This window comes from Panulirus ornatus, chromosome 9 (genome assembly GCF_036320965.1).
Source record: "Panulirus ornatus isolate Po-2019 chromosome 9, ASM3632096v1, whole genome shotgun sequence".
NCBI lineage: Eukaryota > Metazoa > Arthropoda > Malacostraca > Decapoda > Palinuridae > Panulirus > Panulirus ornatus.
The window spans coordinates 13,567,446-13,639,534 of NC_092232.1; the positions used below are offsets into that span (position 1 = coordinate 13,567,446).

A 72,089-nucleotide genomic window follows, 5' to 3' on the forward strand; every position below is an offset into this window, starting at 1 on the left:
TCACACACTTGATAGATCCTTCTCACTGCTTTCTAGCGACTATCCTCCCACACCGTATATTCTTGAGACTTTCCACAAGGCATCTCTATCGACCCTTCCACATGCTTTCTCCAAGTCCCTAAATAGTACATAGAAATCCATATGTTTCTCAAAGTATTTCTCACACACGTTGCTTAAAGCAAACCACCCCTGATGTACACATCCCCTACCACTTCTGAAACCACACTGCTCCTCCCCAGTCTGATGCACTGTACATGCCTCTTCACCCGTCTCAATCAATACCCTCCTATAGAACTAACTTACTAGGTATGTTCAACAAATCTGTACCTCTGTAGTATAAACACTAACCTTTACCCCCCTTTGCCTTTGTACATGGACAGAATAAATACATTCTGCTATTCTTCAGGCACCTTACCATGATGCACACACACACACACACACACACACACACACACACACACACACTGTAAATCCTTACCAAACCATCAGCAACACAGTCACTCTCTTTGTTATTAAATCCAACGGCAATACCATCTATTCCCGCCACCATGCCACATTTCATCTTAATCAAGGTTTTCACGAACTGCAAGAATGGATTCATCTGTTGGTCCGAGTGGTGAAAGGGGCTGTTGTTACATGTTAGTAGATGAAGAGAAGAGATGAGAGGAAGACAGCAAGTGTGTCAAGCTAATCAGAAATAACACATCAAGATAACCAATAAATAAGAGGTCTTCCATTCATGTTGTCATTCTCTGTGAGGGAGAGTTGTCTCCGACGTTTGAGTGAAAAAAAAAATGCTCCCAGGTTTATTTTTTCCATAACTACCTCTCCTATATATATATATATATATATATATATATATATATATATATATATATATATATATATATATATATATAATCACCCTGTCTTTTCCCATCCGTCTCTTCTTTCAGATTTCGCGAAGTATTACACCGTCCTTCTTCCAATGCCCTTCACACCATCCCGCTCGTCTCCCACCAGCACTCCACCGCACTCCGCCTCCACCCCCGCCAACATACTGCACCTCCCCTTTCCTTCCGCACCAATATACCTCCTCCTCCTCCTCCTCCCACCACCACCAAAATACCGCACTTCCAATCCGAAAATATCCTCTGGTATCAGTCTTTCCCAGAACACGTCGCACCAGGCACCAGGCTGGAATAAAAGCCTCCGTGACGGATTTCTGGATTTTGATCGAACTTCCCACGCAACACACACACACACACTCACACACCCACACCCACACACACCCACACACACCCACACACACACACACACACACACCCACGCAACACACACACACACACCCTCACACACCCACACACACCCACACTCACTCACACACACACACACACACACACACACACACACACACACACACACCCACACACACACACACCCACACACACACACACACACACACACACACACACACACACACGCCTCCCTTGCCCTCACCCGGACACGCCCAGAGGACTAGTTACCTTGCTCTGATCAACAAGAATTTTGCGATATATATATAAATATATATATATATATATATATATATATATATATATATATATATATATATATATATATATATATATATCCTCAGGAAGGAGCTGTGGGAGTGTGTGATAGAATGTAAGGATGTAAATCTCAGACTGATGTGCGTAAAACCGAAATTAGATGGAGAGAGATGGGTGTTCATTGGTGCCTATGCACCTGGTCATGAAAAGAAAGATCATGAGAGGCAAGTGTTTTGGGAGCAGCTGAGTGAGTGTGTCAGCAGTTTTGATGTAGCAGACCTTGTATTCGTGAAGGGTGATTTCGATGCGAAGGTAATTAATGTGGCAGCTGAGGGTATAATTGGTGTACATGAGGTACTCAGTGTTGTGAATGGAAATGGTAGAAGAGCTTGTAGATTTGTGTGCTGAAATAAGGACTGGCAATTGGGAATACCTGGTTTGAAATGAGAGATATACACACCCCTACGTATTTGAGTAAGAGATAGTCAGCGAACATTATCTAATTACATATTAATTAATAGGCGTGTAAGAGAGAGACTTTTGGACGTAAATGTACTGGAAGGGGCAGCTGCTGGGATGTCTGATCACTATCTTGTGGAGGCGAGGGTGAAGATTTGTATATATTTTCGAAAAAGAGGAATTAATTTTGGTGAGAAGAGAGTGGTGAGAGTAAGCAAGCATGGAGAGGAGACTTGTGTGAAGAAATATCCTGAGAAATTGAATCTAGAATGGTAAGATTAAGAGTAAAATTAAGATAAATGAGGCTAGGAGACTGAGTGAGGAATGGAATGTATTTAGTGAGGCAGGTGCAAGAGAAGCATGTGGCATGTGAAAGGTGGGAGGTTGCTTGAAAAAAAGAGAACAGAAAGGCGCTCGGCCGTATTTACAGGAGAGGAGTGCAAATGATTGGTGGATGTATAAGAAAAAGCGACAGGAGGTTAAGGGGAAGCGCCTAATGAGTAGGGTTTTTCATGTATAAATAAACTTTAGGAAAAATAAGATTTTTGGAAGGAGGTAAAAAAATGTGTGGAAAAGAACAAATGAGGACGTCGGTGAAGGGGGCAAAAGAGGAAGTGATAACAAATAGTGATGAAGTTAGAAGGAGATGGAGTTAGTATTTTGAAGGACTGTTGAATGTGTTTGATGACTGAGTGGCAGATGTAGGGTGTTTGGGTCAGGGTGGTATGAGAAGTCAGGGTCGTGAAGAAAGGTTTGATGAAGAGAGAAGAGGCAGTGAAAGCCTTACGTAAGATGAACTTTGGCAAAGCGGCTGGATGGTATTGCAGTTGACTTTATGAAGAAATGAGGTGACTGTGTGCTTTAACTGTTTGATAAGGATTTCCAATGTATGTGTGAATCATGATGAGGTACCTGAAGATTGGCGGAATGAATGTTTAGTGCCAGTGTGTGTATAGGCGAGAGGGGATAAAGATGAGTGTTCAAACTACAAAGTATAGGTTTGTTGAGTACACCTGGTAAGTTGTATGGAAGGCGAGTGACTGAGAGGGTGAAGGCATGTACAGCGCATCAGATTGTGGAGGAACAGTGTGGTTTCAGAAATGGTAGAAAATGTTTGGATCAGGTGTTTCCTGTAAAGAATGTGTGAGAAATACTAAGATGGATTTGTATGTAGTACGTATGGACTTGGAGAAAGCATATGAAAGTGCTGGCAGAGGACTTGTAGAAGGTTTCAAGAATATGTGATATGAGAGGAAACCTGCTAGAAGCGCATAGGTATATATCATGTGTACGAGGAGAAAGAGAGGATAGTGAATTGTTCCAAGTGAAGGTCGGTCTGCGGCAGGGGGATGTCAGGTCATCATGGATGTTCAATTTGTTTATAGATAGGGTGGTGAGAAAAGTGGGAGGTAAATGCGAGAGTCTTGGATAGAGATGTGAATTTGCAGTTTTTGGAAGACGAGAGAGCTTCATACATGCATCCTGCGATTCATTAGGCACCTCACCATGATCCAGTCATGCACTAAAAGTCCTAACCTAACCAATCAACAACACAGTTACCCCATTTCTTCAGAAATTGAGCAGCAATACCATCCAATCCAACCGTTTTGCCGCACTCCATCTTACGCAAGGCCTTCACTACCTGTTCTCTCTTAACCAAACCACTCTCCATGATTTTTTCACTTAACACACCACCCTGACCCAAACACCCTACATCTCCCACTCTATCATCAAACACATTCAACAGTCCTTCAAAATACCCGCCCCATCTCCTCCTCACTTCCATCGCTACCTGTTACCACTTAAACACAGTTGCCCCCTTCATCATGTTCTCATTTGTTCTCATGTTTTTCGTACACTCTTAAACCCCTTGCAAAACATCTGATTCTCCCTGAAGTTTACTGATACCTTCATCCCAACTTTCCTTTTCACACACACACACACACCCACACACATATTTGCCTACCAAAATTGCAAAAGGAAAAGGAGATACATAGCTGGAGTCAGTCAGTTGACGAAGTCACGTCATTTATTTGGGAAATGGCGAGATATTTGGTGGTGTTGGGCGGGGAGACACGTGTGTCACACACACCCACACTCCCTCACCCTCCACAAATGTGCGCTTTGACCTTGAACTTGACCCTCTGCTGGGTGCTCGCTGCCATCACCCCGACTTTAACTGCCGCCAACAATTTCCAGTAATAACACAAACCATATGCAGTATACCGAAGAATGCCGACGGCAACTGAGGCGGCTGCCTGTATCAGTAGATGATATCAGAAGCATAAATGACTCGTGCAGGAGGAGTTGATAAACAAACAGATGCCTTCAAGAGAAACACTTTCAACCTCAACATCGTCGAAGCCGTAAATAATATAAGTCGTCCACTTGTCGAGTATGTTCCTCAACATGTACATGGCTCTTGCTTTCACCTAATCTTAATGGTAAATTATCATGACATACGTTAACATTCTGGTTGGAGTGTTCGACGTAACATTTTTGCCCACGAACTTTGTATCCACTGCTACGAGTGAAAGCAGACTGATCTAATCATTAATAAGTACCTAGACAGAGAGAATCAAGGCCAATGATATTTCTATATACATTTACCTAATCACTTATGAACCTCTTCTTTTTTTCTTTTTTTTTTCAAGCTAAAACAACTTGAGGTCGATTGCGCGGCTTTCATAGAATTTGTTTCCCAGTATATGACTCATCTTGGTATGTAGGCCGCTGCACTCCCTCAGTTCCGTCTATGTCTTTTCTCAAGTAGGCTGACTAAACGTTAATGCAACTGAGCAATCTCTTGGCTCAACTATCCCATTTTAGCTTTCATAGTTCTATGAAATTCATAAAGGCTTGTCCCTTTATTTTACTTTCATCCTCTTTTAGGCTGAGAGTAAATACTCATGGCGCACAGCAGAATCTCACAAAATGTTCTCCTCCACCAGCAATGGGAATGAATCTAGAACACGAGATGTATCTTCAGTGTGGTGGTAATTGAGGATGAAAAAGAAAAGGAATGTGAGGTCTTTGCCATGACCTCAGTGGGCTGATCCAAGTCACACTTTTCCATACACACTGAATCAGTCTGCTGTTTGGTTTTCAGTACATGAGTTCGTGATGTCGTTGTCTAGGATTTGCATTTGCTCCGTGACATCTTAGGGTGGCGAGTTGTTTTGTCTGAGGATTGTATCTTTGTTTTATGAGGTCAACTACTGGGAGGGAGAAGTTTGGCTTGTATCGTTCTCTGTGTCTTTGTGGTATGTGTATTTTGCTGGGCTGGTTCATGATGCTGATGAAGTGTAAAATGGCATGGTATAAGAATGGGAAATGATCTATCTAATTATCTATATCTATCAAATTATCTATCTCTCTGTCTATTTATGAATAATACATTATGGCAAGTATGTGGATCAGGGTGGTGGTGGTGGTTAAGAATGAAGAGAAGTGATGTTTCGAACTCTTCATTACACCAAGGACCTTTACCCCCTCAGCCAACCAGTGTTTCACTTCACGTCTCATAGTTCCACCCACTGCCACATTCACTTTCAAGTATTCAAAGCCCTACACTTCCAGGTTCTCTCCATTTAAACTGACACTCAAGCCAATCTGTCTTACCCTCACTGCTAAACCTTAAAGCATTACACTTATTCACTTTAACTCTTGATTTTCTCCTTTCATACACCTCCCAGGCGCAGCCAACAGCTTCTGCCGCTTCTCACTCGCATATGCCACCAGATCTGTGTCATCTGAAATCAGCCAGTGACTCATTTCCTAGGCTCCCACACCCTCAGAATACGGGAGAACCGTCCCTCTTTCTAAGACCCTCGCATTTACCTCCCTCACTACCTCATTCATAAGCAAATTAAACAGCCACAGTGACATCACACACACACACTCACCTTCACTTGGAACCACTCGACCTTCTCGCTCCTCGTACACACGTCTTACTATCCTGATAACAACTCCTCGAATGCTTCAATAGTTTTCCTTCCGCGCCAATTATTCGTAGCACTTTCTGTAAGGCATCTCTATCAACCTAATCATATGTTTTTTTTTTTCCAAATCTATAAATGCCACATACAAATCCCTCTCTTTCTCTATTTCTTAAATATTCTTGAAAGCAAACATTTGGTCAATATACCCTCTACCACTTCCGAAGCTCGATCAAGTAATTCTGTTTTCTACAAGAAATGGTACGAGGAGATCCCTCAAACGGACTACCTCCATCACAACTGCAGGAAGCAAGTCTTAAGATCATATTCTGAGCTGCTGGTCCCAAGCTTCTACCGTACGGGAGTGGTGTTCATGATGATATAGTGATGGTGATGATGATGATGATGATGATGATGGATGGTGACCACGTGGGAGGACAATCTACCATCCCTTCCATTATCCTCGCCTCCCACAACCCTCGCACGCCCATTTTTCAAAAGAGGCAACGCGTCGTGAGTTCAGCATGCCGGGTCAGCGAGTGTTCGGCCTGGGTCGAGTGTGAAACGCAATGGGAATTTTGCCCTATCCCACAACTATGGAAGAGACGAAGGCTTTAAGTGTTACAACTGGTGGAAGAGACGAAGGCTTCAAGTGTTACAACTGGTGGAAGAGACGAAGGCTTTAAGTGTTACAACTGGTGGAAGAGACGAAGGCTTTAAGTGTTACAACTGGTGGAAGAGACGAAGGCTTTAAGTGTTACAACTGGTGGAAGAGACGAAGGCTTTAAGTGTTACAACTGGTGGAAGAGACGAAGGCTTCAAGTGTTACAACTGGTGGAAGAGACGAAGGCTTTAAGTGTTACAACTGGTGGAAGAGACGAAGGCTTCAAGTGTTACAACTGGTGGAAGAGACGAAGGCTTTAAGTGTTACAACTGGTGGAAGAGACGAAGGCTTCAAGTGTTACGTTGTTCTTTAAAGTGAAGAAATGAGAACAGATGACATCGTATGGTAACAAAGAGACGAAGTGGAGAGCAGAAATCATGGGTGAAAATAGAAAGGACGAGAAATATCAAAAAATACTCAGTTACTTTACAGGACAACTAAGTTTACGATAATCATCTTAAGGAATGTAAGAACAGTATTGGAACTGGCCATATAACGAAAGGGCGATCTCAGAGAACCTTCAAATTAAACCTGAAGAACGAAAACAATAATGTAAAGAGCAAAATTTACATCAGATTTTACATTAAATGTCAAAAGGCAAATTATCAGATGACATGATCAACAACTGGAATGTTGACATATCAACCGACGTCATTTGTCTGACTTCCAAAATCCAGCACCAGAGACTGTGAGTATATAAAGTCCAGCACCAGAGACTGTGAGTATATAAGTCCAGCACCAGAGACTGTGAGTATATAAAGTCCAGCACCAGAGACTGTGAGTATAAAGTAAATCCCATGGGGGAAGATATAGAAATATATATTTGAAACATAAAAACAATGAGTGATGGCAAATAGAAAAAAACATAAAAGGTACGAATTCATGATTTGTAATTTGTAACAGGTGATTCAAAGCTTGAGTCACTTCTTTTAATTGGATACAAACATGACGCTGAGCCGGATATATAACTATAGAGGTTTCCAAATTCATTGATGCTGTGAAAACAGTTGGTTAGATATGATCCACAGGAATGATAACGGAAGTATTTTAAGTGATATACGCTGATCTTCTGTCTCGTCCGAGAAGTTCCACATGAAAAACGACTTTGAAAAAACAAAATAAGATACTGTTTCGAAAAGAGCTTGTTGAGGCTCACAAGAAGAAGAAGAACCTGAGGTAATCATTGATCGCACGAAACCTACGAAACAAAGTTACTACTCAAACAAAGTGTTAGAAGTCGTCACGAGACACACACACACCCACTGCAGGTCATCAGAAACCATAGTGACCCTGTGTGATTCGTGAGTCGGAACTCTGTACAGGACTGACCTCTATGTGGATCAGGAAGGACCAAGATGGGCAGGAAAGACTCCAGAGGACCAGAGGAGAGCAGTCACACTAACAGTAAACAATAAGAACTAAAGACCATATGAAGAAAACATAAAGGAGTCTCAGCAAATTCGGTCGACAGTCAAGGAGATTCTGTGATGAGTCAATGAAAGATCTTCAGACGACGTAAATCAAAATGATATCAGCCATACACTCGTCGAAATGGACGGAGATCCAGTGACCAGAAATAATGGTTGGAGCTGAAGTAAAAAAAAAAAAAGCATCTCTCGATGTTGGTAATTATCATACTGTACGGACGGCCATTTTGAACACTGGAATGAACTGTGCATTAATGTCATATATAGCACAACACTACACCTCTCGAAAGAATGGACGAGACAATCATCTAACACTGGAAGATCGTCATTATCTAGGGAGACATGGAGGAAGGTCTTCACTTCCTTTCATCCACTAATTTCTTTGTCTTTCCTCAAGGATCTTACATACCAGATCTCTCTCTCTCTCTCTCTCTCTCTCTCTCTCTCTCTCTCTCTCTCTCTCTCTCTCTCTGTGAGTCATTCTCTCCTGTCTGCCACTTCTTCTTTCCTATATACTCTCCCATTGACCATGCCTTGTGGCTCATGCTGGTGGAGGGCTCTGGCGACGACAGGTATGACCATAAATAGTTTTTTCTTTTTTTTTTTTTTTGAGTGGCCTCACTTTCAACGAGGTGAGTGGCGACGCCCTCCAGTTCAGTGACCTCAACACTGCAACCATCGACCTCACTTGCGACACTTGATAATTACATCTTACTGCTCATGGCCTCCACGACCTCTTGTAAACAGAGGGATGACGACATGTTTATCCGTGGTTACAGCTGAGGCCACCGCACGGTGGCTTGAGCAGCCCCCCTACCATAAGCTGGGACTAGCAGGGTGTGTGTTTTAGAAGGTTGTTATGAGGCGCGGGAATGAACAACATACACCACCTTTTCCATCCACACCCACCATTATCATCATCATCCATACTCCCACCTCATCCACACCCTCACCTACTCATCCACACCCAACACCCACACACACACACAAATGGAACAATACACGCAAGAGCCATCATGAATGGTTAGGATGATGTTCATGCCGTAAAAAGCCTCCGGGGCTTCTGTGAGAGAGGAAGGAAAATCCTGAGGGGAAGAAAAAAAATAAGATGGAAAGCAGAGAGAGAGAGAGAGAGAGAGAGAGAGAGAGAGAGAGAGAGTGTGTGTGAGAGAGAGTGTGTGTGTGTGTGTGTGATTGTTATGCCTGATAGCCATTATGTGCAAATGACTTTCAAAGATAAATATCTTGATATCTCTGCAGATGATGACGCTTCCAAGCACTCTGGTTGTTTGCCAGCCTCAGTCATTAGCTAGATCATGCACAACTCGACGAGAGAATCATTGCTATTTGGTCCTTGGCAACGTAAAGGTGGTTGTGATGTCCTCTGTTTTCCTTGACCCGCTCCCGTCTGGATTTCTTTGCTTTCTCATGTTTCTCCCAAGAATTGCAACCAGACCAGTTTCAAAACACGGGACTTCTTGAGAAAAAAAAAAAATCTTTGATTGCTCTTACTCTTTTCTCTCCCTTCTCTACTTTTCTTTCGTTTTAATTCACGTATCGTGTAATGTCTGAGGTCGATTAGGATCTTTGGAGGACTGGCAAGTCCTGGAAAAACTGCCACACTGGTCAGACGGGTGAAAAATGAACTTAAGCCTAAACAAAATTTAAGGAATGAAAATAGAAAAAAGGTAAAAAATCAGTCGAGTTACAGTTTCCATGTTGATGAAAACAAACGACAAGAATCATTGCAGAAAATGTGCCAGAAACTGAAATAAGACATACAATGATCGTTTCCAAAGCTGCCTTTATATGGAGAAGGTGTTTACAAATTTTGCCTACGACAAAGCTATCCAGCTTGTACAGATCTTCACTAATATCAATGTTATCATTCTTTGTGTATTTAATAATAGAAGAGTCAATGATATTTCTGGTGGTTAAGGAGTTACAGTTAATAACTGAATTAGCGTTACTCCAGTCAGTACAATGGTCAAAAAATTTCAACATGGATGTGACTGTGCTGAGAGGAGCAGATAATGGGATTACTGAACACTACCTTGCGGAGGCGAGGTTGAAGATTTGTACAGGTTTTTGGAAAAGAGGAAACATATCGGTGAGAAGAGTTGTGAAAGTAAGTCAGCTTCGTATTGAGACTTGCGTGAAGGAATACCAGGAGAGACTGAGTAAACGAACGTAGTGGAATAGGTGACGAATGGGAGTGGCGTAGGGAAGCAATGCTGGCATGTTCGAGAGAGATGCATGTGGCATGCGAAAGGTGGGAGATGGGCAGATCAGAAAGGGTAGTGAGTGGTGGGATGAAGATGTTAATTTGCTAGAGAATGAGAAAACTTTTTTTTTTTTTTGAGGGGGGGGGGGGGAACTTTCAGGGAAGGAGTGCAAATGAGGGGGAGATGTATAAGAGAGAGCGGAAAGAGGTCATGAGAGAGGCGCGGAGGTTGAGAATGAGGGCAAATGAGAGTTGGGGTGAGCGAGTATCAGTAAACTTTAGGGATAATAATAAGATGCTTTCGAAAGAGGATATAATGTGGGAAAATCAAGAGAACAAATGGGAACATCGGTGAAGGGTGTAGATGGGGAAATGGTAACAGGTAGCGATGAAGTGAACAACTTTTTTCTGTATCTAGAGCCACCAACGTAAAAATGAAAATAAAAGATAAACATTATTTTCAAGTCCAGCTGAATGTGTTTGATGATACGGTGGCAGATATAGGGTGTTTGAGTCAGGGAAGTGTGCAAAGTGAGAGTCATGGAAAGCGGTTTGATGAAGAGAGGAGAGGTGGTGAAAGCCTTACGTAAAATGAAATGTGGCAAGGTGGTGGCTGGAGTGGATGATGCTGCTGTTGTATTTCTTAAGAAAGGGGGTGACTTTGTTGTCGATTGGTTAGCTAGGATTTTCATTGAACGTATGGATCATAGTGAGGTACCAGAGGATTGGCGGAATGCATGTACAGTACAGTAAGGGGGGATAAAGTTCAAATCACAGAGGTATGATTCTGTTGAGTATACCTGGAAAATTGTATCAGAGGGTAGTGATTGAAAGGGTGAAGGCATGTACAGAGCATCGGACTGGGGAGAAGCAGCGTGGTTATAGACATGGTAGAGGATGTTTGGATCAGGTATTTGCTTTAAAGAATGTGTTGGAGAAATACTTAGAAAACCTGATGGATCTGCAAGCGGCATTTATGGATCTGGAGAAAGAATATGATAGGGTTGATAGACATGCTTTGTGGAAGGTCTTACAGAGTATTTGGTATGGGAGGAAAATTACTAGAAGCAGAGAAGTTTTTATCAAGGGTGTAAGGCATGTGTATGCGTAGGAAGAGACAAGAGTGGTTCCAAGTTAGATATGGCCTGCGGGAGGGGTGTGTGATGCTACCATGGCTGTTTAATTTGTTTATGGATGGGGTGGTGAGGGACATAAATGCGAGAGACTTGGAAAGAGGGGCAAGTATGCAGTCTGTGGGGGATGACAGGGCTTGGGAAATGAGTCGGTTGTTATTTGCTGATGATGACAAATTCGAGTGAAAAACTGCAGAATTTGATGACTGAGTTTGTAATCATGTGTGAAAGGACGAAGTTGGAAATAAATGTAAAGTAGTCGCGAATTATTAAGTTTAGCCGAGATGAGGGACAGGTTAGTTGGGATGTAATTTTGAAAGGGGAAAAATTGGAGCTCTAGATACCTGAGAATGGACATGGCAGCGAATGGAACCATGGAAGCGGAAATGAGTCAAAGGGTCGGAGACGGGGCGAAGGTTCTGGGGCACTGAGGAATGTTTGGAAAAAGAGATCGTTATCTGGGAGGGCAAAACCAGGTATGCTTGAAGGTATCATATTCCCAACAATCTTATATGGATGCAAGGCATGGGCTATAGATGACGATGTGCTGAGGAGGGTGGATGTGTTGGAAATGAAATGTTTGAGGACAATATGTGGTGTGAGGTGGTATGATCGAGTAAGTAATGAAACGGTAAGAGAGAGGTGTGGTAAGAGAGTGTAGCTGAGAGAGGTAAAAAGTGGGTGTGCTGAACTGGTTTGGATATGTGGAGAGAATGGGCGAGGAATGGCTAACAAAAGCCATATATGTGTCAGAAGTGGAGAGAACAAGAAGGGGGAGACCAAACTGGAAATGAAAGGATGGAGTGAAAAAGATTTTGAGTGATCGGACCTGAACATGCAGGAGGGTGAAATGCGTGCACGGGATAGAGTGAAGTGGAAAGATGCGGTATGCAGGGGTGACGTGCTATCAGTGTACTGAACTAGGGTATTTTAAGCGGCTGAGTAAACTTTGAAAGGTCTGTGGGGCCTGGCTGTGGATAGGGAGCTGTGGTTTCGGTGCATTGCACATGACAGCTAGACAATGGATGTGAGCGAATTCGGCCTCTATTTATGTGTTTTTGATGCTACCTTGCTAACACAGGAAATAGAGATCATGTATGAAAACACCCACCCACATTATATATATATATATATATATATATATATATATATATATATACATATATAATCAACCATGTCAACATAAAGGATAATGTAGGTACGTGTTGAGAATCATGTCTTACGTCACTGTCCACGTCATCAGACGAAGAGCCACAATGGGGCTGACCAGGGAGCCTTGATCCGCCTAGTTAGCACCATGAAGACCATCCTCACTCCGGCAGAGGCGCGGGTCTTCCCAGACCAAAGACACAGGTGAGGGAAAATCGATATGACTTGTCTTCAAAACTCACTTTCAAGATCCAGGTCAGTGACCCTCTTCCGCCCTTCTTATTTCACTGATTGTTAAGGGAAGAGTGAGGAGAGTTTATGGATTATCTATGACGAGAGAGAGAGAGAGAGAGAGAGAGAGAGAGAGAGAGAGAGAGAGAGAGAGAGAGAGAGAGAGAGGGGGGACACTGAATATCTGAGCGCAGCATCAGGAAGTGTAAGATGAATGGCGGCTCGAGAAGAGATATGAAGAACCGTGAATGCAGTGTATAAACACACACACACGCACCCACACACACACACACACACACACATATATATATATATATATATATATATATATATATATATATATATATACTAATGCTTTTTGGAATACATCCATTTCTAGAAAGCTTCCTACTGGATATACGACGCAGTTGCAGGGCACACTGGGCAGTGGGAGGGTCAGGCCAGGCTGGGTTTATGTAGGCCAGACGAATCTTGAAGAAGAAGAAGAACAAGAGGAAGAAGAAGATCAAGAGGTAATGACAGACACCCGGGTAGCTGGCTTCGTCGGGGCAACAAGAGTAATCTGGAATGGCAAGTTCTCAGAAAGGGTAGACGACTACTGGCTAATTAAAACTTCCCCACACCCCAAAAATTTTAACACTCGAGGAAACAAGAGATTCCAGTTTTCACCCTCTGAAAACTGAGGTCATCAACCTCTTGAGAGCAGGACGGTATGACCCTGGGGTGTTGCAGGCCTGACTCAGGCTCCTCCAACAGGATTCTTTTTGTTGATCGCTACAGTCGAGAGGATCAGCTTGCCCAGATTCGTCACAACACACTCAGAAAGAGAAGGAGATAAACCATGTGTAATGATGAGTGAGGACCACCGGTACACCATCATGTTAAGGACGAAGAAATACTCTTTGAAAACGACGAAATAAATCAATCGGTAAAGTAGACGGTTGTAACATGATCAGGAAAAAATATTGGCAATACAAATCAACCAATTAAAATAATTAATAAAAAAATATTGGCAATACAAATCAACCAATTAAAATAATTAATAAAAAAATATTGGCAATACAAATCAACAAATTAAAATAATTAATAAAAAAAACATTGGCAATACAAATCAACCAATTAAAATAATAAAAAAATATTGGCAATACAAATCAACCAATTAAAATAATCAATAAAAAAATATTGGCAATACAAATCAACCAATTAAAATAATAAAAAAAATATTGGCAATACAAATCAACCAATTAAAATAATAAAAAATATTGGCATACAAATCAACCAATTAAAATGATTAATAAAAAAAAAATCAGGACACATTAAAGTCGCCGACGCAGACTTTCGTCTTCTCCACAAACCTGTCACTGATACTCCCTCCCCCCACCCCACCCCAGGACAAGTCTGGCTTAGTCTATGACCTGATGCTCGAGGGGTCAGGTCAAAGGCCAAGCGATCATACCCAAAGCACGACTTTATCTTCATAGTAACCGATATGGTATGGACAACTCGTGCCTCAATGGCAATATCAGGTGAAAGAAATAAAGTGAAAAAAAAGAACTAGAAAACAAAAATTACTCAAGGGGATCCACAGGTGTTGGTACACCTGACTCTTCCAAGAAAAAGGGAAAACAAAAAAGCGAAGGCAATTCCACAGCTCAGCCATTCGAAAGGAAGGAGGAGGCGCATTAACGGTTCATCCTCAAGTGGCCTTTCTTTACACAACAGAAACTGTGGGAAGCAGCGGTCAGACGCGTGCAAACAGTCTAAATCATAGTCCATTACGCCTCGTCCTTGATACGGCAGGTATCAAGAGTAGAAACGATCAAACCAGCATTGGAAGGAAGGAAGACTTATGATGAAATAGGATATCAAAACTCCATCACAGCCAAGACATCAACGCTATGCGTTCAGCACAGCGCTAAGACATCTTCATCTACGTAGCAATTCCCATCCCAGGGGAAGGCAACAAACACACGAAGGTATCAATAGATTGCTGTCATAAGTCGGCACAGATGTGCTTGAGGGACCTGACGAAGTCCATTTGGTGAAGTTTAAACGATTGAGTGTTAATCGACTCATAACAGTAATCAACCATCTCCAGTTTACGATACACTTGCTGCATTTATAAACATGAACCTTTTTTGACTCGGATCGTCATTAAAGGGAGAGAAGCTCGTTTGCAGTTCAAGGATCATGAAACTCCCGTGTGAACCTAAGGTGCTTCATTTCGGGCAACCTGTAGGATCCAAACCCATGAATCAATTCTGATAGCGTAATTTTCCTCTTAATTTTCCTCGGTGTGATGTGACCTGGATGGATTGCTTTTGACTCTCTCTCTCTCTCTCTCTCTCTCTCTCTCTCTCTCTCTCTCTCTCTCTCTCTCTCTCTCTCTCTCCGCCACCGCTCCATTGTGTGTGCAAAGACTGTTAGCCCATGCTCAGCAGACCACAGTCTCAGGGATGATGGTATAAAACGACTGTGTTTATCGGTATTGAATGAATCATCGTCCTCAATAAACAGGGAAGGATACCAATATATTATATAAAGAGTCTCGAGATTTAAGGGCTTCCGTGGCGTTGAGGTTTGTGTCACTGACTACAATTTACGCCCATGTCCGTCCGGGTTCGAATCCTAAGCCCTGATTTGAGTCCACAGCCAAAGCAGCAGTTCATCTTCCTTTCGGGGCTCGTCGACAAATGGGTACCTGGCTTAGGCATATATATATATATATATATATATATATATATATATATATATATATATATATTCCCTGGGGATAGGGGAGAAAGAATACTTCCCACGTATTCCCTGCGTGTCGTAGAAGGCGACTAAAAGGGAAGGGAGCGGGGGGCTGGAAATCCTCCCCTCTCGTTTTTTTTTTTTTTTTTTTTTCCAAAAGAAGGAACAGAGAAGAGGGCCAGGTGAGGATATTCCCTCAAAGGCCCAGTCCTCTGTTCTTAACGCTACCTCGCTATCGCGGGAAATAGCGAATAGTAAAAAAAAAAATATATATATATATATATCAGGATTAAAGACATGATACATATATACAAGGTTAAGAGACGGACCAACACGAGCGTAAAACTCTCTCCCCATAACACACACACACACACAACAACACACATACCCAACCTGTAATGAGTAAATATGATGCTCCTTACTTCTTCACCTTCTAACTTTTCCCCTCATCAATCTGTCGCCTAAGTTACCCGTCCTCTAACTTCGTCAGCAAAGACGTCTCAGAACCTGCCTTAACAAACATCAATATTCTGAACGATATTAACTCAACACACGACACCAATGTCTTCACTCACACCCTCTCCGTACAGAGAACCACTTCAATGGCATCACTCTTCCTAATTATTCCTATGGCATCCTCATCTGAAAGATCCCTGGCCCTGATTAATCAATCCTCACTCTGCGTTCATCCATTCCTTCCCTGGTCTCTCTCTCCTCCCTCCTTTCAAAACAGGGAAGCCACACGTCACTTATGTCAACACTGAGGTATTGTATTACCATCAGGATATCGAAGGCGAGTCTTAACTCGACCTATGTAATAACCTCACTGCTATTGTACCGTGCATCGCTTGGTGACTGAACATTGTACATCCGTACCTTCCATAGTTCCCTATCCTTCCTTACTCTTTCACTTGTTTGATGTTGTGGCCAATTAACTTAACGGATAAGCGTCGTGAGAGCTCTTTTTTTTTTTTTAGTAGCGGGGAAGGTGCAGCTGTGAATGGGTAGCCTTATTACTAATGGCTTTAAATATTCCCTCATGGATGTGAAGGGATGTGTGCACACTAATGGTTGATTACCAAGTTGTTATAACGGCCTCTTTGCGTCCTTTTTCATAAGTCCGACAACCTAGAAGGATTCGATACCAAGGAGATGGCTACAAAAAAAGAAAAGGGATTTTCAAAAGCAAAAATTATATACGAGAAGAAACAAGCACAAGTATCAGGTTATTAGTCATACACCTTCAAGGTATGAAGGAGAACATAAGAGCATCATTAAGTATGCATGAGTCTGTTTATGTACCAGTGTCTACACATACCTGTAAGATCTATAAACACCAGAGATGTCAGAATAAGTACATATCTTAGACAGATATATAAACAGGATAATAAAGCAAGAAGGATACTAAAGCAAGAAGTATGAATATTTGCATGAATACTAAATACTTATACTAAAGACTTAAAACACGTATTCTGTAGTATGACAGAAGACTCATCACACAGTCATACAGCTGATCCTAATTATGTATACTGGTTCTCAGATCATTGCCTGGTATATATGTTGGTGGATGTCACAGTGTTCTGCCAACACGAGGTTCACCAAGCGAGTGACAAGTTAACTGTGGCGAGGTTGTATCACTGCGAGTATATAGTTTCGTCAAAGAACTTCTCACTCCAAATGAGTCCATCACTTCACCTGCTGCTGAAGGTAGCGCTGTAAAAGCTCCGAGAGAAAAAAATGGGTCCTGGGGGAAATTATGAATTGCATAATTGCCTTAGGTCTTGAAAAACGATAAATCATGTAGAAAAGACAGAAGGCTAAAGTCTTGACCCCAAACAAGACTCTTGGTCCTCATGAAATTTCTTCCAAGTTTGCTGAAGACGCGACGCGTGGGGGGAAAAACACACACACACAAAAAAAAAAACTCGAGAAACAACTTCAAATGTTCGAGATGTCGCTGGAGAAAGATAAAGGGTTTAAAGTACTGGAGAAGGTAATCAGGGAGCATTGGATTACCTTCTGCTGAGGGGAAAACCATGGAGGTGAGAGATAACCACTTGTTTAGGGACATCAGGTTATGTGAGCGACATTTCAGATGAAGACACATTGGTAGTTATCGTAGTCCGCACAAACACCTTCGTCACCTTCGACAGGATATCTTAAACAAGAATGTACATTTCCTAAAATTTATTACAAATAACATAACAAACCTCTAACTGTCTTTGTAGTAGCAAGAGAATGGATAAGTTATATATAACCCCTTCGCGTACATGTCAGATAGAATTAAAGGATCGAATTACTTACAAACAAGTGGGGGGGGATATAAACATCATAAATAAGTAGAGGTGACATACTTATCACTGTCAATCCTATTTCTTAATAAGAACTAAAAAATTCAACCTTCGCTCATCCAGAATTCACATGCTGGATTCTCTTGCTGGAACTGGGTGTCTTGCTCTTCCTACCCCTTCTGTGCCTCCTGTTGGATCTTCGCTCCCTCTGCCAGGGAGGACGGGTCTTCTGGTCCAGGGTGTGCATGGCCGTCCACAGGTAGTCCAGGTGCTGGTACTCGGAGTTCTGCTCGAAGTAGGCGATGACGACGGCGAGGGAGTAGCGGGCGTCGCATAGGCTGATGATCCCCTCGTGCGCTGCGTCTATGTGGCACTCGCCCTCCTCATACAGGTACCTGGGAGCATAGGCAGGAGGTGGGCACCTGGGAGACCAGGGTACTAGGTATCTTTAGAGTACAGGGGGAGAGAGAGAGAGAGAGAGAGAGAGAGAGAGAGAGAGAGAGAGAGAGAGAGAGAGAGAGAGAGAGAGAGAGACTCTAAAGTGATATATATATATATATATATATATATATATATATATATATATATATATATATATATATATATATTATATATATATATATATATATATATCAAGCCAATGCTTTGACTGCAGTGGATGATGAGGTCTCACGAGCCAGTCTGTTGTGTGGGAGGCAGTAAGGACCGGGATCCTGGCACACCAAGTCCTTAACTCTGGGTTGACGTCACACATAAAAGTTTACGTCAGGTCTCACATCAGAAGCATAAATCTCTGCTGGCCGTCTTCATACACCTTACTGTCACTCACAGAGACTCACTCCCGCATACTACCACGCAAACATGTCACACATATTTGCATACGCATGTGTATAGACACCCAAGTACACGGTTATATATATATATATATATATATATATATATATATATATATATATATATATATATATATATATATATATATATATAAAAGTAAATACACGCGTCATATACATTTAACAATGATAGTCAAAGGCCGTTACGTCATAAGGTTTTCTTTTATCATTTATCTATGGGCTTTGGGGAAGGATTCCCACGTTCTACCGTCACTTCCCATGGTCTACCCTCATTTCCCATGTTCTACCTTCACTTCCCATGTTCTACCGACTCTTCCCATGTTCTACTGACACTTCCCACGCTCTACTATCACTTCCCATGTTCTACCATCACTTCACATGCTCTACCGTCACTTCCCAAGATCTATCGTCACTTCTCATGTTCTACCATCACTTCCCATGTTCTAACGTCACTTCCCATGTTCTACCATCACATGACATCCTCCCGTTGGTCCATCAACACTGGCTCGAAGCTTTGTTTACATTAGTTGCCCCACGAACTCATTAAAATTCCGCAAAGATTCCGCAACAACTCAAACGGCAAGTTTTGATAGTTCTCAGAAATTTCGTCACAAACTTCTGAGTATCCAAACCGACTAATTTCCTGTCATTTCTCAGTGTATTTCATACGACCGAAGTCAAAGGGGAATCCCCGCAGTGTGTGACGCTGTGCCCCTAACCTCCTTAGGATGGGTGTACGACCCTTGAGCAAGACGGTACGACTCTTGAGCAAGACGGTACGACTCTTGAGCAAGACGGTACGACTCTTGAGCAAGACGGTACGACTCGAGCAAGACGGTACGACCCTTGAGCAAGACGGTACGACCCTTGAGCAAAACGGTACGACTCGAGCAAGACGGTACAACTCTTGAGCAGGACGGTGCGACTCTTGGGTACGATGGCTTAATCTTTGACGTCATATACAGATGTTCTACCGTTGCGCCCATGGTTGTCACACTGTGTCGTATGGATGAGGAGGAGGAGGAGGAGGAGGAGGAGGAGGAGGAGGAGGGAGTGCTGACAGTGCCTAAAGATCTTGTGTGTGTGTGTGTTGTGTGTGTGTGTGAGCCGTTCTCCCCAGGTCGTGTTCCACCACAGGCCCCACGCCACAGTAACAAGAAGGAAGGTGATCTTCACTGGGACACGTCCGTCCATAGAGGGAAGATCATCCATCCTCTGCTTTCGACATCTTTTCAAATAACAAGTACAAAACTGTTCTGATCCTCTGCAATACCTAACTCAAATGGACCATTAGTTTCTCTCCCATTCTTTCATCCCCGGTTCCTCAAGACTTTACTGATCACGTAGGATTTGACGTCTTTCTTCATAGCCTTTCACTTTGAGCTCCCTCTTACGTAGCCGAGGTCACTGGAAGGTATGATACTAACAATATGTATGGGGTGGCGATCGACGTGGTTCAATCGTGTTAACACCCAATTCTCTCGTGTGCCTTCACACATACTAGCATGGCTAGTGAGAACATCATGTATAACAGAGCAATAAGAATATGTGATCAGTAAATGATGAAGTGTACCTGTGTGACAAATGAAGCTGTATAACGAGCAGATATGGGGCATAATTTGTTGAGATATAATCATACAAAGCACACAGTACAACAGGAGTTCAATAGCTAGGAACCATGCTACTGTGGTGTAAAGGTTCTGTCAGATTTGCAAGGAAAGGGATAAGAACATAGGCACCTCTAGCCACAAATACAGAAAGAAAATCTTGAAAACAAGAGAGAGGAACGGTTCAATAAATGATGTCAAAAAGCAATAGGAGTTTCGAGATATATTGTGACGAAGATACAGACGACGATCCAGCCAGTTGTACGGTGTAAGGGAGCAAGGAACTAACTAAGGAAGCAAGGAACTATCGTAGGGAAAAAAAAAAGAGAAACATTGAAAAAAAAAAGGGTGGGCAAGTCAGGTCAGACTTTTCCAGAAATTCGTCAGAAAAAACTGCTTGTTGCAGATCAGCGAATCAGATGAAAGGATTAAGACGAAAGACTTGTAAACGATAATGTAAGTATAAGTGAGGAACGACTTGTAGACGATCATGTAAGTATAAGTGAGGAAAGGCTTGTACACGATCATGTAAGTATAAGTGAGGAACGACTTATAGACGATCATGTAAGTATAAGTGAGGAAAGACTTGTAGACGAGTGTAAGTATAAGTAAGGAAAGACTTGTAGACGATGTGTAAGTATAAGTGAGAAAATGAATAAAAAGTTCATAAGTTTTTATACTTTTACAGTGAAAGACGCTGTATTTCAAACACCAATGAGAGAAAATGGAAAGGAGGTTTTCGAGAGCAATGAGACATCTGGGAAAGACATGAACACAATACGAAAAGTTCTTAACCCATACACGGGATAAAATTTCACCATACGAGGTCAAGATGTGGGCATATACACTTGATAAACCACTTGAAATACTCTTGAAAGCTATTGCTGGAGAAAACAAAGTGGCAATGCAGCGGAAAAAGAGGTAAACTTCATACAAAGGGAAACATACAAACTAGTCTTTCTAACAAGTGTGGTATGTTAGGTACTAGAAAGCAATCACAAAGCAAATGATGGATTTCCTACAGAGAAAAATTTTACCCAAGGGAGAGAAAACGAGGATTTGCGAAAAGATGATGTGTAACCAACCTCTTCGTTCATGTCATAGAGGGAGCTCTGTTCTAAACTAAAGACAAAGTTGGGTGGATTGTTTGTATCTGTCTGCCGGAAAGCATTTGACACTGTATCTATGGGAAGTTGATTAAGGAACTGGATCACCAGGGCAGGACTAAGGGGATACTCCTTTGATGGACAGAAGAACATCGTAGCGGAGGGGAAGAAAGGACGCATGCCAGTGTGGCTTTCTCGAAATGGGTTGAGGTCACGAGTGGAGGTGGAGTGCCTCAGGGTTTTGGTTAGGTTCTGGGACCAATTTTCTTCTTGTTCTGTGTGACTGACGTGCCGGAAGGACTGGACTTCTGCCTGAATATGTTTGCAGATGATGCAACGTCATGAGGAGAGGTTAGGAGCGAGAGGGATTGCATCATCTTATAAGGAGATCTAAACAAACAAAACTCCAAAGATGGGTGTGGGGCATGGATAATAAAGTCCAACCCAAGTAAATGTAAAACATGGAGATGGATCACAACAAACGAAGGACTAGAACCTGAATATCATTCTGTCAGGAAGCAGGAAATGAACTGCGAGAATCCGTGAGAGAGAGAGAGAGAGAGAGAGAGAGAGAGAGAGAGAGAGAGAGAGAGAGAGAGAGAGAGAGAGAGAGAGAGAGAGAAATTGGGATTCGACATCGTCCCTAACCTGTCACCAGAGACCCATTCCGAGAAGAGAATAGATGAGGTGACCAAGTTGTCTGACGGTCTGTATCAGAACTGAATTCAAGTTCAAAAAAGATATAAGGAAATACTCAGCAAGCTGTTCACATCCTACTTAAGTTCAAATCTAGAATGTGCTTCTTATCTTTGATCACCGAACTTAAAGAAGCATAGAGAGTTAACAGGAAGTCCTGAGGAGGAGAACGATAATGATTTTAGAATTAAGGAAAATGAGTCACAGGGAAATGCTTATTAGAGGCCTAAAATATGTCCACATTGGCTGAGAGAAGAGTGAGAGGTGACCTGATCATAATTCTTAAAAGCCAGCTTAATGACATATTCACTGATCAGCTCTTCCATAGATATAGGGATGAAAACACTAGGTATTAAGCAAGAAACTCGTTCAAAGACATGTGAAGGAGTACTTCTATAGTATAGGAATAGTGAGGGAACGGAGGAGTGTATGTGGATAAGTGTGGTAAACAAACATAAGATTGAAAAGTTGAATGATAATAAAGAACGTTCATGAGATGGGTCCGCACGAAAGTAAAACTCTCTCCCTATATAACACAAAAAGGTAATTGCAATTAAGTAATCAAACACACACACACACACACACACACACACACACACACACAAACGAGTGTGGAGCTCCTTCCCTGTACTGTAGAATGAAGTGATTACAATTCGGGTTCATCACACACCTAAAATACAAAACTACAGGTGTGACGACACAAGCACAAACCTCCCTCCATCGTAGTAGAAAAAAACAAAACAAAACAGAGCCAGTCACTCACACACTAACACAGCCACATCCAACATAGTTACACCATGCTTCCCTGGTATACATAGTGATACATATAATATACATAATGATGTATACTCATGATCATTGCAGCTGGGGCGCCCAATTCCTCTGCATCTTCAGGTCGAACCAAACAAGTGTTTAGTGGTTTGTAATGATGTCATGAGCTGAAGAGCTCCTAAAGCCCTGATGGTTAAAACCTTGGGAACTCACCTGAAGATGTTTTGTCTAAGAAGCCAAGCAAAGGTGCAGTTTATAACATTATGAGTTAGTGGCATGTTAGTCAAATGTTAAAAAATCACGTGTGGCCATCGAAGCTCAAGCTGAGATCTATTGTAGTTCCAAAGGTGAAGGTCAGAAGTATCAATATTGAGGTTGGTTCATAATCTAAGTCCTAACAAGGGATTACGTAATCAATATTGAGGTTGGTTGCATAATCTAAGTCCTAACAAGGGATTACGTAATCAATATTGAGGTTGGTTGCATAATCTAAGTCCTAACAAGGGATTACGTAATCAATATTGAGGTTGGTTGCATAATCCAAGTCCTAACAAGGGATTACGTAATCAATATTGAGGTTGGTTGCATAATCTAAGTCCTAACAAGGGATTACGTAATCAATATTGAGGTTGGTTGCTTAATCTAAGTTCTAACAAGGGATTACGTAATGATGATGATGATGATTGTTAGGGAGAGAACTGTTCAAACAATATGATTTTTGCTTAAATATCACTTAACTTATCCTTAACTAACCAACTCACCTAAGTAGCTCTACTTCAGGTCTTCTTCAAGAAGCTAATTTATATATACATGAGTGTTAAGTGTCACACTACATCATTAGTACAAACAGCAGGAACTTAGCTTCATTTAAGGAAAATAAGGTGTTTATGATAAAAGTTTATAGTCTTTAATATCCACTGTAATATTCCAGGCCTGTACGTACGTATGTACGTATGTATGTATGTATTGTATGTATGTATGTAATGTATGCATGCATGTAGGTATGTATGTAAGTATGCATGTATGTATGTATGTATGTATGTATGTACCGTATCTTGCTGGATCAACTAGTTACCAACAGGTGTGGGATATTAAGCCAGGGAGCTGTACAGCAATTGGAAGCATATACACATCAAGAAATTGTCTTGCGTTAACCTCTTCGTTCAAGACTCCGTATTCTGAGTAGTATTTAATCAACAAAGTGAGAGAGAGAGAGAGAGAGAGAGAGAGAGAGAGAGAGAGAGAGAGAGAGAGAGAGAGAGAGAGAGAGAGAGAGAGAGAGGACTTATGCATGAAATCAGTAACGTATCTTTTTAGGAAATTAGGATCTTCCAGGAAGACAGAAAATGAAGGAACGGATTTACCTTCAAGATTCGAACCAGGTAACAATATATATATATATATATATATATATATTTTTTTTTTTTTTTTTTTTTTTTTTTTTTTATACTTTGTCGCTGTCTCCCGCGTTTGCGAGGTAGCGCAAGGAAACAGACGAAAGAAATGGCCCAACCCCCCCCCCCCATACACATGTACATACACACGTCCACACACGCAAATATACATACCTACACAGCTTTCCATGGTTTACCCCAGACGCTTCACATGCCTTGCTTCAATCCACTGACAGCACGTCAACCCCTGTATACCACATGACTCCAATTCACTCTATTTCTTGCCCTCCTTTCACCCTCCTGCATGTTCAGGCCCCGATCACACAAAATCTTTTTCACTCCATCTTTCCACCTCCAATTTGGTCTCCCTCTTCTCCTCGTTCCCTCCACCTCCGACACATATATCCTCTTGGTCAATCTCTCCTCACTCATTCTCTCCATGTGCCCAAACCATTTCAAAACACCCTCTTCTGCTCTCTCAACCACGCTCTTTTTATTTCCACACATCTCTCTTACCCTTACGTTACTTACTCGATCAAACCACCTCACACCACACATTGTCCTCAAACATCTCATTTCCAGCACATCCATCCTCCTGCGCACATCTCTATCCATAGCCCACGCCTCGCAACCATACAACATTGTTGGAACCACTATTCCCTCAAACATACCCATTTTTGCTTTCCGAGATAGTGTTCTCGACTTCCACACATTTTTCAAGGCTCCCAAAATTTTCGCCCCCTCCCCCACCCTATGATCCACTTCCGCTTCCATGGTTCCATCCGCTGACAGATCCACTCCCAGATATCTAAAACACTTCACTTCCTCCAGTTTTTCTCCATTCAAACTCACCTCCCAATTGACTTGACCCTCACCCCTACTGTACCTAATAACCTTGCTCTTATTCACATTTACTCTCAACTTTCTTCTTCCACACACTTTACCAAACTCAGTCACCAGCTTCTGCAGTTTCTCACATGAATCAGCCACCAGCGCTGTATCATCAGCGAACAACAACTGACTCACTTCCCAAGCTCTCTCATCCCCAACAGACTTCATACTTGCCCCTCTTTCCAGGACTCTTGCATTTACCTCCCTTACAACCCCATCCATAAACAAATTAAACAACCATGGAGACATCACACACCCCTGCCGCAAACCTACATTCACTGAGAACCAATCACTTTCCTCTCTTCCTACACGTACACATGCCTTACATCCTCGATAAAAACTTTTCACTGCTTCTAACAACTTGCCTCCCACACCATATATTCTTAATACCTTCCACAGAGCATCTCTATCAACTCTATCATATGCCTTCTCCAGATCCATAAATGCTACATACAAATCCATTTGCTTTTCTAAGTATTTCTCACATACATTCTTCAAAGCAAACACCTGATCCACACATCCTCTACCACTTCTGAAACCGCACTGCTCTTCCCCAATCTGATGCTCTGTACATGCCTTCACCCTCTCAATCAATACCCTCCCATATAATTTACCAGGAATACTCAACAAACTTATACCTCTGTAATTTGAGCACTCACTCTTATCCCCTTTGCCTTTGTACAATGGCACTATGCACGCATTCCGCCAATCCTCAGGCACCTCACCATGAGTCATACATACATTAAATATATATATATATATATATATATATTTATATATTGGAAAGGATCACAATTTTGCGCGTGGTCAAGTATATTTCCATGAGTCCAGGGGGAAAATGAAACACGGTAATTTCCCAAGTGCACTTTCGTGTGATAATCACATCATCAGGGGACATACAAGAGAGAAAGCTAGGACGCCATTTAGTATACAAATGGCGTCCTAGCTTCGTCTCTTCGATGTATATCAACTGACTGTTATATTTCTCTCTTGTGTCTCCCCTGATGATGTGATTATTACACGGAAGTGCACTTGGGAACTTTTCGTGTTTCATTTTCCCCGTGGACTCATAGGATTATATATATATATATATAATCATGAGCTTATGAAGCATTAATGTTCTCAGTGAACATGGTTCTGCAAGCCATTTGGTGTTTACACTGGACTATAACCTCGGTATAATACAGTTGGTGACCGCTTTAAAGCATAACTAATGTGGATATTTACACAGACACGTGCACAGGTTAATCGTCAGAAGGCAAGGCTGATGTGCTTTATGTCATTTCACTATGATTCATTCGTCTGCCTTCGCAACCAATGGACACAATCAAGGTGGCGCTTTGTCAAAATGTCCTTTATCAGCCTTTAAAGCAGATGGGAGAAAAAAAAATGAGATTAATAAAGAAGCCAATGACATGACAGGTCAGGACCTGAAAGAACCAAGATGACCATCTATTAATAATCCCATCTCATCTATTTCCATAGTTTAAGAATGACTTGTTTGTCTCCGTCCTCGGATCTCTTACAGCCACACATCTCTTTCTTAAGATTCTCTCCAACTATCTATTTCAGTCTTAATGTCTTGTAAAAGAGTGGCGAAGACTGACGTGTCGCTGGCGTCTTGAGCCTCCGGCGTTCCTTCCCTTCGCCTCTTATTCTTTCTCCTTCGGTTCTTCTTCCCATCCCTCCGGTTCTTCTTGGCCTTCCGTTGTTTCTTATTCTTGCGACTTTTCCTTCTCAGTCCTCGTGATGTGTCGCCAGGCTCTCCCGTCTGATCTTGGTCGGGTTCTGGCGGGGATAGTGTATCATGGTCTCTGTCAGGTCCGATCGTCCGATCCCGGTTCACCTGAGCGACGTTCACCAAGCCGGGCTCAGTGGGTTCCCGTAGCACCACGGTGGTGGGCTCGGTGGTTCGAGACAAGATGAAGTTTGACTCACTGGGCTCCGAGAGAATCAGGCTGGATTCACTGGGTTCCAACACTACCTGGGTGTTCTGACCATCTCCTGACAAGATGGGCTCACCAAATGAGAGTCTGAATCTCTTTCTGTCATCTTGTGTAGCGGGTAATGAAACATGTCTCTCCCCAAAATAACTTCCGATGTTCTTATTACGTTCCTCTTCGTCAGGCTCGTCCTGGTCGTCTTCCACTGTGGTCGTGTGTCCACCAGGGGCGTCAGCCAAGGGCCGTGGGATGGAGAACCTCGCCACGTTGGAGACAGGGCTGTGGAGGAGACACGGGATTTTTAGCTTTGTGGTTTGATATATCAATCATGACGGTACGATCTTTGGGTATTATGGTCTGATGTTTGACCTTAAGGTCTGGGTGGAAGGTCAGACTGTTATCCCCAAGGGTCGCACCGTCATGTCCGAGAATCGTAACATCCTGATAAAGGCCGAACTATCTCTGCTTCAGGCCTTAACAAGTATGATGTAATTGCAGCTGTTACTTAAATGAGACAGACGGCGGGTTCGACACATGTGATACCCGTCTCAACACCAGTAAATATAAGAAGTCTATCTTCAGAAGAATGTGTCTTAAAAGGTACTCAATATTGACACCAAAGAATATTCCCCCGAGAACCCAATTCTGTGGAGATGAACCACAATTTACATGCGAGAGACGAGACCATCAACGGAAGCAATGTTTTTACTTTCCTCATCAGCGTCCCCGTCGTCGCACCAGCCGACAACCTCACCTGGCGTTCTCATGATCGTCGAAGGCCCTGAGCGCCGCGTAGTAGAGGTGATCCAGCTGTAGCTGCTCTGCTAGGGGCACCCTGACCCTGACCTCCGTCCCAGCCGGCTGGTACACGTCCGAGGCCGTTAGGAGATCGGCCACGTTCAGGAGGGTGTCGTCGGGCGCCAGGTCGAACCGGGACTCCTTCAGATCGTGGACTGTGTCGCTCAGACGGAATATGTATCTTGAGACTGAGCGGGGGACCACGAGATGGTGGGATTGTGGGGGGGATAGATAATGGAGTAAATAACCAACAAGAAACACTAGTCCGTCTATGATGACTATAAGTCATATTGAGATCATTATTCTCATCAAATATTTAGGTTAATATCAAGACCTGTGTGTATCGACAGACGGCAGCGGCGGCGGTCATCAATACCACCTGTTCCTCCCTCTCACCTGTGCCGAAGTCGAGGTCGTCGCCAGGAGCTGTCCAAGTGATGTCTAGGGTGTGTTGGTCAAGAGGGTTCACCCGCAGGTCCCTCACGTTGACTGGCGGGTAGAGGTCGGTGTCTGGATTCGGGACTCCCACCACCTGTGGGGCGAACACACACACACACACACACACACACACAGACACACACACACACACACACACACACACACACACACAACCAGAGGGAGAACAAGAGAAGAGAGCCATTAGCAAAATAGTAGGTTAGTTACAAATAAAAATGTCCCCCTCCCTTTCCTATCATCTTAAACAGAAAAAAAGTATATATAATTATCATAATCTGTTGACTGAACTGCTTGGGAAGTGATGACATATTAGGAACACAACACTCCATGCTTTGGGTGGCGTCAGGGGTATAACAGTGTGGGGTTGTGTGGGTAAACTGTCCTTTGTGGGGTTTGTGGTCAGCGTCGGGTGTCAACACTAGTCCCGCCTGGTGTACTAGATCCTACTGGCTGGTTCCAACAGTGAACCCACAGTCCTGGTAAGCAACCATGGACAGTACATTATCTAATGTACACTTCGCAACTCAGTAAACCCTCCCGACATGTCCTCCTCTTTCAGTCAGCGAGTCAAACTGTGTGTACGACAGGAGCCAGGAATGAGCCAGGGGTCTCTCTCTCTCTCTTCTAACACGACGCGTGTCATTCTCGGCGGCCACTTCAACCTGCATTTCTTTCTTTGTCTCTTGTGGGGATAACCTGCATCATTTTTCATGAACTAAGCATAAGCATGGTGAAGATGAAGCTTTGTTCGGACTAACCTGATCCTGGTGCGTTTCCAGTCCATATGACCTCACATCTCTGTGGCTGGAATGCATATCCACACGGGAGCATTTGCTGCTGATGGCTTTTACGATCTTTCCAGGGTAGAGTTCGCAGTGAGCAGACCTTGTAACCCTAAGGCCGAGGACAGTCTGGTCTGGCGTGTTCTCCAACCGTACAGCACTTGCTGCATGTTTGTGGAGAGGAACAACGATCTCGAGGTTCCATCTCTTTGTGGTTGGTATACTAAGGACGCACTTTCAGACCCTGTTATGTACGTTTTTTTACGGCCATATCTAGTGAGCTTAGGCTCTGGGTCTGGTGTATGTGTTTGATCACGGGGGATCTAAATATGTCCATGATGCTGCCGGCCCAGTCTTGAGCGCCCATCATATCATCATTGGTGTGTTTTTAGGTCATAGTCCTCGTGCACCAGCTCCCACATTCTTAAGGATAATAGATCGGCAACGCTTTGCGCCTGATGGCCACCGGACTTGGCAATGCTGGTTTCGCAACTCGTGAATGACGTCATGGCTGAACAGAGTGGTCGTACGTACGAGTCCCGTTATCTTATCAGCGAATTGGCATCTCCGCAGCTCTTCATGGCACCCGGTGACCCGAGTCCTGGCGTCTCATGAGACACTCCTGGCACCTAATGACAGCCTCGTGGCATCTCATGACAGTCCCTGGCATCCAGTGAGAGTTTCCCCTGGCAACTCATGACAAAGGCGTGGCAACACAGTATTGTAGGGCCCTGGCATGCGGCAGGGGTTCCATCTATGCTGGAGCCGTGACACACCTCCTCCTCCTCCTCCTCTTCCTCTTCCTCTACCATCAAAGCGTTCCAGCACTGCCAGGCAGTCACCCACCTACCTTGCCTTGGCCGAGCCGAGTGCAGACATCCTGCTGGCCCACTCCATGACAGAGTATGATACCCAGTATTAGGGTCGAACCCCCAATTGGGGTAAGAGTATAACCTCCACTATGACAGCGTCTGGTAACTGTTGTGACTGAGTATGGCACACACCCACTATGACAAGAGTTTGGCAGTTATAATGATACAGTCCATCACCTGTTGTGATATAATGGTCTGGCACCCACTGTAACAATCTGACACCCACTGTGATAGGGTCTGGCACCTGTGTTGACAGAGTCTGACACCTACTATGAGACAGTCTGGCTCCCACGATGAGACAGTCTGGCTCCCACTATGAGACAGACTGGCTACCACTGTGAGACGGTCTGGCTCCCACTGTGAGACAGTCTGGCTCCCACAATGAGACAGTCTGGCTCCCACTATGAGACAGTCTGGCTCCCACTATGAGACAGTCTGGCTCCCACTGTGAGACAGCCTGGCTTCCACTATGAGACAGTCTGGCTCCCACTATGAGACAGTCTGGCTCCCACTATGAGACAGTCTGGCTCCCACTATGAGACAGTCTGGCTCCCACTATGAGACAGTCTGGCTCCCACTGTGAGACAGCCTGGCTTCCACTATGAGACAGTCTGGCTCCCACTATGAGACAGTCTGGCTCCCACGATGAGACAGTCTGGCTCCCACTATGAGACAGACTGGCTACCACTGTGAGACGGTCTGGCTCCCACTGTGAGACAGTCTGGCTCCCACTATGAGGCAGTCTGGCTCCCACTATGAGACAGTCTGGCTCCCACTATGAGACAGTCTGGCTCACACTATGAGACAGTTTGGCTCCCACAATGAGACAGTCTGGCTCCCACAATGAGACAGTCTGGCTCCCACAATGAGACAGTCTGGCTCACACTATGAGACAGTCTGGCTCACACTATGAGACAGTCTGGCTCCCACTATGAGGCAGTCTGGCTCCCACTGTGACAGAGAACCGGTTCTCTCCTTGGCTGAGTTACACCACCAACCATGACGGGACTCTTGACACTCACCTCAGTAAACACTTCACATTCAACAGTCGTAACAACCCTCATAATCCTGGCACTTTACTACGAGAGAAACATGATGCCACTCTTAACCCAAGTCACTTGTAACAGTCGTAAACTCATTGTAAACCCTTGTCACACGTCACAGTGTCCTGGCACCCCAGTCATGGTCCCATGACACACGTAACGGTGTCACGTCACCTAAGACATGGTCCCATGACACTCGTCACAGCGTCCTGTCACTCCGGTCATGAGTCCATGACATACGTGACAGTGTGTGTCCTGTCACTCCACACTGTAACGCACCTCCCCCAACGGTGACCATGACAGACACTTACCTATATCCCAACCATCTATGGTAGAGACATGAAACACACCTTCCCTCTCTCACACAGCTCCAGCTCTGCCTGGCACCCACCTTGACCGAGCCGGCTGAGGCCACCCGGCTCAGGCCGCCCGTGGAGATGGCGTTGTCGACGTCCAGCGGCACCTTGCTGCCACAGCACCGCTCGGGCAGGTCCACCCACGACTCCTGCTCACAACACCCAGCATTAGTACGCCCCCTCCCACACACCGCCATGACCAGGAACATACATGCATATACGACAATGACAACCGAATAGAAAAGACATATATGGTCCTTTTTCAGATGACCTATCGTGAGGGAAGGATCCCCCTTCAGTCCTAAAGAAAAAAAAGAAGAATAAGAAAGGTAATATAAGGATTGGAAATACTAGTTCTACGTCTATTGTAAATGACAACAGCGTATTGACCAGGTGCAGTGGTCTTAACCTTACTGCGTCACTCACTCTGTCGTAACGTCTTCAGTTAACACTTCAGGAAATCGCAGTGACGTCTCGGTAACCTTAGCAGTTGGCATTTATCTCGCAAGAGGTCATATCTGATCTCTTCTTACATCCGTCCCACGTCAGCTGGTGTGGTGATATAGACTTGACCCCTAATACTGGGCATTTCTTGAGGGGTCATATTGTTGCAGGTGTGTCTCGGTGGATCGGATAGACGTGTAGAAAAAAAAATATTCGTGGTGGGGAAGCGATCTTATACGTAGGTGGTGTGTGGTGGTGTGTGGTGTGTGGCACAAGACGCCCAGCAAAGAACCCGCTCGCCAAGACGACATCACAGTAAACAAACTTCCCGCGCCGCGCGATGACGCCACTGTGCAAATAAATTTCCCGCGTAGACATTGATCTAATAACAGACGCTATCCTGCTGGTGCCCCCGGGGTAGCGCATGACGGAGTTCATGTTTAATGCTGACTTCATAGAAAACAAAGAGCGCGTTACAAAAAAAAAGAGGATAATGCGATATCAAGAAGATTGAGTGAGGAACAAATGTGTTTTTAACATCTTATACATCAAACAGTTTAGCTGAACCAGACACGGTGTGATGTGCGTGATCTTTACCTCATCTAAAATGATTTACAGAATTAAGATAATTTCGGAGAATCACACAATTCCATGTTAGAAATACTTCACAATTTATTTTACATTTCATTCTTACGAGTCGTCTGGCAAACGATAAGACTTCTAAACTAGTGGGCGAATAACTTGACGAGGTTGGGTAAGACCTACATAGCACCAACGGATCCACAAAGCTAAACTCTCTCTCTCCAATATGGCAAGAGCCACGTCGGTCATCCTCACACCGTCACACACACTACGATGCATAGACACTTACCCTGTCATCGTCGGGTGTGTGATATCTTGCATTATAAAGGTCTTGGGATACGGCCGTGTGTGTCGTCGTCCTCTCTCCAGCGTCCTCCGGCAGCAGCAGAGCGGACGCCCGGGTCGTCTCGTGAGAGCCATGAAGGTGGTCTTCGTAGCCTACGGAGTCACCGTGGCGTCGTGCAGGGGATGTGGAAGGGGAAGACCACGTCGACGAGCCGGACTGTGTCGTGTCGTCGTGAATCTCCCTCCGTCTGTGGCCGTCATGGAAACTCGTCCTGGTGTTGACACTCTTGGTCCGGGGAGGTGACGGGTCTCCGGGAGAGCTCCTGGGCACGACTGAGTTGTCCTCGCCGTAACGCTGGTCTTCCTGATGGTGGTCTTGTGATGACTGCCTGGTCGCCGCCGGGAAGTCGTCCGACTCGATCCTGAAGTAGTACCTGAGGCGAGGTTGTCCAGATCCCTGTCCGTCGACCCGTTCCACTCTGGCATAGCTTCCTGTGACCCCCAAGGCTTCGGGTTGGAGGCGGTGCATGTAGCTCTTGGTTCCTATTGACCCAACAGTGTATCGGTTGTTATGACCATCAACGCTGGGAGAGTAAGGGCGATGTCCCTGACTTCTAGACTGAGTTCTGCCGTGAGTCTTCGTCTCATCGGCGGTGCGATACTCAGCCAAGTTTGCCCTCCTGTCCTTCCATGCGTGTTGGTGTTGGTCTCTGGAGGACGCAGATGCTCGCCTGTCTGACGCTGTTGTGAGTCGATGTCTCGCCTCCGTTCGGAATCGGTGACGTTTCTCTTCCATCAACCTCCGGTGAGCTGGTGCCAGCACGGCTATGCTAGGCTGCAAGAGTGAAAGGAAAAAAAATAGATAATTTTGTCAAGACGAAATCATAACTTGGACACTCTGTACTAAGTTTACAAATGAACAGTTCTCACAGGGTTCACCTACAGGTCATACAAAGATCATTTTTTTTTACATCTGTGCCAAAAGCTAATGTCTTGATGAAACAGTGAGACTCACAGAATATCAAGAAGATTCTGAACAGCAATATTGGTACGGAGGTATGGCTTATTGTGATCGATGGCACCACACTGTACATCAAGCTGAAAACTGAACAATTATGAGAGAATTCTTCCATCACAGAGTCTGGCAGTCACTAGTGGTGGTGAGGGACGAGGATGATCGTGGTGGTGAGGGACGAGGATGATCGTGGTGGTGGTGGTGAGGGAGAGGATGATCGTGGTGGTGGTGGTGAGGGCGAGGATGATCGTGGTGGTGGTGGTGAGGGAGAGGATGATCGTGGTGGTGGTGGTGAGGGAGAGGATGATCGTGGTGGTGGTGGTGAGGGCGAGGATGATCGTGGTGGTGAGGGAGAGGATGATCGTGGTGGTGAGGACGAGGATGATCGTGGTGGTGGTGGTGAGGGACGAGGATGATCGTGGTGGTGGTGGTGAGGGAGAGGATGATCGTGGTGGTGAGGGAGAGGATGATCGTGGTGGTGAGGGCGAGGATGATCGTGGTGGTGAGGACGAGGATGATCGTGGTGGTGAGGACGAGGATGATCGTGGTGGTGAGGACGAGGATGATCGTGGTGGTGAGGACGAGGATGATCGTGGTGGTGAGGACGAGGATGATCGTGGTGGTGAGGACGAGGATGATCGTGGTGGTGAGGACGAGGATGATCGTGGTGGTGAGGACGAGGATGATCGTGGTGGTGAGGACGAGGATGATCGTGGTGGTGAGGACGAGGATGATCGTGGTGGTGAGGACTTTCCCCCACCACACCACCGCCACCTAAACACCACACCACTTGAGCTATCGCAAGAGGAAGTCCGGCAGTAGAGTCTGAATCACTCGTACGAAGTGCACCCACAAACAGCCTGGTGCATCACGACTCTTCCTTTTCTTCTTCTTCCTCTTCTTCTTCCACTTCTTCTTCCTCCTCTTCTTCTTCTTCTTCTTCTTCTTCTTCTTCTTTCTTCCTCTCCTTCTTCTTCTTCTTCCTCTTCTTCTTCTTCTTCTTCTTCTTCTTTCTTCTTCTTCTTCTTCTTCCTCTTCTTCTTCTTTCTTCCTCTTCTTCTACTTCTTCCTCTTCTTCTTTGACGATTCAAAGCAAAAAAAAGAGATTTCAGATTGGGGGAAAAAATGATACAAAAGCCACAGAATACGTTATGGCGTTACAGTTTATGTAACAAGGGTGACACGTCACGCCAAAATGGCTTTGGAGCCTTCGTTCGTAACATCCATTCGTTTCCAACGAAATACTTCCGAAAATCCTCTCGCACTGGAGTGAAAATAACAAGCGTCGCGATGCCCGTGGTAACACTGAATTTCAGGAGGGAGACCAGTGAGGGGTTACAGGAGGATCCACATGTGTGGAGTCAAGGTCCAGGCCACAGGAGTTCAGACATATATAGGGAAGTGTGGAAACCACTCATGACTGGAGGGAGGTTCATGCGCGAATGACATAACGTGTCATGCATTGCCTGGAAACTTTCTTTCATGTAATCAACAATGATTTTATGGAGTCTTTAATTTCCAACTGTTCAATGGTTGTTCAATGTCATTAATGATGCACGAGACAAATGTTCGTGACAATTTGCCATTACGAGAGGAAGAAAATATGTTACGCGAACATATTTCGAAAGCCATTCTTGCGGCAGACGACTGGAAATAACGTGTGACACCAGAAGAACATACGAGCGAGGAACCTCACAAACGAAAGCCTGAGTTGAACATCACACTGGGATTAACAACTCATCCATCAACATTAAAGATTCTGTTAAACAGTGGCTGGCCAGTGGAAGTGAGGTTCGACGCTGTGGCTCACAGGGGCTGAACCACCTGTGGTCTGACAGAGCGAAGACCATCATCACCTTCCTGATGTGGAAGTGAGGTTCGAAGCCGTGGCTCACGGGCTGAACCACCTGTGGTCTGACAGAGCGAAGACCATCCTCACCTTCCTGATGTGAGGGTCAAATCTGGGGCGGTCATCATCCAGCGTCAGAGGAAACACACAGGATGGAATACTCGCCCGTCTTCACCGCAGCTGTGAGGGTGGACTGTCTCGTCTGTAACCTCTTGGGTCATGACACTCTTTATCAATTATCACATCTGAAACCTCCTGAGTCATTACATTCTTCAGTAATTATCACGTCTGAAACCTCCTGAGTCATTACAATCTTCAGTCATTATCTCGTCTGAAACCTCCTGAGTCATTACATTCTTCAGTAATTATCACGTCTGAAACCTCCTGAGTCATTACATTCTTTGGTCATTATCTCGTCTGAAACCTCTGGCGTAACTACATTCTTCAGTGACTATTATCGCAAGTTATACTTTTTGGTAACCTGGGGTTCTCTCTAGCTTTCCCTACGAGTTTATCACCTCTCAACTCACGAGCTTAGAAGTTATACTTGGAACCTAGGGGTGTCACCGAGTATGTGGAAGTCCCTTGAGGCAGGTTGATTGGGTATTTCCTCTATAGAAACCCAAAGACTATGACCTGTTATCGTTATCCTCCTACACGGTGTATGGTGAGGCAAAACTATTGTCTAGCGACCAAGAGAGTCAGACCCACCTTACCACCACATCAGCACAACTAACCTCAGACTTGGGGAACTGGTATGAGTCCTGGTGTGACCTGGGGGTAACATGTGTCCTGAAATAACCCCTTCTGACCCGGGGGGTCCTGCCGTACTTGGAGGGTCTCCAGTAAGGATGTCTACCCACCCTAAGGTCCTCTCGGCCAGTCTGTGTGAGGACTCGGCCCCTAACGCAACACTGTCCGCCTCCCGCCTGGGGAGATCCCGCTTTGAGTGTGTGTGTGTGTGTCGCACGCAGGTCGTGGGGATTGCTCCTGCCGCAGCAGGTGTCTCGCCGCCCCTCCGATGCCTCCTGCTGGAGGATACAGAACCTCGTAGGATCTGACGTCACGTCTCAACAACTAAATGTCTTAGTAGGATAGATTATCTAGGTATCAATATCTATATCTGGTGCCAGATCTTAATAACCAGGTTATCCGGGCTCTTACTCCATCTGCCACACACACACACACACTACAGTGTCTATATCTATAAGTGGTGGGTTGCAGTGTGGGCCTGGAGTCGCTACCCACATTGCCATCAGCCACCACACTCGTGAGACCTTGCCAACACCTCCCTCCCACACCTGCCGCCGTCGGGCGACACTGTCTTTCTTCACCCACATCAATCAAGATATAGTAAGTTCACTCACCGTGTCCGGGTCCTGCCACTGTCCTCCCCCTGGGCGCCTCAAGACGCCAACCAGGTCCGCGCCACACACGCTGGCCACCGCCCACGCCCACAAGTGCATCTGTAGCCACATGGTTCTCACTGGGAAGAAGAGAAAATGTGAAGAAAACATACGAAAAAAATAAATCACAGTCAAACTCAAATGGCAAATGCAGGCAGGGGGGGAAAGTAGGTCGGTCCCAAGGGTTACTCCGCGGTACGAATATGATCCGGACGGTCCCGGGGTCACGGGTTCGAGACCTTTTACAAGCAGCGTTAACTATTGGATAACACGTGCTGATCCCATAATGACAGACGGGGTCGTGTTCCCGCCACCCACCGGAGGTTGAAGACTTGACCCTCCCCCTCTCTCTCTCTCTTACGCTGCCACACAAGAGTCCAACGAGGATCTTCAGTGTGGCTGCAGTGGACGAATCAATGCCATGGGTAAGGTTGGCCCCAGGACAATCGGAAAACCTGCAGCAAAAATGCGCGTCCGTAAATCCGTGCTCGCTCTGCCCTTGTCGTCGTCGTCACCACGGCTGGCACGGAACTGCTTGCTGTGTCACATCAGAACCTCCTTCGCTTCGAGTTAGTGTTGCTGGTAACTGAGCCAGGTCCCTGCTAGGCACGGGCCTTTGCCTGACCGACGCTCCCTCCTCACATCCCAGGCGGCTGGAGGATGAACGTGGGTCTGTACCTCTCTGATGAGACGTTACCAGACACTGTCCGTAGCTCTCATAGCTCTCTAAGCCTCATTATGATTCCACAAGTGGAGACAGACTGGCTGGGGGGTTGCGTACGCCAACGAACTGGGTAAGACTTACAGTTATCCCTTGACAGACTGAAAGAGGCCATAGTCATTTCTTCACCGACTGGCACTTGAGGCAACTTGGCTAAGGATTACAGTCACTCCATGACTGACTGGCAGACGATGCAATGGTTCCTTAACTAACTGCTAAGGATTACAGTCACTCCACGATTGACTGAACTGACAAGCGATGCAATGCCTCCCTAACTGATTAGCAAGAGCCACAGTCACTCTTTGACTGACTGGCAAAGGATGCAATGACTCCCTGACTGACGGGCAGGGGTTGGGGTGAATACACTGACTTCTTGAATCAATGAACCATTGAGAGAAAACATACACGAGTCCTTCAGCTGTAGTCAAAATACCCGACACACGTCCGCCAGACATACCTCCTTACTGGTCACTGAAGACGAGAAATCTTGTCACGAAGAGATGGGTGGTCCATTTGCCCTCAGGGCATGATGACGCTGCCATAACTGAGCATGACGATAACCATGACCCTTGTTACACATGATGACCTGGTTACTTAAGGGGTCGTAATGACGTGCTCAAGGGTAGTATCGTCATCCTCAAAAGGTCGTACTGTCGTTTACAAGTGGTTAAAAAAAAAAAAAAGTGGTAAGCTTAATTTTCGATTTCTTAAACTCAAAGACTTTTAGGGTAAATAGTGAAATCTTTATGTGGAAACGCAAGAAAATTTTTCATAGAAGCTTCTGCACTAATAAGAGTTTCAGTTCGTTATATAACGTCCAGACATCTGGAAGGATGCTGGAGTAAGATGATAAACCTTACGACAAGGATAAGGTGTTCAAAGGTATAATAAACACACACACACACACACGCGCACACACACACACACACACACACACACACACACACACACACACACACATACACACATACATACATACATACATACATACATACATACATACATACATACATACATACATATATATATATATATATATATATATATATATATATATATATATATATATGCAAAAGCTACACAAGCAGCAAGGGCACATAAAATACAGGTAAAACCTGAAAGTCATGGAAAATATGAGGTGTCCAGCGCTTTCGTATAATTACATTTTCAGGAGTACACAGAGAAAGAACCACAATACAATACACCAGCCGCCACTAGACAGGGCCGGCAAGTGAATTAAGACACAGGTGAAGGGATTAGGGCACAGGTCGCCCTCGACGACCTCACCTCTCTCAAGTGACAAACTCAGGTTAACACTTATTCTGGAAAACATATTTTCTATCTCTCGCAAAGTTATCTAACGGATATAAACCCGACAGTTTGATTCATATCAATATCTTTGCTGTGTTCGATAAGAGACGATTCAACAATCTATCCATTACAGAGTTACTTAACACTGCTCCATCCAGTTCAATGACCAAAGTCTTTGAGGTGGACAAATAGTGCATTGGATTCTTCTTAACCAAACCTAACACTATTCTTATGTTGTTTCACCCTTAAACACAGGTTAACGTGAGGAAGCAGAGAAACTGTGTTCAGCAGAAGGCAGCCTGGATCAGTGAACGCAAATGTTATAGGGACAGGTAAAGAAGAGGGGGAGGGTGTAGGAGTAATGCTGGGTGAGGAGGAGGGGATCCAGTCGTTTGGCAACGGACAAACGAGCCCCCTGGAAACCATCCAGCGCTCCTTGACCTGAGAGAAACCTTTTGGTAAATTTGTGGAGCAGAATAAAAGTTCCCACGAGTTATGTATCGTCAAAAGTTGTATCTGATATGTGCAGAGAATGTGTGTCTGTGCGGACTGAGTTGTAACAACCTAAATGTACAAAATTTTGGCAGAAAGAAAGGACAGTACAACTGGGTCAAGGCGAGGAAGGTAGTGGCTACTGCACTACTGGCTCGCACTGCCATTTTTATTTTGTTAACCATCCCAATGCTAAGGCAGTGGTACCTCCCAGCTAGAATTTCATTTCTCTTATAGGTGTACAATCCCAAGATCCCATTACAGGGGCTCTCGCAAATTCAAGGCTGCGCTCCAGTCAGCAGTAGGGAGATGTTGGACTCTTTTCGGCTTAGAAGTTCATAAATGAGACAGTAATCCTTTTCGTCTATTTATCATGTAAAAACATCACCGAGGGTGACTTTTCACCCGTCATATAACTACACGTAGATGGAGTCCGGTAACACACACACACACACACACACACACACACACACACACACACATACACACACACACTATATATATATATATTCTCTCTCTCTCTCTCTCTCTCTCTCTCTCTCTCTCTCTCTCTCTCTCTCTCTCTCTCTCTCTCTCTTTGAACAGCCTAGCACTTGTCTCTCTCCCTCTCTCTCTCTCTATTCCTTCCTACTCTTCCTTCACCGTCTCGTCTCGCACAAAACACCAGGTACCTGGGAGGCTCTTACGTCGACCCAACACCATTAACCTCGGCGCCAACGGTATGTCAGCTGTCAACATCCCGGTGGTGGCCGTGGGGCCTCCTCTTATGACAAAGAGACGGGCTCTGTGTCAGCCTACTCTCCCCGTCCACCCTCTCTCTCTCTCTCTCTGTGTGTGTGTGTGTGTGTGTGTGTGTGTCAGCAGACCTATTAATTCAAGCCAAGCGCTGGATTTCATCTACTTAGTAGGTTGTTATGACACTGGTCTAATTCTCCTCTCGACCACTTCCACCGTATTCTCCCCTCACCACCTTCCCACCACTCCCTCCCTTACCGTCCATCCTGCTACACCCTTGCCTTCCTCCCGAAGTGGGTATGCGACAGGTCATAGGTCACTGGCTTCACGTCAGGAGGGAGCCATCGGGTCAGAGGTGTTCTTCTCAGTTGCTTGGGTGGTAAAGTTAAGACTGTAATTTGTGGTAATTGTATTTCAGAGTTTTTCTCATGTAAAATCTCGCTTTGGATAATATATATGTATGTGTGTGTGTGTGTGTGTGTGTGTGTGTGTGTGTGTGTGTGCTTACTACTACACCTCTCGAGAATCTTATTTCCAACACATCCACCATCTTCCATTCTTCTGCATATTTTGTCTACGACTTGCTTGCACTCATCCATCGTCGCTCTGCCTACTATACACACACTCTACACACGTACCCATCTTTGCCCACACAGACAGTGACCTCTCTTTTCTCAAACTCTTCAGTGCACCTGGGATCTTTGCACCCTCGCTCACCCTATGATTCACTTCCGCTCCTACAGTTCCATCCGTTGCCCTGCCCATTCCAAAGTACCTAAAATACACAACTTCTACGTTTTCTTTGTTCAAACTCACACTTAAATCAACCTGTCTCACCTTCGTGTCGAGCCATATGACCTTACTTTTATTCACATTAACATTCAGCTTCCTCCTTTCACAAAGTCTCTCAAATTCATACAACTAGCTTTGCAGATTTCTTATTCGAGTCTGTCACCAGAGCCGCGTCATCTGCTAACAGCAACTGACTCACCTTTCAGCCCCCCCTCCCCCCCCGTCCCCAGCATACTGTAGGTCCACCACCATCTACATGACCCTCGCATTTAGTTCTCTCACCGTCCCATCCATAAACAGATCAAACGGCAACTGTGACCATCACACAACCTTGACAAGGACACAGCTTCACCTAAAACAACACTTTCTTTCCCTCCTACTTGCACGTAACGTCACACCCTCGTGATAGAGCTCGCCGCTGCTTCCTGTGCCATTCGTCCCACGCACTTACATTCGTAGTACCTTCCACAAGGCATCTCTGTCAACCCTCTCATACGCTTTCTCCAAATCCACAAATCCAGCACACGAATCCCACTTTTACTCTAAGTATTTCCTCATGCAAATCCTTCCAAAACAAACCCCTGATCTAAACATTCCTTACCACTCCTGAAGCAACAGTGCTGCTCAGTCTCACGCTCTGTATACGTTCACCAAACTCTCAGCCATCAATACACACCAGACGTACGCCTGTCAGAAACAACCCTCCCCAGACATAGCGAGTCACGCAATCCCGTCTAGGTTCTAGACTTCACCCACTTCTGCAACACCACAAACACTGTTTCGACATAACCCAAGGCCCCTCATGCCCAACGAGGCCACTGCCACACAACGAAGACACGGAGCACTTACCGTTTAATCGCCGCCCTGCAGTCTCTCTCTCTCTCTCTGCACACACACACACACACACACACACACAGACACACTCACACACACACACACACACACACACACACACACACACACATACACACACAGACATACACAGTATCACTACACTTCATGACCTACCGATACGACCGGTCATGAGTGCAGGTCACGAAGTGTAGTAACACTGTGGGTTGGTAGGGTGAGGCCAGGACAACTTGAGGAGCACGTGACCTGCTTCTTGAGTGTGAGGGATCTTATGATCTGGTAATGTACGACTGGATGGGTCATGTCTAAAATACATTCATACAGAATCGTGACGCGTGCGTATCAGAGTGGCGTTTCTGAGAGATAATATGTCTGGTGGAGTGAGGTTTTTAAGACTGGGGTTAGGGGAACGGACTGGCGTTCGTTTGGTGTTGATTGAATCATTACAATGTGTATTTATCCTCGTGTTATGTTTACTGGGGGGAGGAGGATAAGCCAAGAAAACGGAGATCCTCTCAAGAGGACAGCCAGACCAGCTGGACCAGTGAGCTAAGTTGGCTAAAGTTTCTCAGTTTTTCATTTGATTTTAACTGAAATGGATTCAAACGAGGGAAAGTGTCAAGACCCGACTCTTGTGGCTTGACCTACATCTGACACAAGAGGGAGAAATAAAGAATGATGCACAGTACAAAATTTCATGTTAGAAATCGTATATATATATATATATATATATATATATATATATATATATATATATATATATATATATATATAAACTAAATCAGAAGTTAACAGAATCAGATAAGAAAATAGAAAAAAAAAGAAATACGGGAATTAGTTGAAGGACCATCAAAGGTCGAATAAACGAGAGAGGAACTTGGGGTTAAAAGAATATATAATCAATGGAAACGAACACAACTTCATGACAACTAAAGTGGTCAGCACTTACGAGTACACATACCCACAGGAAAGACAACATATTCACTGAAAAGGCAAGAAGTTCAGGTGGGTCTTCTCTACACCTTCAAAAGTATGTTTAGCGAGAGGAAATGCCCATAACACGTTTCAGAAATTTCCCTGGCGATGGTGGGCGGGAGAAGTGAGGAGAAGATCCAGTTCTTAGGGAAAGGATCAACTAGACGCACAGCATGATGACCGATGTAGGCGCCACAGAGCTGAGGATCAACACACACACACACACACAGAGGTACACAGGAGATGAAGTGAAGCGGTGGAAAAGATGATAAGATATGGAACACTCGAGGAAGGTTACGACCTGATTGACGAAAGGTTAAGAAAACAAAATTACGAAGAACATTAGGGATCAGCGTACGTGAGCTAAAGGGAGATTTTACATGAAGACAAAGACAAGGCAGGTGGACAGTTCAACAGTACGAGATCCAGCGAAAAAGCGAGTGGCACCAAAATTGGAAATATTATAGTAAGCGGTGAGGTTGACAGGAAAGTGAGGTGAAGTAATTCATCCAAAAACGGATGGATTAATAGTGAATAGAAAAATAAGAGATGGAATGAGAGAATCGTATAAGGAAGAACGTATCTGATTTTGCTGTGGCAGCCATGAACCGGGGCTTTGTTGTGAAATATCTTGAGACATATATACAGTGAAACAGTAGGAACCTGGGCACTTCCAGCCTTAAATACAAAGGGAAAGTTAAGAAAAAAGGAGGAATGAATGTTCCAATAAAATATGTCATAAGCAGTACTCTTTCCAGCCAGCATTTGTAAACTGTAAGAGAAAAAAGAACAAGCAGAGCAGGATGAGAAAGGAGGAACAAAGATTATTTGAAAATGATGTGGACATGGAAGGAAAAAAAATATATACCCATAACTGTTCCAGAAATTTATCAGGCGTAAATTGTCAGTTAACGAGCAGATGATAAGACTAAGGGATTCAGAGCGAAGAATTGTGGAGGCTAATGTGAGGAAGTGAACGATAATTTCAACAGCGTTTTCACAATAGAAGACACTATATCTCAACCCAGTAGCCTGGGCCTAGCCCAAGCTGTGGGCAAAAGGGAACCCTAGAAGATTTCTCCAACACCAATGAGATGTAATGATGATGAGGTCTTAGATACCAAATGAGATACCAAGAAAAGACATTAACAAAATTCTGAAAGGTCTGGACCCATACATGGCACATGGTCCTGATGAAGTTCCACCAACCGTGCTGAAGATGTGTGTGTACGTTACGTACACTTGAGAAATCTCTTGAGATGCGGTTCAAAGAGTCAAAGGAGTAGAGACGAGCACACCTCGTACCTATGTATGAGAAAGGACCCCGGGTGGAGGTGCTGAACTACAGACTGGTCTCCCTATCGAGTGTCGTCTGTACGATATTAAGAAAGGGCAATCAGAGAGCAAATGGACGACTTCCCGCAGAGGAGAAATTATCTAAACGAGAGACAACACAGTTTCATGGGAAGAAGGTCACATGTAACGAACTTCTTTTTAGATTTGCATATGAGAGAGTTCAGTGCTGAACAAAAGGCTGGTTAGCTTGTCTGTACGTGGCCTGGCGGCAGATAGCATCTGACACTACACCAGAGAGGAGGCTGATTAAGAAACTGGATCACCAGGCAGGGACAAGGGGAAGACCCCTTCAATTATCTTAATTGAGGTCATGTCACACGAGTCTTCTGGAAGTGGGTTGAGGTCACCAGTGGGAGTGTGGCAGGGTGCTGCTTTGGGACCACTGCTCTTCTTGATCGGTGTGAATGATCTGCCGCAAGGGATGACTCCCACCTGAACATTTCTGCAGACAAGTCAAAAGTCATGCGGGGAGGGAGGTGAAAAACGAGCGAGATTGCATCACCTTACAAGAGGACTTTCACACACTCCAAAGTCTTGTCTCGTACACAGCTGATGTAATTCAACCCCGGGTCATCGTACAGCAACGAGGATGGGTCACGCAGAGAATAAAAATCTCTACGTGAGTATTAGCTGGCAGGAAATAAACTGCAGGAATCTGTGTATGTGTGACAAAGACTTGGGAGTGGACATCGTTCCTACCTCAGAAGACTAGCGAAGGAGACTAACTGTTTGCTGGTATATTTCAGTATTCATTCAAGGTCGTGGATGAAGAAATATACAGCAACGTGAGGCCAAAAGTGGAGCATGCTTCTCAAGTTTGGTCAATGCAACCAAAAGAAAAAAAAAAAGCCCAATGAGCTAATAGAGAGGGTCCAGACGAAGGCAACAAAGATGGTACCACAATTAAGGAAGAGGGAAGAGTGAGGGGAGACCTGAGCACAACCTGTAAGATTTAACAATGGTTGATGATGTAAACAGTGGACAAGATATAGGGATGGTGCACCCAGAAGCCTTAACATGATATCAAACCTTTTCTTTAAAGGATCCAAACCTTTTCTGTAAAGGATCTAAAGAAGTACTTGTACAGTATAAGAAAGGAGGATGGGTGGATTAAACTGATTTGAGGAAATAATATATGCAGACAACATACAAAAGTTTAAAAAGTTGCATGATCGTAGAAAATGTTTAATGGATGGGGGGGGGCCTTACGATTGCAGAACTACCTCCTCGTACAGAACAGATAGATAAATAAACACATTTCCTGCACGCAACCCGTAACAATATCTGTGTGCTTAATGTGTTTTTGAATTTCTAGCGTTATATCTGATGTCAACAATCTCTCAAGATGCAAACAAGAGAGCACTGCAAAACATCGAGAACCATTCGAACACCGAACAGTGGACAATGTACGCTAAACTGTACGGTTCATAGTAGTAAGTAGAGAGAGAGAGAGAGAGAGAGAGAGAGAGAGAGAGAGAGAGAGAGACGAAGTGTGTGTGTGTGTGTGTGTGTGTAACTTTTATATAATAATATACTACGAAGCAAAACAACAAAAGTAGACTGAAGAAAGTCTGACCTTAGATTTGAATATATATATATATATGTATATATATATATATATATATATATATATATATATATATATATATATATATATATATATATATATATATATTTTATCGAGGATGTAAGGCATGTGTACGTGTAGGAAGAGAGGAAAGTGATTGGTTCTCAGTGAATGTAGGTTTGCGGCAGGGGTGTGTGATGTCTCCATGGTTGTTTAATTTGTTTATGGATGGGGTTGTTAGGGAGGTAAATGCAAGAGTCCTGGAAAGAGGGGCAAGTATGAAGTCTGTTGGGGATGAGAGAGCTTGGGAAGTGAGTCAGTTGTTGTTCGCTGATGATACAGCGCTGGTGGCTGATTCATGTGAGAAACTGCAGAAGCTGGTGACTGAGTTTGGTAAAGTGTGTGGAAGAAGAAAGTTAAGAGTAAATGTGAATAAGAGCAAGGTTATTAGGTACAGTAGGGGTGAGGGTCAAGTCAATTGGGAGGTGAGTTTGAATGGAGAAAAACTGGAGGAAGTGAAGTGTTTTAGATATCTGGGAGTGGATCTGTCAGCGGATGGAACCATGGAAGCGGAAGTGGATCATAGGGTGGGGGAGGGGGCGAAAATTTTGGGAGCCTTGAAAAATGTGTGGAAGTCGAGAACATTATCTCGGAAAGCAAAAATGGGTATGTTTGAAGGAATAGTGGTTCCAACAATGTTGTATGGTTGCGAGGCGTGGGCTATGGATAGAGATGTGCGCAGGAGGATGGATGTGCTGGAAATGAGATGTTTGAGGACAATGTGTGGTGTGAGGTGGTTTGAGCGAGTGAGTAACGTAAGGGTAAGAGAGATGTGTGGAAATAAAAAGAGCGTGGTTGAGAGAGCAGAAGAGGGTGTTTTGAAATGGTTTGGGCACATGGAGAGAATGAGTGAGGAAAGATTGACCAAGAGGATATATGTGTCGGAGGTGGAGGGAACGAGGAGAAGAGGGAGACCAAATTGGAGGTGGAAAGATGGAGTGAAAAAGATTTTGTGTGATCGGGGCCTGAACATGCAGGAGGGTGAAAGGAGGGCAAGGAATAGAGTGAATTGGAGCGATGTGGTATACAGGGGTTGACGTGCTGTCAGTGGATTGAATCAAGGCATGTGAAGCGTCTGGGGTAAACCATGGAAAGCTGTGTAGGTATGTATATTTGCGTGTGTGGACGTATGTACATGTGTATGGGGGGGGGTTGGGCCATTTCTTTCGTCTGTTTCCTTGCGCTACCTCGCAAACGCGGGAGACAGCGACAAAGTAAAAAAAAAAAAAAAAAAAAAAAAATATACCATTGGATTACATACTAACTGACAGGTGTGTAAAAGACGAACTTCTGAATGAGTTGAGAGGGGCAGCTGGTGGAATGCGTTGACCAAAATCTGGTGTAGATAAGGATGAAGATTTGTGGGTAATCTTTTTTTTTCTTTTTTTTGAAAAGAGGGAACGATAAGAGTAAGAAATGGTAGTGATAGTGAGGAAGCATGGAAAAGAGACGTGTGTGAAGAAGTACCAGGAGAGATTGAGTGTATAATGGCAAAAGGCTAGAGTAAATGACACAAAGGTAAGCAATAAGAGATATCTAGGAAAGCAGTGCTGGTATGTGCAATAAAGTGTGAGGCATGCGGAAGGTGTGAGGTCGGCAGGTGAGGAAGGGTGTGGGTGGTGGTATGACAAAGTCAAGTTGCTAGTGAGAGAGAATAGAGAGTGATGTATGGACGTTACATGTTGCACATGATCGGAAGGTATTCAAGAGAAAGCGGCAGGAGGTTAAGAAGAAGGTACAGAGGTTGAGGAGGAGGAGGACAAATGAGAGATGGAGTGAGCGAATATCAGTGAACTGAAGGGAGAATGAGATGCTTTGGAAGGTGGTTGGCAGTGTGAGAAAAACAAGAGAACAAACGGGGAAGTTGTAACAGGTAGTTAAGATGTTAAGAGGAGATGGAATGAGTATCTTGAAGGACTGTTCAATATAATGATAGGGTGGCAGTTGTGGCTTGTTTGGGTCGGGGTGGTGTGCGAACTGAGAAAGTCACGGAAAGCTGTTTGGTGAAGAGAGAAGAGGTGGTGAAAGCCTTGCGTAAGGTGAAAGGTGGCAAGGTGGCTGGAGTGGTGGCACTGCAGGTGAATTTGTGAAACAATTGGGGGTGACTGTATTGATGATTGGTTAGTTGGGATTTTCAATGTATATATGGATCATGGTGAGTGCTTGAAAATTGGCGGAATGCATGTACAGTGCTAATGTATAAAAGCAAGGAGGACAAAAGGCGAGTTTTCAAACTACAGGGGTTGGTTGCTGAGACTACCTGGTAAGCTGTATGGGAGGGTGGTGACTGAGCATGTGCTGGCATGTACAATGTAAAAAGCATCGGATTGGGGAGGAGCATTGTAGTTTCAAAAGTGGTAAAGGCTGTGTGGATTAAGTGTTTGCTTTAAAGAATGTGTGTGAGAAATACTTAGGTATAAAAAAAGGATATGTATGTGGCATTTATGGGTTTCGAGAAAGCTTATGATAGAGTTGATAGAAATGTCTTGTGGAAGGTCTTAAGAGTATAAGGTGTTGTAGGAAAGCTACAAGAATCGGTAAAAAGTTTTTAACAAGAGTGTTAGGCGTGTGCACGAGTGGGAAGGAAGGGGAGTGAATATTTCCCAGGTGAAGGTTGGTCTGCTGCAGGGGTGTGTGTTGTCACCACGTCCGTTTAGTTTGTTTATATATGGGGTGGTGAGGGAGGTAAATTCACGTATCTTGAAGAGAGGGGCGAGTATGCACTCTTCGGGGGTGAGGGAGGCTTGCGATGTGAATTAGTGTTTGTTTGTTAATAATAGAGCAACTGTAAAATCTGGTGACTGAGTTTGGGGAAGTGTATGAAAGGAGGAAGTAGAGAGCAAACGTGAATAATAGCAAGGTATTGGGTTAAGTAAGGCAGAGGGACAGATCAGCTGATGAGAGAGTTCAAATAGAGAAAATCTGGAAGAAGTGAAGTTCTTAGATACCTGAGAATGGGATATGGCAACGAGTGGATCCATGGAAGGGGAAGTGATTCACTGGGTGGGAGAGGGGGTGAAGGTTCTGGGAGCACTGAAGAATGTGTGGAAAGAGAGATCTTTATCTGGAAGGTCGAAAATGGGTATGTTTTAAGTTATAATAGTCCTAACGAAGTTGTATGGTTGTAAAGCATGGACTTTTGGTAAGAATGTGGAGAGGAGGGGGTAGGTATTGGAAATGAAATGTATGATGACAATATGTGCTTTGAGGTGATTCGATCGAGCAAGTAATATGAGGGTAAGAGATGGGTGGTAATAAGAAGAATGTAGGTGAGAGAGTTTGAGAGGGTGTACTGAAATGATTGGGCATCTGAAGAGAAAGAGCGAGGATTGGTTGACAATGAGGATATGAGTGTCGAAATTAGAGAGGAAATGGAAAGGAGGAGACCAAATTAGAGGTGGAAGGATGAAGTGAAAAACATTCTGAGCGATCGGGGCCTTGAACATGCAAGAGTGTGAAAGTGTTCACGGGACAGAGTGGTATACAAGGGGCGACGTGCTATCAGTGAACTGACCCAGGGAATGAGAAGCGGCCGGGGGACACAATGGAGAGGTCTGTGGGGCCTGGTTGTGGATAAGCGACTGTGGTTTCAGTACATTGCATATAAGAGCTTGAGAAAGGATGTGAGAGAATGCGGCCTGTCTTTATCTGTGTGTGTGTGTGTGTGTGTGTGTGTGTGTGTGTGTGTGTGTGTGTGTGTGTGTGAGCAGTATACCTTACATCATATTATTATAACCGTTGTGTATTCTTAACTATTGTAGCAAATGTTTACTGCTTAATAACCCGACAAGTTATCTTAAGCACCGAACGCTGTGATCACCTTCCTTGGACATATATCTTTTCCTTAACAACACCGATCAATGCAGTATAAAAACAGTGGTCACAACTGGAGGTTCCAACGAGTCCTTCACACTCCTGCAGGTGTTTTGAGTCTCTTGGATCAGCGTCACACAAAGTGGAAGTCACGTCATAACATAATACACAACATTACCTTGATTCACTGTAGTTACCATCTGTTATAAATGTGAGTGACATTCTGTATCCTCCGATGACCGAAATAAAGCTTGCCAAAATGTATAAATTCAACAACACAAAAGGACTTAACAGCAACACCAGATCTTCCAAATAAACTTCATCTTAAAACATGACACTTTCTCAACGTTGCTGACACTGACACACAGTCACAAGTATTGTGGTTGTAATAAATACCTCCGCAGGAGCAACACTGGATAATCACTTGAAAAACTGGGCTCTTATCTCCTCACTGGGCAAGGATGTATAAACACACAATCTGAGTCCACAACCTCGACCAGTCACAAATCTTCTATGTAACTCGATCCTTTTCTTTCACATATATCAAGATTACATTTCCAGACTTGAACGACATCACTCGCACTGTACATTACATGATCGCATCACTTCGTATAATCTCTACATTGTCGTTATATTATTCAGAACATTTCAGTAACAAAATCAATACAAACACGAATATTTTTTTTTTCCCTTCTGGTCCTCGTCGACTGTGGGTTCGAGGGTCTTACACGAGCGTCGTCGGACGTAATATAAACAAAGAGTTGATGGCAGGATCTCCCTGACGGGTGGTGAGGGAGTCGGGAGCGGACCCCTAGCTGTGCCCCGGACGGTCCTCGCCGCCACAGTGTGGAGAGGTCCGCCGGGGTCCCCTGAGGTGCTGCCCTGGTTCCTCCTCCTCTCTTGTCCCTTGCCCCGCCTCCTCCTCCTCCCGCGCCTTGCCCCGCCCCGTCCCACTGCCTCTCCTTGCCCTAACCCTTCTCATCATGGACCATCATCAGGTCTCCTGTCATCTGTCCTTTACATGTACTCCTATGTACTGCTACTCCTGCCATATCCCTTCACACATCACTGACACCCCTACCCAATTCCTTTCCATCCTACTCCCTCTCCTTTGCTCTACCTTTCTCCTCTTCTACTCCCTCTCCTCTTCTATCCCTTCCCCTGTCCTCCCACTGCCTCTTCTATCCTATCCCTTCCCCCTTTCCTACATGCACTCTACCTTCCCACTCCATTAGCCTCTCCTTGCCTATCCTTGCCTGCCTCACTACCTCTCCTTCCCTATCCCTTCCATGCTTATGCCTCTCCTGTCATACCTTTTCCTTACCATTGGGGCCCCTACGCTATCCCTTCCGTGCTGCTGGCAGTCGTACTCTTCTCAATCATACTGTCATCCCCGTGCCACTCATGCCCTGCCTCTCTTCAGTGCCATCCATGCCCTGCCTTGCCCTCAGTGTCACCCACGCCCTGCCTTGCCCCTTGCCCTAAGTGCCTCCCATGCCCTGCCTTGCCCTGAATGCTCTACCCATGCCCTGCCTTACCCTCAGTACCACCCATGCCCTGCCTTGCCCTCAGTGCCACCCATGCCCTGCCTTGCCCCTTGCCCTCAGTGTCACCCACGCCCTGCCTTGCCCTGAATGCTCTACCCATGCCCTGCCTTGCCCTCAGTACCACCCATGCCCTGCACTGCTCTCGCTCTCTGTGTTCCAACCCCGGTTATGACCCGTCTTACCTCACCACCGCACTCAACACCCTTCTTTTATTCGTACCATTCCACGTTACCCGCCCTTCAGTTTTCTCCATCTTTCTGCTGTCTCCATCATCCGGCATGCACACCCTCCTGTTGTCCACAACGTTCTCTTGTCCCCAGCCTTCTGTCGGCCACAATCTCCTGTTGTCCGCATCCTTCTGTTGTTTATAGTCCCTACTGTCAGCGATCTTATCATCCGTTGTCTGTTGTCTGCACCCTCCTGTTGTCTACACCCATTTGTTGTTCGTACCCTTCTGTTGTCCGCACCATTCTTTCGTCCGATCCCATCTGTTGTCTACACCCATCTGTTGTCTACACCCTTCTGTTGTCTACACCCATCTGTTGTCTACACCCTCCTGCTGTCCACACCCTCCTGCTGTCCTCCCTCTCCTGCTGTCCACACCCTCCTGCTGTCCTCCCGCTCCTGCTGTCCTCCCCCTCCTGCTGTCCACACCCTCCTGCTGTCCACTCCCTCCTGCTGTCCTCCCGCTCCTGCTGTCCACACCCTCATGCTGTCCACACCCTCCTGCTGTCCACACCCTCCTGCTGTCCACACCCTCCTGCTGTCCACACCCTCCTGCTGTCCACACCCTCCTGCTGTCCACACCCTCCTGCTGTTCACGCCCTCCAGCTGTCCACACCCTCCTGCTGTCTACACCCTCCTGCTGTCCACACCCTCCCGCTGTCCACACCCTCCCGCTGTCCACATCCTCCTACTCTCCCCCCCCTCCTGCTGTCCTCCCCCCCTCCTGCTGTCCACACCCTCCTACTCTCCACACCCTCCTGCTGTCCTCCCCCCCTCCTGCTGTCCACACGTCTTTCACGTCTTCTAATAACTTGTCTTTCACTTTCCACGAACTGAGACACCGACGCCATCGTCTTCGTCCACCACACTCCGCTCACCCGTTGATTATTTTCTTATTCTTCGCTTCGCAAGCGCGTGAAGCTCCTTGTGTTTTCCTTTCGTTCATTTATTCCTTCCCTCGGTGCAACGCCCAGCCATCTGGCCAGGTCTGGTCGCGGCCTGGTTCCCTCCGACGACGACACAGCAGTTGCTGTAACGAAATCATCCGCGCCATTACACCCTCACCCATAGGTGCTTGGCTTCCATTATGCTGTTTGCTGCCCTGGAGGGAGGAATGTCTGCTCGCCCAGCACCGTCTCCAACGTTTTCTGTTTCTCGTGAGGTCACCCCTCTTCCCAGTCCTCCTATTCCATCACCCGCAACTCCTGCGTGACCCACAAGTCCTATAAAATGGATTTCTCCACCTTTTCTCATCAGTCCTTTTCATGGCGAGGGAGTAGGATGCTAAACCTTACATACCTCAAACATTATAACTTAGCCACAGAAGAGTAATTTCAAGACAGATAACAGTAACCTAAAGCGTCACAAATTAGTAAACCGTTTACAACGGTGCATCAGAGATCATTAACAACTTCAAGAAGAAGAACCAGAGCACGTAAAGAGGCAGCATGCAATATGGATTCCCACAGCACAGCTCACACAGGACAAATCCCCAGACGAGTTCAGAGCACATTACAACACAAAGTCTATTTAGCCACAATCCTCCCTCAAGGTTACATCAATCTGTACATACACGAGACTCCAGACCAAAGTTCATTTAAGCGTTCATCAATGTGCCTCGTCTCTCTATGTTATCAACGGAATGATGAGGTCAGCTGGTGGCCAGGCCACGTCATCAACCATCTGGGGGAGAAGGGAAGAGGGAGGGTCTCGTCTTAATCTTGCTTGAACACCAGTCAGGAAACTGTGAATAGCTGTTTACTAACTCGTTTTCCGAGAAAGGCTGAAAAGAATTTTCATACGGACGGGCTGAAAGATAAGACATGTGGTTCATGCAGCCCGGCTGAAGGAGAGTGGAGTGCTTGGCTGAGGGATGAGTGAGTAATGGTTCCGGTGTGTGTGTGTGTGTGTGTGTGTGTGGGAAGGAGGGGTCATGGAAGCTGCCTAATGAGATCGTCTGATCGTTTAGTATGACTTCCAAGAAAGGTAATAACAATGACATTCATATCGTCCTCACCACCACCACACCCTCTTTTTCTTTTACCCCCCTAACCCCCACCCTTATCTCTAATATCCACCACCTCCTCCTCCTCCTCCTTCCCCCCACCCTTAGCCTCACTGAACTCACGTTATTTGATGGGGTGTTCAGAGGGGGGGTGAACATAGGGGGGAAGGGGGGGGAAGAGGGATGAGGGGGGAGGGGGAGATTGGACAATGGAGACAAAGTGAAGAAACAGAAGACAGTTATTATGGAGTGTTACGTTGACTGTAGTATACTTGATGACTTCAGGGCTATGTATCGTTCATGCCTTATACATGCAGGAGACTGTGTGTGTGTGTGTGTGTGTGTGTGTGTGTGTGTGTGTGTGTGTGTGTGCGTGTGTGTGTGTGTGTGTGTGTGTGTGTGTGTGTGTGTGTGTTATTTCTATGTAGGACATAAGAGGTTTACACTCGTGTTGCCCTATCTCATGATCTTATATGTACGTACTATGTCTTTACTCCATTGTCTACAAATACATATACACACATCCCAGCCTAGACGAGGTACCCATCTATCGACAAGCCCCGAGAAGAACACCTGGGTTGGGTGTGAGCCGACTGCCACGCCCATGATTCGAACCTATGCTGGTTCGACCTCGGGCTGGCTCGTGCTGACTCATGGTCAGTGTGTGTGTGTGTGTGTGTGTGTGTGTGTGTGTGTGTGTGTGTGTGTGCCCTCTGGTTCAGAGTGACGTACTTGTGTTTAGTGTGTCAGGAGGGTACTCCACTCCGAGGCTCTGAGGGAACCATGTGTGTACATTGGAGTATCATGTTGGACACTTGTGTATAGCTGCTCTTGCTCTGACATCCTCTCCCTCCCTATCCTCATCCCCTCACCACCCTCGCTGCTCCGTATTTAGGAGTGAATCATCCGTATCCTCCCCACACATTACGCCACACACTCGTCTCCCCAGCTGTTGTTTGGCGGTGGTGGTGTGTGTGTGTGTGTGTGTGTGTGTAGCTTGAGAACCGAGCGTCACCCGAGCGGACGTCCTCAAGCCACACTCTGATGACGATACCCGAGCGTGACGCCCTTCATCATGAAGAAGCTGTTACCACATCGATCACCCGTTCGTTGGCTGTGGTGACGACATTACTCCTTTCCTTTCGCGGGTCAGTGAGGGAGTGAGGGAGTGAGGGAGGGAGAGCGAGCGGGTGGGTGGGTGGGAGGGTGGATGGCTTTCGTACTAGGCGGGTGACTGATGGAGACATCAAGGAGGAGTACGGCGGTGATGTCACCTTTTCTGGAGATCGTCACTTGTTCATGGGGTTCCTCGCTCGGCCCAGGGCCTGGCTCACACAGGACGTTCACCCTCTCTCTCTCTCTCTCTCTCTCTCTCTCTCTCTCTCTCTCTCGTCCTCCTGCTGCTCTCCCTCCTCCCACCCTCATCTCCCGCCGACCACCAGCCTGTCTCCCTCTGCCACCCGCCCTCACCCCACGCTGACTCAGGGTTATCCGGAGTACTTGTTTTCTGTGGTCAAGATCTTTGTGTCGTGGCAGTGTTCCCAGTATGTGTGAGTACTGGTCAGGGCGGGGAGGGATGAGGATGACTCCTGTCTCTCTCTCTTTCTCTGTGGTAACATTTCTATTCACTCTGTCCACGTCATCTATGTATATATCTCTCTATATCGGTCTGCAGTATTATCTATCTATATAGCGGCACATACACTCTCCAAACACAGTTCTGCTTTTCAGTTTTCTTTTCTCTCCACCTCTATAATTCTCTTTTTCTGTGTTCCACCCAAAGGTTATCCTCGATAAGGTCTTCGACAATAATAAGTGAATAAATAGATAAATAAATAAACAAATAAATAAATAAATAAATAAATATACATACACACACACACACACATATATATATATATATATATATATATATATATATATATATATATATATATATATATATATATATAGCGACCCTAATTGGCTGGTTAGGTCTGTTTAGTAAGTGCCATGTACCCTCTGAGGACACTGTATCAAAGCTACAAGCTGTTACACAGCTGCGGTACTTTACCCCAGTCGAGGTAAACATCTGTTGACCCAACAACTACAAGATGGACAAACAACTGGGTGAACTGCACGGTGTCACCCTGCCTGCGCCGGGGATCAAATACAGGCCAGTGGACCACTTTTAACCCTTGTGCTAACCCCCCCCAACTGTGGCACCAATTCCCACCCACCTCCAGGTTGTTCACTCCGCTAAGCTCCTCGGGTGTCACTCTGGGCGATACGTTAAGCTGGAAGGAACAGGTCAACACCATCATCGGATCCTCCAGCTACCGTCTCTACATTCCTCTTGGGATCGAGAGACTTTAAAGGCTCTCTGGAGCCGAATACCAAAAAAACCTGGACATAACTTTTCATTCTTTCCAAACTCGCCCTTGCCTCTGTGGCCTAGTGCTCCTATCTCTTCACCACACAACAGGGAAGGGGCTGGTAGAGACGCTGCAGAGGAACAGGTGGGCAAGATCATCCCTCGATCCACCTTAACGCGATCGGTCAAGAGGCGTTACACGCACTGGTTACTCATAAGCCTCCCTGACCCTGCCTTGGCCTTCATCCGGAAGCTCGGGAAGATGTGACCACACAATGCCCGCCACCGTCACCTCCTGCCACCTCCCCAAGTTGGGAGTTCAGCACCGCAACAGCATCGAGGACCTCAGAGCTCGTACAGACCGCTACACTATCACTCCCATTCCATTATCCAGGGACAGGTTATCTATTTCAAATTCCCTACCTTAGTTGTCATCCTACTGTATCTAGGATGTGTATTCTCACAGTACATTTTCAGGCTTTGGTAGACTGTTCTTAACATAGTTATATTATTATAATTATCATTATCATTATTATCATTATCATAATCATCATCATAACTAGCATTACTATTATCATTATTATGATTATTATCATTACTAACATTATTGTTATTATTACTATTATCTTTATTATTATCATTATTATTATTATTATTATTGTTATTATTATTGTTATTATTACTATTATTATTATTATTAACATTACTCTTATCATTATCATTATTACACACACAAGAAGAATGTCGGACTGCGTCAACCGACAAAATGAACAAAGAGACTCCAGAATTAGCTAAACGCCTCGTTGATGAAATTCAAGACATGCAGATGGAGGCTGAGAAAGACGTCGTGTGAAGAATAAAAGCCAAATTAGGACTATCATCTTGCACGGAGCGAACTCAAGAGGATTCTCCCAACGACAGGGACTTGAGGGGGTTCGACCTAGTGCTGAAAAAATATCTTTTTTTCACACCCCGAGAGCCATCGAAGGAGGACATATATCAACAACACATGTGAGATTTCAAGTTGAGGCTTGGGAGGACTATCTTACACCCCGTCACCTGAGTTGAGGAGGGACATAGACCTGGTGGTAGACGTCCTCGCAAGGCGGAAGTGATGTGCCTGAGGTGAGGAGGCGACAGTTGCAGGGAGGTGATGATGGCCAAACCATAGAGGTGGACTGACCCGTGGTAGACGAGTGGAGTAAGAGGGATGACTTGATCCTCGATGGACGTGGTGATGACGGTGATCATGAGGTATATTCCTAATAATCGAGAGGAACCCAACAACGAGAGGACACAACAGAAAACAGCAAACAAGAGATCACAAAAGGAAACAGCAAACAAGAGATCACAACATGAAACAGCAAACAAGAGATCACAACAGGAAACAGGAACAAAACGCAACAGGAAACAGCAAACAAGAGATCACAACAGGAAACAGGAACAAGAGGACGCAACAACAGGAAACACCAAACAAGAGGACACAACGTATATATCATCTACCACCTACACCACCCGTTAAGAAGCACTCAGCACAATGACCCTCGTAACTCTCTCCAGCCACCATCACCGGGACCTCATCCTCAATCCAACACAGTTCAGAAGGACACTACACAACACCATCCCCGCCACCGACACCTCCTACCAACTGCGATCGCTCGTCCAAGGGCTGCAGGTCAATAAACACGACGGCATCGAGCCCATTCGAGCTCGTGCAGGCCAATATCATTTGATCTGTCCCGGTAACCCAGGCCAATATACTGTGCACCCCATGCTCAACCTGCAGGCGGCAGCGCAAAAGGATTACACAGGTCACGAAGGGGTTTTTCTTAGCACGAAGGAGTCTTTCTCAAACCTCAGTGGGCTCATGTTACAGAGGCTGTTATAAAATTGGTTCATGACACAAGCTTCATTTACACACATGAACGACCCTATCCCAACTACTGTAAGCATCATCAATAATCAGTACACGACGTATCAACCTCGACCTTTGTGTACATTTAAAGACTATATTCTTAACCACACGTTTCCCTCCTGTTCATCTACCATCTTCCCCACGTCTCTTAAATTTCATTCTTGTGTGTATTTTCTTAACATAGTTTCAACCTTTGGCTACAGCTGATTCTCTATACCGTTACTAATCATTATCACACACACACACACACACACACACACACACACACACACACACACACACACACATAGTGCATTCTGACTCAGTGATAATGTTTCCCACGCTGACTATGGTCACAGGGTCAGGGCTGTGGTCGGGCAACGTAAACACCTCCATCACGACACTCAACCACACCAGCACACACAGCTCACCACACTGACCCATACCAGCACACACAGCTCACCACACTGACCCACACCAGCAAACACAGCTCACCACACTGACCCACACCAGCACACAGCTCACCACACTGACCCATACCAGCACACACAGCTCACCACACTGACCCACACCAGCACACACAGCTCACCCACACTGACCCATACCAGCACACACAGCTCACCCACACTGACCCACACCAGCACACACAGCTCACCCACACTGACCCACACCAGCACACACAGCTCACCACACTGACCCACACCAGCACACACAGCTCACCACACTGACCCACACCAGCACACACAGCTCACCACACTGACCCACACCAGCACACACAGCTCACCCACACTGACCCACACCAGCACACACAGCTCACCCACACTGACCCACACCAGCACACACAGCTCACCCACACTGACCCACACCAGCACACACAGCTCACCACACTGACCCATACCAGCACACACAGCTCACCCACACTGACCCACACCAGCAAACACAGCTCACCACACTGACCCACAACAGCACACAGCTCACCACACTGACCCACACCAGCACACGCAGCTCACCCACACTGACCCACACCAGCACACACAGCTCTGTTATCCGAAGAAGCGTCACGGTCGTCCCGACACCAGCGTGGGTCAGAGGTAAGAGCAGGCACAATCATGGGAAAGCAATTCTAAAGCATTAATCACCAAGAGAAGACCAGGCAAGCCAGCTCAAATCAAACCACTTGAATAGCGTTTTGTGAAGTTCGAAGGTTGTGGTGTACACCCTGGCGACCCCCTGCTGCTATCGAACGTCACCTCCCTGGCCAAAAGAATTGGAGGACAGCTAGCCATCACCTCGAGGCCAGGTGGTTTACAGCCAGGTCATATCAAATAACACAGGCCTGGCAGATTCAATGTTCCTGAAAATGTACACATTTGAGTGGCGACGTTTTCTTCTACCACCTTCGTCCGTCACGGTCTTGGGGAGGTGTGGCACTCTCCTGCCACAAAGACTGACGTCCAGCCCAGCTGACACTTAATGGCTTAATGGGTTTAGGTTTCGCCCGCATTACACCTACACCAGACGGGCACCACCATTTACTGCGTGGTTCTGCTGCTGCCCGCCCGCCTCGCCCCTCCACTAGGGAGGCACTTGTAAAACACCCATACCTATTCCTCGGGCACGCCCAGAGGGAGGTACCCTCGTTCCAAGCTTGTGATATGTGGGGAGGTTTCAGTGGGACAGACCACCACCATCCTCCCACAACACCTACATCTATCTATCTATCTCAGACGGCTCACTTTCCCGCGCAGGGTCAAAACACCCTTGACCTGATTCTTACCGACATGGATGACCAATACCTACCATGGGAGTCTCACCTCTTCCTCAGGACGCAGTACTCCTTTTATCAGTAGTGTGGTCCAACGAGACACCATAAACTTATCGGCCACTTAATGACCAAGCAATGCGAAATATCGGTTGGTGGGTAACATGTCCTCAGTGGACTTGAGGTCCCAAGGGAAGATGATGTTGAAATCACGTGGGAGAAGGAGGAAGGTCTTCTTATCCCGGAAAGACGGTAAACATTACACCCAGCTGATGCTCCCTGGATCACCCACCACCCACCACCGCATTGAGATGCTCATTCAACAATATCATCGAGCGTTCCAAAGTTCCAAAAGACGACTTCTGTAAGGGATGTCGCAACATATTGCAACGCGAAGGACGAGTCGCAAAGAAGGCCTTTGACCCAAACAAGGGGCAGCGTTCAAAGCAGGCCACCATGGGCCAGTGTCATGATAAGACTAATACAACTAACTGGTTGTGACGAGCGAAGGCTCTCGTCTCGCCCTTCCCATGTGTAGACCACCTCGGCATTGAGGAGGTCGCACACCAAATCAACAACCACTTTTCCAATACTTGCCAACGATTACCACATCTCCCTCCCCCGGCATAACCTACCAACCCCAACTCCTCCGAACACAGCAAGAGAATATCAAGTAGCCGAGCGCCCTCACCGCCTAAAAAAACCAGACGCTCAACCACACTCATGGATCTCCCAGTGAAACCACACAAGGAATTCTCTCAAGAATTAACTGCACCGCTAACCACCATAATCATTGCTTCACTCAAACAATCTAAATGCCCCACAGCTTGGACGACGGTCACCCCACTATCATCCACCAACCCTGAGTCTCTTAATACCCTACGACCTTCTCAATCACTCCAATTCCCAGTCTAATTTGTGAAGGCCTTGCGTATGAGTGGGCCAATGCTGACAATGCTGATTCAGTAGACCTTCAGCAGTTTGGAAAACATCAAGTCCTCCTCCACCACTCATTGCTTTATCAGCCTCCTACACTTCGTTCACCGTAACTTGAATAAAAAAAGCAAGACTTCGGAGGCATTCACCTTCGGAGACTTCACTAAGGTTTTTGGTTTGGTCAACCACCTCATCATCATACCTGGGGGTTCGGGAGAGTCTCGTCTCGTGGGTGGCTGACTTCTTGACCTGGCGACAACAAACCGTCTGCTTCAGGGGAGCCACAACATCGGCACCATCACCACCACTACCCTCCCCTAACATGCGGTGTACCGCAGGCCACTAATAAGATAGGGCCACTCTGCTTCCTCATCCATACCACTGACGCACTGAAGGACACAACTCACCGCTTGGAAGGACGAAGACGACTGTTCCTTTAGTACCATTATCAACAATAACTCTCTTGATATCAATGTCCTTCAGCACATCATCAACAACCTTCAGGAGTGGACGAAGGTCAACGATTTCAACATCAACCACGCCACGATTGAGGTGATGCACATCAACCTTGGCGTAGACAACGTCCTGTCCCCTAACATCACACTCAAGACCCTAACATCCTCCGTGTAGTCACAGACGTACACCCAACCCAGGTGTTCATCCTCCTTCCGAGGCTGGTCGAAAATGAGCACCTTACTTAGGCTGGGGCATATATATATAAATATATATATATATATATATATATATATATATATATATATATATATATATATATATATATATATATACATATGTCCACGGGGAAAATGAAACACGAAAAGTTCCCAAGTGCACTTTCGTGTAATAATCACATCATCAAGGGAGACACAAGAGAGAAATATAACAATCAGTTGATATACATCGAAGAGACGAAGCTAGGACGCCATTTGGTAAACATGTGATTATAAACATCTCGAGTCTTAAGTTCAGCGTGTGGCCGACCTGGCAATTATTTCTTCCATCCATCTCATTCTTGAGCCAAGTGATGGATGAGGAAGGTGGGCGCGCGTTACCTCAGCCCACCGGCCTATCATGAGGTCATCGCCTCCACTACACTAATTGCCAGCTGTCCTGCGGGGGCGCCTGCCATCCATCATCCCCGCCGGAAGGGTCCTGCTTGGTGCCGCCGCCCCCACACACCACACCCACACACACACACCACAGCCACACACACACACCACACACACACACCACACCCACACACACACACCACACCCCCACAGATACACACATCACACCACAGCCACACACCACACACACACACCCACACACCCCACATACCACACCCACCAGACACACACACACACCACACACACCCACCACACCCACACACCACACACACACCCACACACACACCCTACAGCCACACACACACCCACACACCACACACCCACACCCCACAGCCACACGCATACACACCCCACATACCACACACACCACAGCCACACGCCCCACAGCCACACACACCCACACCCACCCTCAGGTTACAAGGCCACGGCTCCTGTCGTGGGGAAGCAAGTGAAGGACCTGGATGGAAGATAGGATATGCTCGCCCACGTCAGTGATCATAACAACCCGCTCCTCCCTACCACACAACCAGACGAATCTTTGTTTTTGTTTTCTGGATAAGTTGTTCGGTCAGTACAAACCACAAAGTAACAGCATACCACTTCAAAAAAAAAAAAAAAATCGAAAAGGCCCGTAAAAAAATTCCGGAGACTTGACTGATTTCTATTATTTACACCCCCGCCCGCCCGTCGCCCTCAGGCTCTTCCTGTGAGCGGCAGCGCAAAAGGATTACAGGGGTCACGAAGGGTTTACGTCAGACCCCAGTGGGTCGGGTCGATCTTACACCGGTGTTTACAAGATTCGTTCGTAACATGAACTTCATTTACATACATTACATGATAATCCAGGTAAGTTTTTTTGTTTTTCGGACAAGATGCACAAAGAGGATACAGGGTTTGTCTACACCTATTCCTATTTCTTCTACACCTATTTCTACACCTACACCTATTTCTTCTCATTCTAATCAGACACAGTGTTCTAGTTTGCGTCCACATCTAGAATTCTAAAATCCCAGTATGAGAACGCGTCCTTTCCATCCAAGTGGGTTAATCCAGATTTCTGGACGTGCTCCTTGTATCTCTTAATCTGTGCTGCAAGATACAGTGAGTGGATATCTCAAGAACCCTGACTGTACCCACGGTAAATGGCAGAATCGCCACTAAATCCACCGGTCTTAGCCAATGGAAATGACGCACAGTCCCTTCTTTACCGTCAGGTGAACCAGGCGGGGGAAATACAGGCGAGGTGAGACAGCCACCTCCTCCTGTGCACTAGAGACAGACAAGATGGCACAGTCCCCTTCCGCGGACCAAAGACAAGCTAGCTAGGGGTGATTTTGAGTTTTTGACACAAGAGCAGCCAGTCTATTGAGCACTATAACCCATCCTGTGGAGGGTGGCGCAAAAGAGGACACAAGAGTGCACACACAAGATCCAGGGATTAGCGGGTCTCAATGATGGAAACGCACATAGGTTACATAGTGAGGAAAGTGTTTGCATCGTCTGAGCATCACAATGAATGCTTTGGCAATTCACTCGGTAAGTGAGGTTTTACAACTGTGGAACAACGGATTGGATTACAACGTATTTAAGACATGTAACAAGTGAACACTATACAAAGGGGCAAAGTTATGATATTCTTCAAGTACCTGAGGAAGAACATTGTCATGGATGAAATGCTCACACACACACACAGATCTTGTACTGTCTGTAGAGAATCATCTCTAAAGTCACTCATCTTACAGCACTTAAGTATATAATGTTTGCAGTGTGTGTGTGTGTGTGTGTGTGTGTGTGTGTGTGTGGGAATAGCTTTGCCGTCTGATTCCCATGAATGTCTACAGCCCAGCGTACGTCGGGCGACAACACCATCAAGGTGTCTACTGTGAGGCCTGTCGGTGTAACCATATATAGATACGGGGTTCTTCTTGCATGATATTATGATGGAAGATGGGTATCCTTGTGTTGATTTCACTTCGCCTCAAGTCGACGTTCATGGTCTTCCAAGGTTACTGGCACGTATATTTAAGGGGTTAATCAACCTCTTCCTTCAAGGGAGAAGTTTCTACCACTTCGTAAGCCTCATCATGCATTCTGAGCGTATTATGTGAAGGAACGAAGAGAATGTAGACTCTAATGAACCCCACCATGAGTCATTTGTTTATACCCGTGTCGTGCTTCAGGTACAAGCTTATTTCAACCTTGGTGAAGCGAGTTTGACGCTGTGAGTGAGGAAAGAGAATCGCATACAACCAGACTATCTATCATGTAGGTTCTGAATACATTTAAGGACCATAAGGATGAAGTACTAGCCAGGACAGCCCCGTCCCGCAGACTCAAGACAGGTTAGGTGGGAGAGCCGACAACCTCACCCCGTCCCGATGATGTGAGAGAGAGAGAGAGAGAGAGAGAGAGAGAGAGAGAGAGAGAGAGAGAGAGAGAGAAGGCTCGAGTGCTCTTAATCTCTCTCTCTCTCTCTCTCTCTCTCTCTCTCTCTCTCTCTCTCTCTCTCTCTCTCCCCCGGTGACCGACACCACCAGCAACAAGTGAAGCGTCCCATTCAAACATACACAGAAGGGCCGGGCGCGTATGATCCCCCCACCCACCCATCCACAGCGCAACGTTAACTGCAACAAGACCACAGCTCCACACACACACACACACACACACACACACACACACACACACACACACACACACACACACATATAAACACATACCACAGTCCTTTGAAGCCGATTCATCTAAACGGCTGCAAAATTAAGGTCAATAACGTAACAACTGTTAAGACACCAGCGAGGCTGAGCTTCGCTGCCTCCGTCTCCCCAGTGTGTGTGTGTGTGTGTGTGTGTGTGTGTGTGTGTGTCAGAGTCGCCATGATGTTTGTTTACGTCCGTGACGTCGCGAGGCCGTAGGGGCCAATCACCTCACCGAAACACAATTTTCAAAGTTGTAACGCGAGCTTTTACAACTCGGAATTGAGCTGCTTTGTCTCGGCCGCTTCAGCAGATAACTCGGGCCAAAACAGAGATACACACGGTGTCGTCGTCCCCCCCACACACACGGTGTCGTCGTCCCCCCCCCCACACACGGTGTCGTCGTCCCCCCCCCCCCCACACACACACACACGGGGTGTGATGTCATATCCTCGCCACAGCTGTACACACACTCTAATTTGCTCTGTTTTCATTACTTGTTGCAACTTATTCTGCAAGGTGACATGTCTGTGTGTGTGTGTGTGTGTGTGTGTGTGTGTGTGTGTGTGTGTGTCTGTGTGTGTGTGTGTGTGTGTGTGTCTGTGTGTGTGTGTGTGTGTGTGTGTGTGTGTCTGTGTAATTACCTACCTCTTCAGTACAAGGAGGAAGTTCTCCACTTGTGGGGGCCCCCCATCTCTTTTGAAATTTCTCCACTTTCAAACAATTCAAATTTCTCTTTGCCGTCTACCACCTTCACCATCCATCACTTTGATAAAAGTAGATCTTTTCATCTCTTCCAACAAGTGTCTTGCCTACTTTCATACAACCTCACCTGGTGGTTCTATCCATTGCCTCTTTCGAAGAACTGTTCTCTCTCTGATCGGATATTCTATCCTTCACAGTAGACAAATGTAAGGCCTGTACCTCTCTCTCTCTCTCTCTCTCTCTCTCTCTCTCTCTCTCTCTCTCTCTCTCTCTCTCTCTCTCTAGCTCAGTTCTCTTAAGTACTACTCCAGTTTTCGTTGTCCTCCACTGGGAACTTCTTCACTAGTCCACAGTTGTTTCTCTAAGTGCACGACGTGAGCAGCTCGCTGGATATTTCCTTATCCATATTAACTGAAGTCAGTTTCAATGACTGCCAGAAAATGGTTTTGTCTCCCTCACTACTTTCCCCTAGGCATCCGTCAACAAGGCTTGGGATGAGGACGGTTCTCACCTACCTCCCACGCATGGATTCCTGCAGCTTAGAAGTCCTCAAAATCAAGATGGTGTCCCGAGCTGCGAGGCGTCTTGTGGCTGAACTGACAATCCGACATCCAGGAAGACAAGAACTACTATTCTGGACTTTGACGTGGACATAGATGTCTAACTATATGGACTGGAAGATCCTTTGTATGGACTGGGAGATCCATCGTCTGGACTGTACGATATTAAGTCTATACTGTAAGATACAAAGTCTGTACTGTCAGATCCATCGTTTGGACTGTACGATACAAAGTCTGTACTGTAAGATACAGTCTGTACTGTAAGATACAAAGTCTGTCACAACGTTACAGAAACGTGATTATGTCACGTTGTGTAACAACGTTCTCATAACGCTATCATATGACGAAGAGAAAACCCTGTACACGTCACATGGCAACGTAACATACTGACAATGTAACAGCGTTATAAGAAATCTATATAGACACACGATAGCATCCTATTTCTTCAACGTCCCGTGTTGTCGATTCTTATTCCATAACAAAAACAGAATAATAAAATCCGAAGTATTCCAGACACTTGTATACAGTGTTTCTAACACGCTTTCTGCATACCTATGGAACTCCTTCGTACCTCCAGAGGCCACCAGCTTAGTGTTACGTGGGAAAAAAATAATTACAAGAAAATTTTAACCCCAGGAAAATCAAGACACGAATGATTGAAGAGTGGTTCACGAATGCCCTGAAGAGTGTGGCACACCAAAGATATACTGTGAAGGCACAAAAGGACACATGAAATGTGGAGTTGAACTCAGTTGTACTTGAGGGTCAAGTTTTGGTTACAACAGCAAGGAGTCTCGACTGTATTTCGTTTTTTTTTTTCTTCCACAGTTTCTGTGATTTATATATTTCGGGTACACTGAGGAACACGCGTTACAGTATCTTAACATAGCCACAAATCCTGGGTCTGTCAATTAGCCAGAAGGCGCGGGGGAAAAAATAATATTGGAACAGGGAGCTAGACAGTTGCTGGAAGTGACGGTTGAACGAGGTGACGTTGGAATGAGATGACGGTTGAACGAGGTGACGGTTGAACGAGGTGACGGTTGAACGAGGTGACGGTTGAACGAGGTGACGGTGGAATGAGATGACGGTTGAACGAGGTGACGGTTGAACGAGGTGACGGTGGAATGAGGTGACGGTTGAACGAGATGACGGTTGAACGAGGTGACGTTGAAATGAGGTGACGGTTGAACGAGGTGACGGTTGAACGAGGCGACGGTAGAACGAGGCGACGGTTGAACGAGGCGACGGTTGAACGAGGCGACGGTTGAACGAGGCGACGGTTGACCGCTGAATTTCTTATAAATTTCTTCTTATCACAGTAATATTACCCGTCCGCAGGTGGTGACTTGTTTGTGTTGGATGCGAGTCCCTCTATGAGCATAAACATCAGATAATCATGGCTCAGGCTCACACCAACCAGTACCCAGCAAATATAAAGGAGCTTCTTGTGCTTAAATACTGTGTGTGTGTGTGTGTGTGTGTGTGTGTGTGTGTGTGTGTGTGTGTGTGTGGGTGTGTGTGGGTGTGTGTGGGTGTGTGTGTGTTGGTGTGTGTGTGTGTGTAGGTGGGTGTGTGTGGGTGTGGGTGGGTGGGTGGAGAGGGCTTATAATACGCACCTATCGTTGTGAACACGTGTCGTTATCTAAAGCAGGGAAGATGAACTAGGGATGTATAGTCTTCGTTTTTAACAAGCTGGTTGGTTGGTTGATCATCTGGGCTTCGAGCCTGTCGATTGCCAGGAGTCCACTGAGGTCAAGTTATAACTACGAGTCGAAATATTTTGAACACGTTCTTCAGGTGCTGAAAATAATTCTGAGATTATATACACATTCTCCCTGTACATGTGCCTTTAGTAACATATCCAAGTTAGAGATATCAACATTCACAGTCTATTTTGAATGTTTAGACTCTTAAATTGACTTCAAATGTTACAGCCAATATATTAACATTATTTCAGGGCAATCCTATACATTCACTCATACATGTATAATTTTCCCTTGTTCAAACTAACATGTTGTTCGGTCGAAATGTTGTATACTTCGCCATGAAGGTTGAAGGAAGGTTCCATAATATCCTGAAAACAAAGAGATTGTAGAGAAAGGCTGTAACGACAATATAACATTTTCACAACACTGTAAGAACCTCTCTGGAAGTCTATAAAGAAAAAAAAAGAAAACACAACTAGTAGGTGCCCACGCAACGTCATATCACAACCTTGTCACAACCGAAGAAGCACAACGTTGTGCCAACCTAACCTTGTTATTGTGGGGGAGGTACATGCCTTATCAACGTGTCGTCTCTACCCCTACATGCCACGGCCTCCCTCACCTTTAATAATGTTATTCTGTATCCTCCTCTCCTCCCTCATCCTACAGCCACCTTCAGTCTCGGGTCTGAAGAAAGTCAGTATTCTAGTTTTGTGTCACCAGTCACCAGTGCTGGATATGAGGTTAGGTTACGGGCGCCTAAGCGGAGGGGAAGAGGAACGAGAAGGGAGGAGAAGACAGGATGATGATAAAGAATAATAATTTGTCCTGTCTCTTCCCGTATACCACTTATCGCCCGACGCTTCAACACTTTTTCTGACTGCGTCCTATTCTGAAGTTGTCTGAGCGGGCGAGCGTGTCAGCACCTCGCGACGCAGTAAAAATAAATAAATACATAGGCGGGGAAGATTTCGATTATGCACCAGGCAACCAATACACTGAAATATTGCAAGACTTTTCCGTAAAATGTATTAAACAGATGGCCGGCCATTTTGAGACTTGATAAATTACACTTGGACACACGTCCTAATTCAATACGAAATAACTACGAACTAGGTACCCGAGTATATATATATATATATATATATATATATATATATATATATATATATATATATATATATATATATATATATCCTAATTTCAATCTCTAGTTACACCTGTATTTCTAAATACATATCTTTGAAGCATTTCATATGTGAAATTACCTTCCTCCTCCTGTACTTATCTCTTTAACTGCAAATGTTAGAGGAAGCTTCCAAACCGTACAGTATGCGAACATCTCTTGTCGTTATCTCACAAACCGTGGGACAAAAATAAACTGTTTGTACTAAGGGTACACCGTTCCGACGCCCCTGCATCAACACAAATTGTGTTTAAGGGATGAAACGCATCTCCTCTTGCCAGTCGCTGGTAAGAGAATAGAGGATTCACCAAATGACATGCTTTCACAAGGTACTACAATGATACAGATAAAGCAGCTATGCAGATATTGTTCTATTAAATCATAACATAAATTATACCATAGTTTGTAAGGAAAATACTATCAGGAAAGCTCCGTTCTCTTTGAAAGCCCCTCGATAGAAAATGATTTTTTTTTGCCAGATGTTTACGGGTAACCAATTTAAATAAAACCATTTACTAAGACCACATGATGTTATGAAGTGATTTTAATCTAACTGTACCCAAAATGGGTCTGATAGTCAATAATCTTCTATTAAGAGAAAATTTCTCAGCAGATGTCAAAAAATGGTGGTAAATCATAACCCCAAGTAGCTTTAAAGCCCTGCAATGATAGATGAGTGTTTAAAAAAAAAATCAATTTGCGGAGAGTTATTTGCTGCAACAGATATTCTTCTAAGATAATAAATAAAGCTATAATGATGAGGTTTATCAATACCAAAAAAATAATGAAAATGAGGTTAATGAATATAAACATAAGTTAAAAAGGTAAAAAACTAACCGATGAAAACCTTAACTAATCCCCCTTAAAAGCGTGATGTTTACGATCACATAGATTCGAGTCTCCCTGACCATGTGGCATCATGCCGTGGGCGCTGGTACATTTCGACTATATAGGGTAACGGTAACATTAACAACAGATTATTGCATCGTACCGAGTCTGTCTGTCACTGTAGCAGAGTTCAGAATAATAAGAGATGAGTTGGTTAGAGCAGAGAAGCAAATGGTTTTCTTAAAAGCGAAATACATATACACTTTATATATGTAATTATAGATATGTATAGGTATGTATATTTGCGTGTGTGGACGTGTATGTATATACACGTGTATGTGGGTGGGTTGGGCCATTCTTTCGTCTGTTTCCTTGCGCTACCTCGCTAACGCGGGAGACAGCGACAAACCAAAAATAAATAAATAAAAATAATAAATGTAATTACGTCAGGGTACGTAATGTGAGTAGCCGACACGGAGCGAAGAAGTAGTTGCGATGTCCTTGAACGACTCCCATGTTACTTGAAGACAAAGGGTACTTCAACTTATTTCGAGTAAAACACAAGCTGCTTACGTGATTGCACTCATTACTGCTGGTGAAATCCTCTCCTCAGATCAATCTAGCGTTAAACAGCTTCGTGGATCAAAACGCCTGGAACCTTTGGTAATTCTGAGATACTGTATTGGATAACCTCTTTCACATCTTTGACTGTTGTAATTCAAATATGTTTGAGTCGTTTCTCCGGCTCACGTGGGATTTATTTCTTTTCTCAGTCCTACGATCATCTTCCGTAACTCGACGCTGTATACTCTCCACCCTTAAGTCTCTCTCTCTCTCTCTCTCTCTCTCTCTCTCTCTCTCTCTCTCTCTCTCTCTCTCTCTCTAAACTGATCAAAGTATTAAAGACTGGGATCGTGCCAGTGGCCTGTAAAGAAAAGGGGGGATTAGTTTCTAAGACTTGAACTCGAATGCTCTATCTATGAATCCCACAATTTTGTTCGCCTCTGTTTTTCACTGCTTGTATGCACTCCTCACATGGATCCAAGTCATCGCAGGTTATATTTTCTAAGCCTTTTCCCTCATCTACCCCGCGTAGTTCAACAAAATTCATTACCACAATTTGCCTTCTCATTTTTACTGCTTCTGTGTGTGTGTGTGTGTGTGTGTGTGTGTGTGTGTGTGTGTGTGTGTCTGGTGGAACCTCACTAATGTGTGTCTGTCTACTGGGAGGATATCTGATGTTTTTTTTTTATTATCATTATTATTTTTCATATATCTTGTTATTTATCTTACATTTTCTGGAATTGTCTGTTGTGCTTATGCGTGCTGGAGGGTCATCTGTGTGGAGGAGGAAGGGGGGAGCTGTGTACTAGAGCAGGGGTTCTCAAACTGACCTCCACCTCCCTCCCACCTCAAGAGCCCCCTTGGAAAGGTAGATGGGGGGTCGGTGGTGTGGTTCATTACCGAGACCGAGAGTTCGTTCCTGACTTCCCAAAGTCTGACAACCCCTGCACTAGGGAAACACGGTGCCTGGCCAAGTGTCGGAAAAGACTTACTTCGGTAGAGAGCTAAATCTGTTCATCTGTTGAACGGACAGTGGCGGTAGGCGAAGGCAAGCACGGAGCAGGCATCGCTCTATACAACGACTCCATTGCAATCCATACCAATCTTTGGCGAGTGGTGAACATAATTTATCATGATATATACCTGAAGACGAAGGGTTCACTGAAGGTAACGCAAGCAGGAGGACTGTCGACAGCCTTAGGGAAAAGACAAATGACAGTGGTACGGTCAAGGCTCTGGGTCCGACAGATGAAACATCACACAAAAATATGGGGAGGACATCCCCAGGGGAATCAATACCCCTTCATACCTTCCCAAAGACTCAAATACTCTACCTAAGGTAATCCTAATACTCTACCTAAGGTAATCCTAATACTCTACCTAAGGTAATCCCAATACTCTACCTAAGGTAATCCTAATACTCTACCTAAGGTAATCCCAATACTCTACCTAAGGTAATCCTAATACTCTACCTAAGGTAATCCTAATACTCTACCTAAGGTAATCCTAATACTCTACCTAAGGTAATCCTAATACTCTACCTAAGGTAATCCTGATACTCTACCTAAGGTAATCCTAATACTCTACCTAAGGTAATCCTAATACTCTACCTAAGGTAATCCTAATACTCTACCTAAGGTAATCCTAATACTTTACCTAAGGTAATCCTAATACTCTACCTAAGGTAATCCTAATACTCTACCTAAGGTAATCCTAATACTCTACCTAAGGTAATCCTAATACTCTACCTAAGGTAATCCTAATACTTTACCTAAGGTAATCCTAATACTCTACCTAAGGTAATCCTAATACTCTACCTAAGGTAATCCTAATACTCTACCTAAGGTAATCCTAATACTCTACCTAAGGTAATCCTAATACTCTACCTAAGGTAATCCTAATACTCTACTTAAGGTAATCCCAATACTCTACTTAAGGTAATCCCAATACTCTACCTGAGGTAATCCTAATACTCTACCTGAGGTAATCCTAATACTCTACCTGAGGTAATCCTAATACTCTACCTAAGGTAATCCTAATACTCTACCTAAGGTAATCCTAATACTCTACCTAAGGTAATCCTAATACTCTACCTAAGGTAATCCTAATACTCTACCTAAGGTAATCCTAATACTCTACCTAAGGTAATCCTAATACTCTACCTAAGGTAATCCTAATACTCTACTTAAGGTAATCCCAATACTCTACCTAAGGTAATCCTAATACTCTACCTAAGGTAATCCTAATACTCTACCTGAGGTAATCCTAATACCCTACCTGAGGTAATCCTAATACTCTACCTAAGGTAATCCTAATACTCTACCTAAGGTAATCCTAATACTCTACCTAAGGTAATCCTAATACTCTACCTAAGGTAATCCTAATACTCTACCTAAGGTAATCCT

The 72,089-nt window shown here is 45.1% G+C and overlaps 1 protein-coding gene across 3 annotated transcripts; it reads right to left on the reverse strand.

The window, feature by feature from the left end:
- Window positions 1-17,665: 17,665 nt before the first annotated feature.
- LOC139750229 (uncharacterized) lies at window positions 17,666-50,487 on the reverse strand. Of its 3 annotated transcripts, none has more exons than XM_071664723.1 (8): window positions 50,337-50,487; window positions 36,896-37,014; window positions 32,669-33,499; window positions 31,389-31,502; window positions 28,241-28,376; window positions 27,801-28,032; window positions 26,711-27,325; window positions 17,666-18,179 (listed from the first exon to the last, which is right to left on the reverse strand). In XM_071664723.1, exons 2-8 carry the CDS (start codon window positions 37,004-37,006, stop codon window positions 17,900-17,902), a joined length of 2,319 nt encoding a protein of 772 aa, XP_071520824.1. In that variant the 5' UTR covers window positions 37,007-37,014; window positions 50,337-50,487; the 3' UTR covers window positions 17,666-17,899. The 3 variants fall into 3 exon arrangements, with proteins under 3 accessions (XP_071520824.1, XP_071520825.1, XP_071520823.1); XM_071664724.1 differs by having other exon boundaries at window positions 50,280-50,462; XM_071664722.1 differs by having other exon boundaries at window positions 49,787-50,462.
- Between the last annotated feature and the right edge of the window lie 21,602 nt (window positions 50,488-72,089).

Coding starts and splice junctions, on each gene's coding strand:
- LOC139750229 (XM_071664722.1), bottom strand. CDS start 49,808: ATGGTAACTACAGTGAATCAAG. Junction 37,015..49,786: donor GGTAACTACAGTGAATCAAG/GTAATGTTGTGT, acceptor TCTTCTTCCCAG/TGAGAACCATGTGGCTACAG. Junction 31,503..32,668: donor ACACACCCGACGATGACAGG/GTAAGTGTCTAT, acceptor TGTTGTGAGCAG/GAGTCGTGGGTGGACCTGCC.